This window comes from Mangifera indica, chromosome 16 (genome assembly GCF_011075055.1).
Source record: "Mangifera indica cultivar Alphonso chromosome 16, CATAS_Mindica_2.1, whole genome shotgun sequence".
Taxonomy (NCBI): Eukaryota; Viridiplantae; Streptophyta; class Magnoliopsida; order Sapindales; family Anacardiaceae; genus Mangifera; species Mangifera indica.
Window position 1 is genome coordinate 3,389,665 of NC_058152.1, and position 60,948 is coordinate 3,450,612.

A 60,948-nucleotide genomic window follows, 5' to 3' on the forward strand; every position below is an offset into this window, starting at 1 on the left:
GATTCTTCCATCTTGTGGTAGAACTGAATGTAATGCAATACCTTCATTTTCTACATCCCTGTAAGGATCTGGATCACCGAAAAAAGTATTTGTAACTTCTACGTTAAAAGGAATGGGTTGGTCATACATTGTTGAAGTGTTATGAAACAAACTTCCCTCAGCTAATCTACTTGGACCAACTCCTGCTTCATGACCACCCCCATTATGACCTCTGTTTTCATCATTATCATCACCGGCATCATCACATTCCTCATCACCACCATTATCATTACCACTTCCGTTATCCCCAAAATCATCACCTTATTATCCCAATCATTATAACCACCATATTCTTCCTTATCGATTGAAAATTTTCTGTCAGAATAGTCCTTATCTCATCACATCTATCTGTTGTACCCCGTAAAGCGTCTTGCTACCTTCTTATTTCATCATGTATCATAACCTCAACCTCAACCCCATCACCTTCAGGTATACCTTCTGGTTGTGTCTCACAATATATATTATCCACAGAGTTAATCGCATCATCCATAGGTTCAGTTCGCTGTTGTTGCATATTGGTTATGCCTTTTGTAGGCCTTGTAAACACTGTAAGAAATAACAGATCCCTTTTATGTGTCTTTGATAATCTCATCATAATCCGTATATCAAAATCATCCTTCAACAAATACGGTAAATCACTGCAAGTAGTCGAATTTTGCATGTAAATTTTGACAATATTGCAACTTTGATTAATGCCTAAACGAGAACATATTGCTTCTACAAATCCATCAAAATTTAATTTTTTACTAACTGATATAAATGTTTGAACTCCACCAACGTATTTCAAACTATTATCACCTCGATTAACCCAATGTCCACCATATCCAAGCAAATATATTAGATTACCCATATTCCTGCACCAAAGAAATTGTAAAAGAGATAAGCAGACATGCAAAACGTAAAATGTAAAAAGCAAAACGCAAAGGATGCAAAACGCAAAGCGCGCAAACGCAAAGGGCGCAAACCACGCAAACCGCAATCTACGCAAAACGCATAACACGCAATTAACCAGAAATGTACTGCGATTTCGTTTTTACTTAGATCTGGCTAATAAAACTATTGAATGTAAAAATGTGAATATTTATCAAAAGATTTAAGCAGTTAAGAGGTGTTTATTACAGTTTTAAACTTTTTATATTTGAGTTTGATAGTTTTATACAGATTATTATTTATGTAAAAGAAATGCAAAAGAAACTTACTTGATATATGATGATGATGAATGCCAGAGAGAGCACAAAAAAATTTGTTGTCGTTGAAGCGTTGATAGAAGAATAACGTTGAGAGGAAAGACGACGGTGAAATAAGATGAAAGCTGCGCAAGTGGATTAGTTATGTGAAATGAGAAAGGGGTATTAGTGGAAAAAAAATATTGGTTTGCTTATTTTGGTAAAACATTTGTTAGTTGGCCTAAAAACGTATAAGCGGAAAGATATTTGCTTCTTTTAATTAATTACCCCAAAATATATGTCTCACAACTTTTGGTTCGTTACAGTAAACTTACAAGGCTATTGAAAAAGCTTGTAATTGATTTTTTTCCAAATTATCCCTTGCTGCAGCTATCAACTATGTGTGATAGAGAGAAATAATCGGATATTTCACTAACACCATGGACATTGCCAAGGGATTGTTTCTGATATCTTTGATGTGGTTCACATCAAGATTGTTGCATTGGAGCCAAGAGATGAGATTTCACCTAAATGTCGAGCAGTTTGACAAATTTCTAGTTAGTTTTTGTGTTGAACTTATGTACTCATTTTGTTGTTTTTTGACTTTTCTATTTAGTTTGTTTTGGACACGCGTGAGTTCATCTTGTGGTTTTTTTTTTTTTAAGTTTTTACGACTTTGATTAGGGGTTTGCCCTTCGATCTTGTACTTTATTTTATATTTTGTAAAACTTCTTAATTTCCAAAAAAAAATTCCAAGTTTCCCAAATGGCTTATGAAGGAGTACGTAGTAATATATAATTTATTGGTAAGCTCATTTGATAAGAATTCTTCCTGAAGGCAATATTTTAATTTCTATTTTATATCAAAACTGGGTCATGGCTTGCTTCTTAATAGAAGAAAGAAAATGGGGAAAAAAAAAAAAACCATTGAGTCAGTGCCACTTTACCCTATGCTTCTTCTTATCTTGAGAAGAGAAGAATTAAACCCAAGAAAGGAATCAGAAATGAGATGGCATACAGAATAGATTCCTTCCTTAGACTCACCAAACTGATTAACAAGCCATTCTGTTTCTCCATATTATATGCTTGCCAATTATTCTACTAATGTCTAAGCTTTTGCAAAATGGGTATGATCATGAGTTTCATGGGGAAAGGTATGCCATTTCTCTTTGCCTTTTCATTTTATACCCCCGCTTGAATTTCTTCTTTGTTATTTCTAAAAGAAATTTCTTTGGCCATGACAGGGATGCCATCCACACAGACGTTAAATATGCTAATGGGTACCCTCTACAAGCAATTCATTGACAAAGATGTCAAAGAATTCGATGACTTCCACGCAGCAATTTTGGATATATTCACGTAAGAAATTACATGCATTCTTTTTTCATTAATTAGAGATATTTCACAAGTGAGGTTAACAGTTTAGGATCTGAATTTTTGTTTCATCTTATTCAGCACTGTCAACTCAACATTGCCAGGCAAACATTACGATGTACCATCCCGTAAAGAAGTTCAGGTTAGTCAATGTTTTTTTTTCAAATAATCGGAGAACTTTATCAGGTTGGCCGGATAGTTAAGTCAAGGTCTGGTTTGATATAGCATCGATTGGGTCTCAAACCCAATACTTCCACATGGAATTATCTAGGGATTTCTTTACCTACCACTCAAACCACCCCTAGGGTCGATGTTCCTAGATTTGCTTATGCTTTCCACTTCGTATTCTCAATCCAATATACAAAATTTCAGGAATGCTTTATTAAATGGGAAAAAGGTGATCAAGAGTCAAAAAAGCATGTGTTTGTTGAATTCATCACGCAGAGAGTAAAGGTTGGCGTCCTAGATGATTCCACTGTGATAACAGGAATAGTGACACCTCCAGCAGCCATGGCAGCTAAGAAAGCAGGAGAGAATGTGCCCCAGTTGAAGATGATCAAGGCCATACCTGATTTTATCTTCGTGCCATCGGCAACAGTTCTAGCCCTCATGTCAGCCAAGCTTTCCAGAAAGATGCTCATGGGAAAATTAGGAAATTCCGCATCTTGAATACCATGCTTAAATGGTGCATAAATTATGTGTTTTCTGCGAGACTAATGTTAAATGTCATGAAATACAAGTGTAATATTCTAAATTGAAAAACTGCCTGTATTGATCAAACAATAGAAAATTCCCACTAAAAATTAATGCTGATTTATCCACAAGGAGTGCCTCCATGAAATACAAGTATAATATTCTAAATTGAAAAACTGCCTGTATTGATCAAACAATAGAAAATTCCCACTAAAAATTAATGCTAATTTATCCACAAGGAGTGCCTCCTTGGCTGAACATGTAAAATAAAAAGAGATTCTCATTAGTGTAGAAACTCCAAAATCAATTTACTTTCTCCTATAAGAGTCTATACAACAGAATAAACCGCAGCTACATTTATAATCAAAAGCGCCATTGAAAAGTTCATTTCAAACATAGCTAGCCAAGACTTGTCTTCAAACTTTTAATCCAACTAGCCAGAGGATCTGCGACTCCATTTACCTGTGCGTGATTTTCGCCTCCCCAGTTTCCTCCTGTTGTTACGCACATTTGACCTGGAACTAGATGGTTGACTATGAGGCACAGATGTTTCTATGGGCAACTCAGCTTCCGGAGCAATATCAGGACTTGAACTCAGATTTCTAGCTTGCAGTTGTGGGTTCTCTGTGATCCGACTAATTTCTCTTTCAAAGCACTGCTGCAAGACTTCCTGATATGCCTGATCATCCATCAGGATTGATTCCTTGTTCTGTATGAATGGTGAGTGAACAATTCCATTACAAAGAAATAAATAAGATCATGCTACTTCATGTTTTCTACTTAAACCAGCATAATACTCCCAAGTCCCATTATTTTCATAATCCAATCAATTTTCAATTATGCCCCAAATCCTCTAGGTGGGCATGGTTTACAGCAAAAGAGTTTACATATTGAAAGATGTTAATTGGCAGCCTGCCCACAGAAGAGTGTACCAATTCTCCCTCAGGCCGGGCTTTGAAGTCAGCTTGATTAAAAGCTGTGTTTCTTTTAATTCTTTTATCCATTAAATTTACAGTATCTTCAAGTTGTTTGTTACGTAACATTATGAAGGCTTTTTTTCCTGACATTCTTATATTTTATTTTCATTCAAATGTTCTTTCAGGCAAATCCATGGGCATACAGGCCTGCACTATCAGGCCCTACACCAGATCAACCCAATTGACACATTTTATTGTCACAGGCCTTCATTTCCAGATTTATTCAACAAAAGTTGGGATGTTTGGGAATTTTTAGACAGTGAACAAGCCATCCCCAAAAAGAAAAGGGAGGGGGTGAAGGGATGAATACTCACAACTCTCTTTGACAGTCAAGGAAAGCTCATTTTATCACAATTATTACTATATTCCTAACCAAAAAGGAAAAAATGTAGTCAACAGTGCAAAATAAGAAAACTTACATTTTCATATGAACCCCCAATCTGAGGCTGCTCTGTTCTTCTGTTTGTATCAGGAAGAGGAATCGCCTCTTCATCACTTGCACTTCCAGGCACAAAAAGATCTCCAATGTTACACTCAGATCTACGCTGGGAAGAAATATACAATGATCTATTTGGCCTTTCATTTCCATTTTCAGGAGAAGCAGCGTTTTGATCAGAACTGGCCAATGTATCACATGGTATAAGCAAGCTCAATCTATTAACGGAACAGAACTTTCCAGGATTTTCACTCACCACCTTGTCAATCCGACTTTTCAGTTGGCGAACTTGTGATTGAACCACTTCAATCTTTGAAAGTATTTGCTCCAAAGATTTATCAACACCCTTAAACTCAAACGACAACCATCCATCATCAAACTCAAACCCTTGTTTGCCATTTACAATCTTATTATCTGCAGAATTCACTAGAGCACCAAAGTGGCAATATTTATGGGTTACAGCAGAGTCAATTTGAAACAACATATCTCCAATTTCAGTATTATGTCTCAAGAAAACATGATCAAATCAAAATGCAAGCACTTAAACCACAATGATATTGTACAATATAGAAAGATAATTAATCTTAAATTTGAATCATAATTTAGAATAGACGAACGTAACACGCAAGAATTATTGCAAGAGAGCTTTAAATCATAACACGTAAGTCAATACCTGCAGAATAAATTTTGTATTAGTTTTGTATGTGACCCCAAATTAATTTCACTTCATATATATCACAAATCTAGATGCAGTATCAAAACTTTCCACCAAAAACTATTTAAAATTCACCAAGTTTGCTTCCTACATATTGCATAATATATATAACATGTAGAATATGGTTTAGAAATCTATTCCCATGTTATAACAAAATTATCAAGTATAAGAATAAACCAATATCAACACCAGAGCAAGTTCTCAAAAACAAAACCATCATAAACATCAAATTGAATACTCAACCAAAATGTCATTGAAAAGATTAGATCCATGATAAGATGCCAACAATTTATATCATTTGTGATACTACAATCATCATAGATGAAGCTTGAATGCTTACCTAAATTACCACAATCAACTTCCATACAGGTACTGTCAGCAGAAGACCTCTTATAGTCTGGGAGAAAAAAAGGAAGAAGGGACCTATTAGAATTTATTATAGATATTATAACTTCCATGAAACAAAAACGTAAATTCTGTACCATAGTAAGAGAACAGATTGTGCTGTGACATGTACGATGCTAGATCAGTTGTATCTTCCACTCGCTTTCTCTTCTTCCTTTTCATGACTTTATTTCTTCGAAATTGATGAGAAAATGGACGTGATCTTGCATCAATACCTTCTAATGCTAACTTTTCATACTCAAACCGTTTTCTCTGATCATAATCAGCAATTTCTATATCATATTTCTGTGCCTGCAACTGAAGTTCCTTAAGTTGGAGTTCTATCCATTTACATCGCCACATGATAGGACGTATAAATCGACGCCAATGATCTGTCAACTTCTTCTTCCTGAACAGTTCAAAATAGACAAACCAAATGTATCATTCAGAGAACAATTCAAGATAAAATCATTGCTTCAAATTTAAATCAATTTTAGAATAGAATCTGTCATTCATTTGGTTGCAACTACTTATCCTGAATGAAAATGGAAAAGAAAACTTTTACATCCAGATTGATTATGTTGCTGATATGTGATTTAGTGCATTTATTAAACACCATACACACACAAAACATCAGTATACCAAGGTACTTCCAACACTCAAAGTCATTGTGACTGATTAAGTAAGAAAAGTGGGCTGCAAAGCACCATAATACCAGAGATTCAGCAAATGGCAGCAAACACTGTACTAGTACAAATTCATGTCACTGGAAAAGGAATCAAGACATGCCAACATCATCAGGGTTTTATCAAATAACTACAACAATTTCAAAATCCTAAAAAATTCATTACCAGATAGTCCATATTTTCAGTTAGAACAAAAACACATGATTTATTAACCTGACCTCACTCCTCTTTTGGCCAGCTATACAAACCACACTGTGATCTAACAAAAATATAAGAGTAATTAGTTTTACATTACATTTGAATAGACAAATAGATTTTCCAACTAGTACCAAGTAACTTGTTCCCCAGTTTATAATTGTTAAAGATGAAAAGCGCTTAAAGGAGATAAAGGGTCCTAATGCTTAGGCGAAAAAAATAAGGCGGCGGCGATAAAAAAAATTAAATTTAAAAGAGACAGAAAGTGAACAAAAAAAAGGGAGTAAAGGTTAAGCGAAAGAAAAGAAAAATTGGTAAATAAAAAGTTTGGCAGGTGACTGCATTTAATGCAGCAGGTATATAACTTTAATAGAGAATGAAATTATAAATTAAATATCATTATTTGGTCACCATCTCCCTAGCGAACTCTACGACAACCTCAAAACTGACCGACGATCATTCCAACAACCTCTCCAGCTGCCTCAAAATTGGCTTGCGATCTCTTCGCAGGCCTTTGAACATTTTGTCAACCTCTCAATCTACCTCAAAATTCATTGATAACCCTCAAAATTGCCTCAGACATCATCAAAGTCTTGTGTGATAATAAAGTGCACTTTTCCGATGCTTAAAGCTTCTTCAAAGGCATTGGAAAAGCGCTTAAAGTGATCATCTTTGGACCACTAGTTGCTTAGACCATACTCAATGTAATTGTTGCATTGCCATGAGTAAAGCCTCGCCTAAGCAAGCCTAAAGTGCGCCTTTGACAATTATGCCCTAGTTCAACTTTATAATACTACAAACTGTCTAAGACCTAGAGCTGCCATCTAAAAGTTATTATTTCACTCCTATAGATAAAAAAGGACACGTGTAGCACACACATGAGCTAATTAAAAGTTTAAAACCAAAAATACCTCCTAGGAAATGCTCCATTGTATCCTTCAAAAACTGATGCAGATGCATTGGCACCACGAAATGGTGATTCAATTTCAACATCACTCAAAGTTGAGGCATTCTGAGTCTCAGATACAGAGTTATCAAAAGAACTTGAATTCTCAGTCGTGTCCTGGCATTCAGCTTCAACCAACCCAAGGTCACTAGATACTGTGCAGTCAGTTATATTAACCTCCACATCTTCACTTCCATTTTGTGCCTTACTTTTCCCATGAAATAAACCTCTCATACGAAGCATGTCATCATCCATATTATTTGCACAATTATTCAACTCATTCTCTGAATCTTGGGGTACATTTCCAGTAATCTGGTTATCAGTTATCTTAACCTCAACATCTCCGCTTCCATTTTGTACCTTAGCTTTCCCATCAACTAAACCTCTCATATGAAAAGTGTCATCATCCATCTTATTTGCATTATGCATAAACTTATTCTGGGGATCTAGGGATACGATTTCATTGTTCTGCTTAGTGGCAGAAACTTCAATCAAGGCGTTTGAATTCTCCTCCATCTGTAAGTCAGGACCCATATTAACACTACTTAAAATCAGTTCATTTTTTCAAAACGGCTCAGCATACCATGAATTATGTCAACAACCACTTCAAAATAAGTCAACGGAGTGACCACAAAATCTGAAATAAAACAACAGAAAACAACAAATGGGTCAATAAAAATCTTAAACACTCCGAAAACCAAATAATTTCTATAGAATTCCAAGAAAAAGAAATAAAACATCTATCTTCAAAAACCCAACATGAATTGCATGTAAAAAACTTCTTCAAAGTTCAACATCTTTAGCAACAAATCACGGATTTCATAGAGAAACCCTTCTATGATATATAGTAAGCAGATAAAAAAATCTTAGCAAAGAATATATATACACATAGACGGTTGAAACAGAAGTCACCAAAAAAAAAAAAACCCTACCTTTCTAAAGAAACTGTAAAACCCTAAAACGGAGAAGGAAGAAACAAAAAGGATGTACCTGTGGATAGATAAGGGGTTATCTGCTTGGTTGGCAACGAGAAGATGACGGTCACCGACGGAGTAAGTTAGCGTAGCCAGTGACAGTCATTGGTTGATCGGTTGATTGGTCTGAAAGCAAAAATATTTTGTGGGACTGTGAGAGCATATTACAAACATCGAATAATAATGGGCTTTTAGGAAAGATTTTGTTTAAAGACGGTCAAACGGTGTCGTATCTTTAATTCACGTGTTTACCTTTTTCATGTCTTATTTGGCAGTTAAATAATTAACATACGTGTCCACCTTTATTTTATATTAAATTCCAGCTAGCATTCAGAATTAACAAATATAATTGTTACACGTGTCAAACAGATGTGAAATCCTTAAAAGAATTTACATGCTGTATAATTTTATCTATTTTCATGAATTATTTTTTAAAAAATTTTAGATTAAAACGTTGAAAGTTCTTTGTATAATAATAAATAACACTTTATTAATTCATGAATTGTTATTATTTTATCGTTAATTTAACTATATAAATGACTTATTTATATTAAATTTACATTATAACAAAAAAATATTTAATTTTTAAATCAAATTGTTGAAAAATAAAATACTTCGTTTATCTAAAACTAGTAGACAGACAGACAGATGGGTAGGCGAGCAGCATGTGGGTGGGGTATTGCTTAAATTTGTTTTGATTTATTTTCAAATATACATAAATTTCATATAGTAGAGTATATAGTAGATATCCGGAATTGCTTCATTACTCAAAAATGTTATTTCAAACAAACGTGTTTTTATAATTGTATTTTTTTTTATTTTGATAATGATTAAAATAGTATTTATGATTAGATATAAAAGATAATAGATATTCATATATAACAACACGAACAGATACGATGGTAGAGATTATAAAATAATAATAATTTAATTAGTAACTAATTATGAAAGATTGGTTAATAAATTTATCTTTTTACAAGAATTTAATAACTTTTCTTTTTCAATTTTATCTGGTGATTTTTATAGTAACCGGTGACTTCTTTGATTATCATATCATTTTAAAAGCTTTACGGACAACCACAAACTTTGAGAATATTTTTATTTAAACCCTGAAGAATTGTTTACAAATCACCATCACCCATTCCCATATGTCTCCATTTCCTCCTTCAAATCCACACCCTCTATTTCCAAAAGAAAAGCAAACACCAAGAAAAACAATCAAAACAAAAGCAAACAATTTTGGCCACAACCTTTACTTTACATCACCAGAATCAATTTATCATGGTTGTTAATAAGTCCATAAGAAATGTTTAACTTGAGTTGACAAACAAATTTGTCTCTACATGGCTAATTTTAATGTCTACCAATATCTCCATATGTGAGAAGAAGTTTTTCATTGTTTTGACACGAACACAACAATTATTTATTTATTTTTTCGGAACATTAAAATTTCACAATGTATATATAACTTTCGACTTTGGACTTGTTAGGAGATATTAAGATATATTTTAAATATATATTCTTCTATATCAGAATATATCCTAAATATATGATTTAATTAATATATCATAAACACAAATTATTTCGATTTTACTAGGAGTCTCCTATTCGTGCTTTACAAGTTTAATAGAAACGGAGGTGAAGGCAAGATTTTTATTTATTTTCGCAGTTATGATCTTAATAATTGTTTTCAAGTAATTATGAATAAAGGATATGGGCATCAAAGAGTTGATATGAGAGCAAGATCCACAAGCCAAGAATTCAAAATTAAAATACGTTAATATGTGAAGGCTAGTAAAATTTATTGAATCACTCAATCTGTGAGAGATGTTTTAGAATGAGATAGAACATGCCACATTTCTTCATTTTCCGAAAAAAAAAAAAAATTAATTTTAGTTTCGAGACTTATACTTTTGAGTTATGTATTTAAATTTTCGAGAATTAAATTTTCTTTATTAAGAAATCTTGTCATGATTTGGAAATGGTTTAATGAATGGATGCCTTTGCCTTTTTAAGCTTGATGACAATCCTGATTATGATTGCAATTTTATGTGTGTGCATGGTAATGTTGATTTGTGTATTTAAAACACATGTGATAAACAAGAAATCTTTAATATTGTCATGTGTTGATATGTCATTGTTAATAGGGAATCAAAGTTCAAAGTAAAACAGCTATATAAACCCTAAAATTTAGCTGTGAAAGAAATGCAAGCCAATAATTCAAATTAATATTATATGCAATACCACAAACACTAACTATATTATTCATACAAAATCAGGTCATAAGACTTTTTCCCACCCCAGGGTTGACGCATTAACAAAGTCTCGTTTATTCAGTTTCGAAAATCTAAAATGTTACCTGATATTTAATTATGTTAGGGTCTTCTGTTAATTTAATTATAAATTTACTAATTTACTCTTTTTTAACATCGTGTGTATATAGAATCTGTAAATATACAGAGAGAAAGAAACTGTTTGCATAAACAAGACCAAAAGAGGCTACCAGGACAGGCACCAACTATAGCCACTGCAACAAGCAACCTGACCAACGAACACCACAGCCGAACCGCAAAAGCCCACTGACCTCACCCAAGAACCAAACCACACTGCACGGAGCCACCACAAGGAACACCAAAGTGAAACACAAAAACACCACATCAAAAGGAGAAAAAGAGAAAACAGCAGCACCTTTGGTCGGACCACCACACAACAGCAACCCAACCCAAAACCAGAGACCACTAGCACAACAGAGGAGACCACAAGGACAAAAACAGAAGACAACACAACAGGAAAGGGGTTTTAAAGCCACAAATTTGCCGATCACTTGCTCCAAAACAAGTGTTTGACAGATGGGAGGCAGCTCTTTCAGAATCAATAATTCTGGGGTCACAAAATTCTACCGCCCCTTTAAAAGATTGTTCAGTAATGCTGGTGGATGATGGAAGAGAACTTTTGACAGAATCAAAGTGTCCATATCGTCAAAGGTTGTTTTGTGAGGAAAATCTAAAAGAAAGAGAGAAGATGTAAAGTTTAAGAAGCTCATTACCAAGGAAATGAAGTGGAGAAGATGTCCCAATAGCAAGTTTTCTGTCAATGTATTGATGGAGAGCTGGCACAATGGATAAGTAACTAAAGAAAGAATGAGGAGTGAGAACGAGGGAGGGGAGTCCGACCTACTAAATTTTGAAAATCGATACAATAATAATTATATCATAACACTTTGGATTTTCGAAATTTAACGGGTGAAACTTTGTCAATGCATCAAACCTTGGGTGGGAATAAGTCTTTTGGCCTAAAAAATAACCATCCAAAAGAGGACAGAGTATGAAGGAAATACAAAGAATTATATGGGTTATATCATAACACTTTGGATTTTCGAAATTTAACGGGTGAAACTTTGTCAATGCATCAAACCTTGGGTGGGAATAAGTCTTTTGGCCTAAAAAATAACCATCCAAAAGAAGACAGAGTGTGAAGGAAATACAGAGAATTATATGGGACATCCGATACCTCCCAGCGGTCAAGTTCATGAAAAATTGATACAACCATTGATCCTGAAGCCGCAAAGACAATCACACTCAAAATTTTCTTATCACATTCACACCCATAACAACTTTCAAGAAGATTATATGAAGCATTTTATGAATCTGCTTTCCTTTCCTTTTTAGAAAATTATTAACTAAAGTATAAAGTTTTTAATCTTTTAAATGGGGGAATAGGAGTTACAATGACATCTAATAGTTATTTTCCATTAACTTTTGATGAAAAATTGAAAAAAAGAATTTGAATTAGATGCCCTTAATTTTATTTTTTTTAAAGTTGATTTATTTAGATTAAAAATATCAAAAATAAAAAAATAAATTTTAAAGGAAATCAAAAACCAAAAAATGTAAAACTAAAAGAAAATTTAATAAAATTAAATTTAAAAAATAAAGGAAAATAACAATAGTTTTTTTTCCTTTTTTTAATTTTATGATTTGATAATTTGATATTATGTATTTCATAAAAATAATATTTAATTTTTTTTGTTTTAAATTTTTTTATTGTTTTTAGTTGTTACTTTTGATAAAAGACAATTTTTATGAATAATTACATTTGTTCAGTTAGGTTTTTACCAAAGTTAAATCTAATCCCAACTCTTATTGTCCCTTAACTAAAAGATTTATAACTTCTTTTCTCCCATTATAAAAGCATGAAAAGTTTCTTTATTTTGTTTGTATAAAATCCTAGCACAAAAACTTCACAAGAATTATTGCATATTAGATTTACATACTTTGTATGGAAGTTCACTCAAAAGTTGTCGGTCACTCTAGAATCAAGAATTGGTTGAATGAAAAATACAGGAGAGAGATGTTGACAAATGATTTTAAACCAAATATAACCCTGATTATTAAACTTGTAACGCAAAGACTAGACACACGTGTATAAAATTTCTTTCTACACTCACAAGAAACAAGTTTTCCACACAAGGCTGCTATCAAATCCTCCTTTAATCTACTATGTTTTTACTCTACAAACCGTGAAAAATCTAAGCATCAAAATCTTCAAAACAATCATTTGCACCAACAAATGTACACAGTTTTATAGAAGACTCACAACTTTGCAATGCATTGAAGGTTGTGCTTGTGAAATCAAGACCTCCCAGCATTACCATGCCGTTGGTTTCTGAAGACACTAAGGAGTGCTTGTGCCTGTAACCAACCATCAAGAGGCTCCTATTATGTTGAAGAAATACAAGGGGGAAAATAAATAGCAATGGTATTGAGACATCATAAGTGTACCTTTTCTTTGGCCCTTGGTGTGCCCGACTGCGACAATGCGACTAACGGCGGGACAGCTCCTTCTTGAAGCACCATATTGCAATACCTACCACTCATCGAGCAAAGCTGTAACAGGGCAGCTGCTGCATTTTCCTTCCCTCTTGCAGACCCCAACTCAACAACCTCAACCAGAACAGGGATCCCATTCCCCTGACCAATTGCAGTCCTTCCCTCAGGAATTGTAGCAAGATTTGCTAAAACAGCAACTGCCTTATCAACCATCCCAGCTGCTGGATCCATCAAATCCACAAGGTGCTTTACAGCGCCAGCTTGCACAATCCGGTCTTTGTTTTCATGATATATTGACAAATTAAACAGTGCTGTTGCTGCATCTTTCTTACCCCTAGGAGTCCCATTCCCCAGCAAATCAACAAGAGGTCCAATTGCCCCAGACCTCCCTATCTTGATCTTATTATCCTCAATCACAGATAAGCTAAAGAGTGTAGCAGCCGAATTTTCTCTAGCTTCTGGGCTTCCGGTCTGAAGGACATGAATTAGAGGTTCAATGGCATTGGCATTAGCAATTGCACTTTTGTTGTTATCATTAATTGATAAGTTAAGAAGTGCTGTAACAGCATTTTCCTGAATCTTTGCATCTGTTGAGTGAAGCAAATCAACTAATAAGCTGATGGCTCCACAGTTTGCTATTACCACCCGATTATCCGAATTGTGCTTAGCAAGTAGCCGGAGTTCTGCACTTGCATCCCTTTGAGTATCAAGTGGTGTGCTCTTTAAGTCCTCAATCAACTTCCGTACTTGGGTTGCAACACCAGACAGATCAGCTCTGGTTTCACTAGCTGAATTAGAAACTATTCTTGGAACAGACCTCTCAGATGGGCGGCGAAAGATCAGTGGGCTCCGAGACCGTGTTTCCACCATACGAGATGGGAATTCAGTTTCCCTCTGTGTGGTGGTCAAGGTAGCAGCTGCATGAGGTTCTAATTTTACCTCTCCAGAAGGATCAGTATGATGGTTTGAGCCCTCTGAAGTTTCATGGCTATCTCCTATCACTCCCTGAGAAACATTTGTATTAGAAAGAACACTGGAAACAGAGCCAGTCCCAATATGGATGTGAGATGACTGTTCGCTAGCATCAATAGAAGCAGAAAATTCTTTTCTAGATGGTGACATAGAGGGTTCACCAATTAATTCTCCACTCTGTTCTTCAGAGTTAGCAAATCTGTCCTCAGAACTGGCAACAGATACTCTTGCACTATCCAAAACTTGCCCGTTTCCAGCAATACTTGACAAGGAAGCCTCTGAGGTTGAAAGCGGGTGCAGTGGGGAACTTTCCTCCTGATGAATCCCGGAGGACAAGATTAGGTTCCTACCAGGCGAACCTGTAGACTGAATTAACTCTGGAATTACCGATTGACTGCTCCTAGTTGGGGGGAAAAGATGTGCATCTCTAGTTGCAGCAGAATCTGCATGCATGAGAAGAGGTGAGGGTTGGTTTAAGCTCATAGACGTCATGGGATCAGGCAGCTTCACATTGTTTAATTCACACCAGTTTGCAATTAGTGCCTTTACGGTGTAATTAGGTATTAAGTTGGTATGAGCCAGAGTCTGACGTGTCTTAGGGCAAACTGTGAGCCCAAGTTCAATCCAGTTCTTTATGAAAGCCCGCTCATATGTTTGCCCAGATGCCACGATAACTGGATCCGTCATCAGCTCAAGGGACAGAGGACAGCAGAAATCAGGAGGTATAGGGACTGGGCTACAAATCTGTGACTGTTTCATCATACCAAGACGATCATGCATGTGGGTCACAACGGTAATCATTTGATCTAAAAACTCAATTTCTTCAACCTTTTCAGCTTGCTCAGCATTCTCCTTTAACTTTTCCAGGGAAACAGCCTCGATCAGAATCTCCTGGTTTGACCTCAAGCCCAGGCTCTCTGCAATTTTTACCAGGATTTCTGAGCTGGGTGTGACACCATCCACTTGATCTCTTGCAGCTTCTCTGATGAAAGATGATCCTTGTGAATATTCCATATGCTTAATTTTCTGTTGGTAGAGCTGCAATCAGTCACTTCAATTGTTAGTCACCATATATGGAAATCTTTATTTTACTTTTATATTGTTTCTCACAAAATATTCCTGGTGCTTTGAGTACCAATTAATTTCGGAAATGAGAAGAACACTGCACCAAATGTAGAGGGTAGTCCCTAAGAAAAATCCCTGGGAATGGGGATGAACCCAAGTTATTGGTGGTTGGATTCAAACCAAGATGATATTTCCTGATGGACTGAACCCGAGCTGAAGAGCCCTTCAGGCTAACCCTCAAGAGTTCATCATAAATGGGATTTAACTACATATTAGTCCAACTCAGAAAACTAACAAAGTTCTGACAATAATTTCTTTCACATTAAAAATTTACATATAATTTGAGATATAGCCATCTGAAGAGTGACCATTTTGTGAAATTGTGGGCTGCTCTTTGTATTAAAACTACTAAAGTATAACTTCTTCATCTAAAATTTCTAGTCAGAGAGTACCTCAAGAGATGTTGAACTCAATTCATCAGGAAGATAATGACGCCTACGGTTCAGCAGCTGGAGAATATCCCACACAGAAGTCTGTATTTTTGAAATCAACGTTTCAACTTGCAGAACCTGACATCACGGTAATGAGAAAAACATTATTCTAAACATTAAAACTTTTCTTTCTTCAAATACATCTACATGAAGAACTCCCGCAATGAGGTCACTCTAGAAGTCTACCAAGTCTGCCCATGGTGGAACTACAAGTAAGCATAAGAAACAGTCTTAAGTTCAATTATTAAGCTTTTGTAGCCATCTTTTATTTGAAATGAACTTCCCTGTCTATTACAAAACCAGATTATCTTCAAAACAAAAGATAAATCTTCATATTCCAGTGACAGAAGTCCAACAAATCTCTTTCACTGTTCTTCCATCTCTCACATCCACTACGAACACAACCAGGAGCTCTAGCACCTAATCATTTGGACTGTCACCATCAACACCACCTTAACCCCATCTCCATTATTATTTTGAAGTTGTTGCAACTGTTGCCACCTACAGTAACAATCAAATGGTAGCAACATTGCACCAAACTCTCCCCACCTCCACTGACTCCCATCTGTCAGCTGGTGACTACCACACTGCTGCCACTACCACTTTCTATAGGCCATAAAGTAGCATAACTGCCTAGCTTATATAAACTCTGAGAATAAAAGACATGGGTTGGGATCTTTAACTTATAATTTTGAATAAAAACTTGACTTAATTTTCAACCATTCAACCCATTTGATCTAATAATTAATAGCCAATGCAGGAAAACACATCTACTGTTGTTAACTCATTGATACCTGATTAAGATAACTCAGTGATTTAAAATTCAATTCATACTATATTACTAATTTGAGAAAATGGGTAAGCATGTGAAAGACAGGGACAGGCTAAATTCTTTCATACATTACAGAAAACAAAATAGAAATATAAAAGGTCAATTGACAGAGTAGAGGTCTCCCCTTCTATGACTGAAAAAAGAAGCATAGGATGATCAGACTAAACATGACAAAGAAACTAGGAAGATGTTTGTATTGAACAAACAAACACAAATCATAAAGACTACCCGTTGCAAGTGAGCTTAGAATTTTTCCCTAATGAGTAAATGAATCAGCAGCATAATCACAAAAACATAAACTGAAACTACAATTCATTAGCTTACAAAATAAACTTTACTCAACAATGGTTGCCAGCTTTCAAAGAGCTCCCTTATTTCATCAATAGAATGGCCAAACTCTTCAAATGCTTTATTAAGCACATCATCAGAAGCTATTTCAGAGTCAATAATAGCATCAAGTATTTGCTTCAACAACTTAAATATCTCTTCCACCTTCTGGTAATGCTTCTGAACAGGGTCTGAATTTATGTTGTCTAAAGACGATAAATGTAAAAATGAAGAGATATTTTTCAGAAGCACTTTTAATGATGATATCTCCATCACACCTGCATCCATGAAAGAGTTACAACAATACCACAAAGAAAAAGGAATGCTATTATACATCTAAACTAAAAATGGCCAAAATACCAGGCATTTAAAAGCAACATAACATTATCATATAAGCTCCTTTGGAGAAAAAAACAAATTCATCAACCAAAATTTATTGATCCAATGTGTAAACTAAATTATGACAAAATAAAATTCAAATATTTGAGTTGATAATAAATTATTTAATAGATTAATCTCAACACAGGATTGGATTGACCACATACCATCTCAATGGACTGATGAAAATATTTAAATTAATATATTTTACAAATTAAAATATTGGATACATCTAATTTGTCAGTAGCTTTTCAAGTTAATAATAACACCTTACTGTCCTCCGGTCTAACAACTTCTGGCATATAATGATTTTGCCTTCAACTTCTGACATATAACGATATAGTGGCTGGAAAGCAGGTCCACTGATCAAGATTATTGGTCTACTTAACATTATCAATAGGGGTAGATTCGAGCTTGGGCTTGCTCAAGTTCCGCTCGGCTCAAGAGTCAAGCTTAATGAGTTTGGACAAAGCCAAGCTTGAGCTTGAGCTCCATATGATGAGTTAGGCTCGAGCTTGGCTCAGTACTATAGTTTTTTTCAATTTAATTATTAATTTTAAAAAGTTATGTTTTCTAATAGAAGAAAACATGGAAATTATGTTTTCTAATAAAAGAAAACATGAAACCAAAGTTCAACATTAGGTGAGAGGAATTCTAACAATTCACCTCACCCATTATAAATATGCTTCCTATTTTCCTTTCTCATCACAATTCAACTTTTTAACATGTTTTCTTTTATTTGAAAACATAATTTATTAAAGTTAAAGAAGAAATATTGAGTTCAAGTTTAAGCTCAACCACCATGACTTGACCTCACTAAAAATATAAACCATGACTCAAGCTCGAGCCATTACTGCTCATTTCAAGCTCAATCAAGTTAAACTGACAATCAACGAATCCAATCCTAATTATCAATGGTCAAGTAGCAAAGTATCATCTGTATAGGAGATTATATACACTAGGCACTAGACGATTCTAAACTAAATTTAAAAAAAAAAAGAATTTATTTCACACCCATTAGATAGAGCTAGTTTTTTGTTCTCAACTAAAAAAAACCTAAGATTTTATGATTGCACACAAGAGAAAAATGCACCTATAAAAACCATTCAAAAGAAACTTTATTTATGCACTAATTTTAAGGTCAATGTTCTATGAACCCTACCCACTCTTGCCCATATAAATTGAGAATATTGTTTTCTTATTCATTCAGAGTACAGAACGTTACAATATATACAATTACAGAGAAGGTATAAAAGGAAATAAATCAAATCCCTAATCTAATCAAATCAAATCAAATCAAATCCCTAAAAATATATATTCTATCTTAATATGCTCTGATAACCTTCCCAATATAACAAGATACAACTCAACACTCCCCCTCAAGCTGGAGCATATAAATCATATGCACCAAGCTTGTTACAAATAAAATTAATTCGAGGCCCTCAAAGAGATTTAGTAAGTATATCTGCTAGCTGATCATTTGAACTAACATGACTTGTAGAGATACAACCAGACAGAATCTTTTCTCTCACAAAATGACAATCGATTTCTATATGTTTTGTTCTTTCATGAAACACAGGATTCAAGGAAATGTGAAGAGCAGCCTGACTATCACAAAATAATGACATTTGTGATATTTCCGCAAACTTTAATTCTTGGATCAACTGCTTCAACCAGATAAGCTCACAAGTCACTAAGGCCATAGCACGATATTCTGCTTCTGCACTAGATCTGGCAACAACATCTTGCTTTTTACTTTTCCATGATACTAGATTTCCTCCAACTAATACACAATACCCAAAAGTAGAACGTCTGTCAAATGGAGAACTTGCCCAGTCAGCATCTGAATACCCAACGATCTAAGTATGTCCTTTATTCTCATATAACAATCATTTTCCAAGTGTCCTCTTAATGTACCTCAAGATCTGAATAATTGCATCCCAATGACTGTCACATGGAGACCGAAGGAATTGACTTACCACACTAACGACAAAAGAAATATCTAATCGTGTGATGGTGAGATAATTAAGTTTTCCAACGAGTCTTCGATATCTCCCAGGATCTGCAAGTGGCTCCCCCTATCCAGGTAAGAGCTTAGTATTAGGGTTCATGGGAGAGTCTATAGGTTTGCAATCTAACATCCTTGTTTCCTTCAGAATATCCAATGCATACTTCCTTTGAGAGATGACAATTCCAGATTTAAACTGGCCGACTTCTATACCAAGAAAGTATCTAAGTGGACTTAAATTTTTGGTTTGAAAATGACTAAGCAAATGCTTCTTTAATTGCTCAATACCTTCCTGATCACTTTCTGTAATAACAATATCATTAACATAGACCACTAGATAGATACATTTGTCGTGTGGAGTATGTTTATAGAATACTGAATGATCAGATTCACTTCGTAGCATGCCAAATTCTTGAATAACAGTACTAAACCGACCAAACCAAGCGCGAGGACATTGTTTTAAGCCATATAGAGAATGACGGAGTTTACAAACCAATCCAGACTCCCCCTGAGCAACAAAACCAGGAGGTTGCTCCATATAAATTTCTTCTTGCAGTTCACCATGAAGAAAGGCATTCTTGATATCTAACTGATGCAAAGGCTAATGACGAATGACAGCCATAGAGAAAAATAGGCGAATAGAGGACATTTTAGCAACCAGAGAGAAAGTCTCATAATAATCAAGACCATATGTCTGAGTGTATCCTTTAGCAACCAACCGCGCTTTCAATCTGTCAACCTGACCATTAGAACCAACTTTAATAGTATAGATCCACTGACATCCAACCGTTGAGTGACCAAAAGGCAAAGGAACTAGTTCCCAAGTATTATTAGCATGTAGAGCAGACATCTCATTCACCATTGCTTGTCGCCATCCAGGATCAGATAATGCCTCATGAACAGTAGCAGGGGTAGATACAGAGGATAAAGTGGACACAAAGGCATAGTATGGTGAAGATAAACGATGATAATTCAGAAAATTATAGATGGGATGAGGATTACGAGTTGAGCGCATACCTTTGCGAATAGCAATGGGAAATTGATCATCAGGAGATAAGACTACAGGGACAGAAGATTCTAGAGCAGGAAGCGAGTGCACCGGGTCTGGAGAGACTGTCTCACCTGAAGGAGAAGCAAGGCCATCACCTATAGAATGACTAGTGAGTGTAAGATCTGCACTAGTCGGAGATTGGTTAGTTGAAGAGTGTGAATTTATTAGGGGAACAATATAGGACACAGGAAGAACTTCTGTAATAGGAAACTTGTCTAGTTGAGAAGAAGACGAAAAATAAAGAGAAGACTCAAAAAATGTAACATCTGCAGAAAGGTAGTAGCGACGTATAGTAGGATAATAACATCGATAACCTTTCTGAAGACGCGAGTATCCAAGAAAAACACACTTAATAGAACGAGTAGACAATTTATCTCGACCAGAAGATAAGTCATGAACAAAACACGTACATACAAAGACACAAGGTTGAAGAGGAAACAATGACTAATCAGGATAAAAAATAGAGTGAGGTACCTGATCCTGCAAGACTAAAGAAGGCATTCTATTAATCAAGAAACAAGCAGTAAGAACAGCATCAACCCAAAAACGAAAAAGTGCATGATTATGTATGAGTAAAGTACGTGCAGTTTTAATAATATGCCAATTTTTACGTTCGACAATTCCATTTTGCTGCAGAGTATGAGCACAAGAAGATTGATATAGAATGCCCTTAGATGTCAGAAATTTAGTAAAGGGAGCGGAAAAATATTCACTGGCATTATCAGTATGCAGTGTACGAATAGTAGTAGAGAATTGTGTTTCAACTTCAACACAAAAGGATTGAAAAATAGAAAATAATTCAGATCTATTCTTCATTAAAAATAACCAAGTGCAACGTGAATAATCATCAATAAATGTAACAAAATATTGAAAACCTAAAGCAGACACGACTCTACTAGGACCCCATACATCGGAATGGACTAATTCAAAAGGTGATGCAGCCCGGTTATTGACACGTCTTGGAAAGGATATACGAGTATGTTTTCCAAGTTGACAAGACTCGCAATTAAAGGATGATAAATGTGACAAACCAGGGACCATCTACTGTAGTTTTGATAAACTAGGGTGACCCAAACGATTGTAAAGAAGCGTTGGAGACTCAGTGATGGCACATGCTACAGAATCAAGTGGATTTAGTCAGTAGAGGCCCTGTGACTCACGTCCTGTGTCAATCATCCGACCCGTACTGCGGTTCTGTATAAGAACAGAGTCATTAATAAAGGTAATTGTACAATTTAGGGAACGAGTAAGTTTGCTAATAGAAATAAGATTAAATGGACAGTCAAGGAGGTAAAAGACAGACTCTAAAGGCAAGAGTGGAAAAGGATGAGCACAATCTACTGCTTTGGTAGTAACGATAGATTCATTAACTAATGTTACAGTAGATAAGAAAGTGGTCTTTGTAAAGTGAGAAAGTAGATAGGGGTTACCAGAGATGTGATCAGAGGCACCGGAATCAAGGATCCATGACTCGAAAGAAGAAGAGTGAGTGAGGCACCTGTGAGTGTCAAAGATGGTGGAGACTGCACTCCAGAGGAGTCAATGGGAGAATCAGAAGTCTGAACAATATTAGCAATTCGAGGAGGAAGACCATGGAGCTTATAACACTTGTCTCTAATGTGACCCCATTTGTTACAATAACTGCACTTTGGTCGATTTCTACGGCCACTATGCTCACCTGGTTTGGAGCTTGTAATGGACATAGTGAATCATGAATCAGAGAACAGAAGAAGCTTTCTGGACAAAAATGAAGATCCGGAGAAACCAAGGCGCACAAACAAATCAGAAGACTGTTGAATCGTGAAACAAAGCCTTCAGAATGCGTGAACAGAGGAGGAACTGTTCGGTGACATCACCGACGGCGCGTGGAGCAACCAATGGAGGTGGGTCTTCAATAGAACTGACCACCGGCTTCTACTGAATTGATTGACAGCAGCGATGTAGTTCCACGTGCGCAGAACAGTAGATCGAAGATCACGTTTCAAGAGGATAAACGACCGACACGTGCAGCAGATTCCGACGTCGAATGATTGTAAGCTCACCACAGAGGGACTTGTCGGCATCGTCTGAGTGCAACGGATGAGGCGGTGTAGTCGCACTGTCGCCGGAACAGGAGATCGGCACCGAAAAGTACCGAGAGATCGAGCGGCGCATGTAGGCGCGTGGAACGGAGAACAATAATGCTGCTTTGACAGATGTATCGGCGAGAGAATCCTTATCACACTGGTATAAGCACGATCACCGGAAAATGACAGAAGCACAGTGATCGGAGAAATAGTGGAGAATGGAATTGGATTCGCCGGAAAAAAAAATTGTGAACGCCGAAAAAAAAATTTTAAATGAGTGATGTAGGCTCTGATACCATATGAATTGAGAATATTGTTTTCTTATTCATTCAGAGTACAGAACATTACAATATATACAATTACATAGAAGGTATAAAAGGAAATAAATCAAATCAAATCCCTAATCAAATCAAATCAAATCAAATCAAATCCCTAAAAATATATATTCTATCCTAATATGCTCTGATAACCTTCCTAATATAACAGGATACAACTCAACAGCCCAAATCTTTGAATCCTTCAGATGCATTTGTGCCAACCATAAACCTTCAAAATACTTTCCTTTTTCTCTCTCTTTTTTTCTAATTTGATATTTTTCATACATACTTCTCTCTTTTTCCTATCATATAAACATTTTATAACAATGAAAAACCTACCAATGGACATTGAAAAGCTTAAGAAGTGCAGATGCATAATCTAGGACATCAGTTGAACATAATTATATCAAATCCATGAAGAAAGAATCCCCAACAAATTTTCTAGCACTTTTAGTCCCTTAGCTATGCCTTTCTTAACATAATGTTTAATCAAGCCGTCACTTAGATTTATGTTATTATTAACCTGTAACTATTTCCATGGACACATGAATTCAACATTTTTTGTATTTGGCAACATAGAGTTGTCAAATACAGAACTCTTACAACCAAAGGAAGTAACCATGAATTGGTCATAAGCTTTGTGCTTCCATAGCTTGCAAATGCTTAACTTCTTTCACATATAGAAACCAGAATCTAGCAAGAGAATTGATTTGTAAACACAATGCATTGCAGAAAAATGGTTAACGGGGTTAGATCATATCTAAGTTTGACATTTCAGGCAATCAAAGTGACTGATCAAGTAAGGGTTGCAAGACACTGCTTACGTAGTGTTCAGCATCATGGAACTAGCTCCTCAAAACTGAAAAGATAGTACTCCCTAAATTTTCTAAAGAGAGTGACTTCCACTTCCAATCTTTAAGAACCAATTCCATGGCACCACACAACCTCAATATATACCCTGATTCAATCATTCAGTTTTGATTAACTTCTAAAATTATTTGGGAAAGCAACAGCTAATGCTGACATGAAGTTCCCTCCAGTACTATCCAAAATATAACAATACTCACATGCATAGTTATCAAGCTATTCTTATCGTATGTAATGCTTTTGCATATTACACCAATCATTGATATGCCCAATGATATGGTCAACAATTCTTACAGTGATAAGAAACAAAATCAAAGGATGTCATGCAATATAAAAGGGTAAACATATTGCAATTGAAAATGATTAAGAAAAAGTAGTGAATAATATTAAAAGATACTGGAATTCTCATTTATACACCTTAAAGCAAAATTTACAGTAGCTAATAGTATTTAAAGATGTTCTCACAAGAAAATAAATCCAATAGTAAATTAGGAGATTGAAACCACAACAAGGACCTCGCACCAAGCACTAAGATCTTAAGAAAGCAAGAAACTCATGGCTATTAACCAGGTTGGTTTCAGGCTAATTGAACTTTAAACCATGTAGGGACAAACCACCAGCCTAACCACTCAAGATTACCAAACAATTAAGACTAATTACAGAGATTAAATCAGAAAATTCCTGTAACAATATTAAGCCTCTACTCTCTCTGCATTGATTTGTTCACAATAATTTCCCTTCTCACTAGGTACCTTTAGAATAAAAGATGACACTCAAGACGAAATTCATAAGATTAAAAAAAATCCACTAGACGAGGTAGAAAGCTAATAATCACAGATATCAAGCAAGAAAGGGTACAGAATGTACCTTTTTGACCTTGTAATTTCAAGCACTAAAGTGAATTTTCTCTCATTACTGATATTTGAGAAAGCATGCTAAACACAAAATGAAGAAACTTATTTTCGACAACCACTGAGATTCTCTGCACCTAATCCAAATAGTAGAAAATAAAGTGTGTAATAAATACATGAACCCGTTTTCCCCTAGTATAACTGAATTTTAACAAGTCAAATCGTCATCTGAATTAAATGATTATGACTCTTGTAATCTCTCTTTCCTAAGCAGATCCTTTGTCATGCATATGCAGACATACAGAGAAAATATAAATGATATCAGTGGAAATAAATTAATGGAAAAGAATGATCCCAAACAGCATGACTTTGCTCCTGTTCATTTCCTCCTATTCAGTCATCCTGATATCTTAAAAAGAAGCACTGAATTTAGCTTGAGTTCAACAATAAAATTTAATAAGATTTACCTTCTATATCAGATAGACACCTGCTTAAATATTAATTTACTGTTTGCAACTTACCCTTTCTACATTGCATGCAATGTCATGCTCTTGCACAGCTAGTCCCAAGCCCAGATACAGGAAGAGGGTTAAAGGTTAATACAAAACTACAGGCACATGAACATTGCCTTTAATTAATGCAAAAACTTTGACTAGTTTGGCATGAAGGCTACGTTGAGTGTAGTTGAGCACAAGCAGTAGTTCATCCTACAATATAATACTTCTAGCATGTATACAATTTTCAGATTAGCTAGTGACAAGTTTCTTAATCAGTAAATCATGTGTATTGTCAGCAATTCTTCATAATCACATAAAACTTTTATTCTCATTTTCAACAACCAAGATAATATTTCTCTCAAAATAAATACTCCTATAGAAAAATTTAAACCTACTCCACATTTACAGCAGTTCAAATTACATGCCTTCCCTTTCTTATTCTAAATTATCTTTAATGTAACCACTAAATTTGTATACCCAAAATGGAGATAAAATTAACTGAGTATTTGATATTAAGATGTTCAACCAATATTACATAAAAGGCCCTTGAAAGACAAAACCAGACATCCTGACATAGGTGTGAGAAAGACGCTTCCACTTGTTGATGACAAAAAACAGACTTATACCAATACTTTACCCAATAGAAACCACAGAACAACTAAAGAAGGGTGTGTATAATTATTCACCAGTTTTCAGACTACCAATCACAAGTTCTGTCCTCTTCCACCAGTCATTTTATGCATAACAATTCACTACTACCTCGAAAATCTGAGAAAACAACACACAAAGACTTAGAAAACTTCTGAACTAGCTAATCCTACTCCCTCACCCTACATTTTTGAAAAAAAGAAACATTATTAGTTGATAATAGCTGGAAATTAGTAGTGCAATTCCTTAGAAAGTAGGGTATTATCCAGTCTCAGTCCTCTCAAAACAGCATCCCGTAAAGGGGTGTTAAAGATGTATACAAATTTCATACAACTCTCTTACTTTCCATAACAGTGACGTAGCATTATTACAGTTTTAACAGGAAAACACAATGTTTTCACTAGGGTATCAACCTTCCAATTCAGATAAAAGGAAAAAAAAATATAGTTAAAGTCGAAACAATAAACTTTTCTCAACCAAAAGTAATAAAACTACCTCAAGAATAATAAAGCAGCAACAAAACCTTACTTCACCAAAATCCACTCAGCTCTCTGTTCTCGGTAATGAAACGAAAACGAAACATACATAGATCGCACTAAATACACTTTCTCATTCCACACAAAATCTATAACTCCAAGAAAACAAGTTTTCATCTTGGTTACAAAGCGCAAATCATAATCAATTTCTGAATTTCACCAGTCTTGATTGATTGCAAATACACAATAAAAAACACAGAAAAAAATATGAAAAAACAAACGAAGTACAAAAAAGATTAAACTCTAGACAGATCAAATTGAAATAATTAAAAAGAAAAGGTACCTGAACTAAGAGAGTAATAACGGGATAAAGGGGATGACAGAGAAAATTGTTGAAGTGCTTATCATAGAAATGAAGTATTCTGGATTCCCAATTCAATTCTGTACAATTTTTTGATTGAAAAATATTTAAATTTAATAGCAAGAGAGAAGAAGATGCTAATTGCATGGTTAGAGAGCGGGACATTTCGGTAATTACGGAAAAATATTGTAAGAAATTGGAGGTTTATTTAATTATATTTGTATTGGGAATTGACTGGAATTTTGGTGGTTCTTCGGAGGCAGCCGCTTGCCCACCAAATTCATAAATTTCATATTGGCCAAAGGACTTATTTCCACCCAAAGTTTGTTACATTTTCAAATGGATATCAATCAAGTATTAAAAAACCAAACACTCACCCCTAGATGGCTAAAATTAACAAAATCAGTTAACGTTATTTATTTCCCCTCTGACTTTAAAAAACTAACAATTTTTTGTCAAAATTATATTTTCTCTTTATAACTTCAATTTTTCTCTTACTTCTTCGGTGACTAGACTCTGGCCAAGATCGCTTTCATCTCATCTTTCTTTCTCTACTACTAACGATGAAGGACGAAGAAACCCCAGCTTCATCAAATCAAAGAATTTAACGATGAAGGACAAAGAAGTCAAATCGTCAAATTGACATTCGTTTTTACCTTCATAGAATCGACTTTGGACAACAAGAAATCTAGGTGCTTCCATCGATTCGACTTCAAACGAAGAGAAAGAAGGTGAGATTCTGTCAATGCAAGATGTGCCATGGGTTTTTGTTATCCAAGGGTTTCAATTCATCATTGGCTTCATGTTGTGCGCCAAGGTTTCCTCTTCATGGGCCTTCGTCATCAACGATAAAGGAAGAATAATGGAATGAAAGCAATCTCGACCAGAGTCCAATCATTGGAAAAGGAAAGAAAATACTGAAACCTTATAGGGAAAAATATAACTTTTCAAACTTTAATCTTTGAAGAATTTATTAATTTTCTACACTTGGAGAAAAAATAGATAATATTTTATTATTTTTAATATATCACTGATTAAATAATGATTTTACTTTTAAAACTTAATTAGTTTCATTAATTTTAACCACTCACGGACAAATATTTGAGTTTTTAATATTTAATAGGTATCAATTTAAGAATACAAAAAACTTTGGGTGGGAATAAGTCTTTCGACCATTTAATATTACATGAAATATGCTTTTGTTTTTAGCTGCAAGAACTTATTGAATACTTGTCTTTAGAAAATCACATATTAATTATAATAAAACTATACAAAAGACATATCTTCATATAATTTAATAATTTTAAATTAAATACAAAATAATATTAATAATGTAGGCCATCATTTAAAACTACATCTATAACCATAATTTAAGTTCACATGTTAGTCCACCAATTAACTTTGTTGGAGGAATAATTATGGTAGGGAGTAGTTGGATGTTGCATCAATTAATATAATTGATGGCACAGGAAACACGGTGTTGTTAGTTATCAATGTCTTATCAGATATAATATTATGTGTACACATATTGTTAATACATAATTAATTATATAAAGAATATATTATTATATAATTATATATTATTTTATTTTTAAATTAAACTCACTCAATTATATAATAAAATATTATTTATGTATTCAATTATATATATATGATCGATGGAGTATTTTCTATTCATGTTTTAGTTTAATCTCAAAAATATACTCACGATAATTAAAAAACTCAAATACTCATTCATGGACTAACTTTTATTAGAAACAAAGTTAAAATCATCATTTCATCATTAAATCCTCTTAAGGTTTCAAATTTTTAGGTGGTTCAACCAAATTTCCCAATCACGAAGAAGAAGCGTCATCAATTTGGATGACGTTTCATCGTTGGGAAACGTAGATGACGTTTTGTTCTTGAGAAGCCTCATCAATCTAGATGACGTTTCGTCATCGAGAAACGTCATCAATCTGCACAATGTTTCGACATCCAAATCGATGATGTTTTGTTGTCAAGAACATTGTCCAGATTTAGATGACGAAACATCGTCTTTCAGCATCTAAACAAGGGACAACAAAGTGTCGTCCTTCGTTGTTTGGACGATGAACAACACTTCATATTTCAAATATCGTCCTTTCATTCTCTCGCCATTGTTTGTTCATTAGATTAGTTGGTTGGAAATGATTTTCAAATTTTATGAGAGAAATTATAACTTTTTAAAACTTAAACTTAAAAAAAATTATTAGTTTTTCAAATTAAAAGAAAAAAAGATATAAATTTTTAGGATTTAATAATAAAATAATGATTTTACCCTTATTTTTAACAGAGTTGTTTGAGTTTTGAACTATCATAAATATATTTTTAAGCCCCTTCCCTCTCTCTCTCTCTTTCTCTCTCCACACACACACACACGTGTTTATGTAATTTTATGAAACGCGGAACTTGCTCCAACGTCTTGCTTGGTTTGTTGACCAAAATTTAAGCATTTTAACTTGTCCATTTGTTTTGTTTTTATTTATTCGTCAAATGACAATCACAATGTCCCACCCAACTTTTGATGAAGTGACAAATTCACGTATCTAAGTTTCAAAAAGTTAAATTATTATTTATCATTAACTTCCTTTAGTAGAGTCTATTTTGTTATCTAAAAATAATTATTTTATCCTTTTAATTAAAATTATAAAATTATCATTAATATTTTATATAAATAATAAATTATTAATACATATTTACTAATTTAAAAATTTATTACTGAAATCCCTATAAATAAAAAAACTCTAATAAATATTAAATTATTACATTTTGTTTGGTTCTTCAAGATTTAATTGTGATAATTATTAAAGATATAATAAAATTTAAAAAAATTTAAAAACACTTTTAAACCTTTTTTAATTTAAAAAAATCTCTTAAATTTTCATTAAAACATTAAATTTTTTAAAAAAATTATAATTCTCCAAACATATATTTTGTTGAAAGAAGAAACGGGATAGACTAATCTATACAAAATAAATTTTTTATCTTTTTATTTAGTAAAATTTATTAATAAAAATGAATAATTTTTTTAAATTTAAAAAGATGAAAATTTATATTTTCATGAAATCTTGGGTGGACAACAGTCTTTTCGCCTTATTTATTTAGTCAAATTAAAAAAAAGAAAATAAATTTAGGAATGTGGACATGTTTGAGATGGGATGGGATGGAAAGAAATATTGTTCAAAGTAGTGTTGTCTCTGTTCTCAAACGTCAAGCAAGTGGGTTCCCCTTCCCACCACCTTGTTTTAATTTAAAGCTACCGCGGCTTCTCTGCTGACCGCTAAAATCTATTCAAAGTACACGCTGATCCTGCAACTAATCGGGCCGGCCAAAAGACTTACTCACACCAAAGCTTCAAGGATTTGTTTAAATAATGTTTTATTATCAAAATTATATAAATTATTTAAAAGATAATTAGATATAAATAATTATTAACTTTTGATAATAATTATAATAATTATGTTTATTTAGAGATAATAAAATAATACTAGTAAATTAATTTACTTAAATATTTTTGGGTATTATTATTCTAAACTATTTTTTATATTATTTATTTTATTAATTAAAAATGAGGTTATTTTTATCGTAAAAAAATATACCTATGACAGATGAAAAATCTAAACACTTATCCATTCCTAAACAGTCATTAAATTTTTTGTTAAATATAAGGATAAAACCATAATTTAACAATAATATTAAAAAATATATAATTTTATCTCATATTCTCCTCAAGTTTTAAAAATTAACATTTAACCTCTATACCTAAACTTTGCAAGTGACTCCCCCCCCCCCCCCCCCCCTCCCCCAAATCCATAATTTTTTCTCACTTCTCTCTCAGATCACCGATGACCAACGTAACTAAAGGTTAAACGACAAGCATCTGCCAAATCTGGATGACGCTCGTCATCCTTCATTGGACGACGAAACATTATCTAGCAAGGACAATGCTTGTCACTCTCAGTCGTCCAGAATGGATGACGATTGTCATACTTGGACAACGATGGTTGTCTAGAGGATGACCTTCAGATGATGACTCCTCTGCCGTTGGTCAACCATTGCTGGAGAAAGTGGTTGGATTTGTGGAGAAAAAAAGTGAATTTTTTAAAATTTAATTTAGAAAAAAAATATTAATTTTTCAAACTCAAGAAGGAAAATAAAATATAATTTTAATTATTTTAATATTATCGCTAAATTAATGAATTTGCCCCTTAATTGTAATAAAAAATATATAAGTATATCCCAACAAATTAAAATTTGATTAGATATTTGAGTTTTTCATCAGCTATGAGTATATATTTGTCATTTCAACAAAACTTGGGTGGGAAATTATCCTTTTTTTTTAATAAAATTAAGATAACCTTAGTAATTTTTTAATACGTAAAATGAATTAATTAAATTACCATTTAAATTATTTGTCATATTATTATTGGTAATAAAATATTACTGATTATATAATAAAAAATTATCGTAATATTTTATTACTGATAAATCAAACAAGGTAATTTAAATAATAATAAATAAATTATCAAAATAAACTTTCTTAATTGTTAGTGTATTGATAAAGTCATAATCACTAATGTTAAAAAATCCAAATACCTATCTATAAATTATTATTGTTAAAAAAATTTATTAATTATAAGAATATAAATATTATTTAATTAATAATATTTAAATTTTATATTCTTTTGCCAACTTAGTTTTATCTATAAAAAATTGTAGTTAAACCCTCACAACATCATTTTCTCTTTTCGACCATCACTCTTTTCAATTATTCAATGATTTACATAGTGGATGGTTGTTATCATCGTCTTGACTATTATCAGTGTCATCATCGCCAAGATTGTTAGCTATATAATCCTCAAGTTGATTGATTACCTTCCTTTCGGATTTTGACATAAGTATATCGTCCAAATCAACCTCTGCTACTGTTTCATCAAACAAGTCACTGTCATGGTCAAACTCATAATTGGAAATGGTGACATCAACACCAAACTCATAGTTGGAGGTTGATAAAGACGGGTCGGGAATGTTGGAGTTAGTGCTCTATTGTCAGCTTTTATGGCAATATAAATTCCTACTAAGTTGTGTTTAAATATCTTGAGTGACACTCTTTACCTGTAAGTGCATACATGGTTATGCCACACAAGTTTCAACAGCATGAGCAGTTTGTTTCTGTTCATTGTATGCCACAGAATAAAGTTTAAGTTATTTGATACAGAAACAGCTAACCTTATGTGTTTCAAACTGCAGGGGGACTAGCCTGAGAAGAATGCGTAATACTTCAATGGCTATACTTACATAAAGGCAGAAAGGATTCTCTGGAAATGCAGCTAGAGAACCTCCACCAAATTGTTGGTTAAATATACTTCACAATCCAGCTATGCTACTGACATGGGCATTGAAGATTAATTATTCAATTCCCTGCATCTGCTTGGATTGAGAACGCCAACTACAGAATAAAATGCCCCGGGAAACAAGGTAAATTATAAAAGCCACATATGCACCGGTAAAAGCACATACTACCGTAGCAAAGGCCACACTATTCACTTCAGAGGAGAAAAAGTCCACCAAAAGATAACCATTGATCACTATCACCAGGGTAGCCACAAGCCATGACACAATCTGCAGAGGATAAAATGAAAAGTGTGAACCAATGAATAAATTCAATCGCCTGCTTGGTAAACAAAATCAGTAACAAAACATCACAAAGTATGGATTATTTATAGAAAAGAATGAGTTCAATTAGTTTAGTTCTAATCTATTACATATGGGAAGGTGAATAAAAGAAATTATGCAGCCTTCTCTTATACTTGAGATTGTAACAAAGATCCTTGATCAAAGAGACTCTGGCAAGGTAAAATATCAGAGAAGAAAATTCTATATAAACACAGATGGAAATTCATCATTCATAAATAGCTTAAAAACAGTAACATAGTAGTTCTGCCAGTCTTGTATTACTAAATACTTGACAAATATGAAAAGTATATCAGTAATTCGTGAAACGGACTCAAACACCAGGTTCAACAAACTACACAGAGTATGCTTTAAGTTTCATAGAAACAAATGTTTCCTTTATGACACCAATGGTGGGGCTTCATGTAAAGGAATACATATTAAAAGTTTTTGAAGCAGAGGATGGATGCAGAGGTAAGGGGATGGTAAATTCAGGTTATCCATCCATTTGACAAGAACAAACACTTGTCATCACTAAATGTATTGGCTACATCATTAAAAATAACAAGGTAGACACGAGCAGATGTAGACTGTCAAAAGAAGAGAAAAAGAGAAGAGGACACCTACGACCAGCTCATAATTACTAAGATAGGCATGTAGTTTTATTTGAATGGTTTCATTATGCCAATGATGACAATGCACGCAACTTTATCTCTACTAAAACAGATAGGTCAGATGTAATAGTTTCTCAATGAACTCTAATTAACAAAACACACAATTCCACAAACCCAAATACAAACACATTTTCACAGATCCTTGCATTAATAACCATATAATATAAGAACTAAAGTCAATGGCAAGACCCAACATGATTTGAAAAAGGCCAAAGGACTACTTTTCACCCAAGTTTTAATGCAAATACAAATGCATACTCGCAAGGTTTCAAAAACCTATCTACAGACTAACAATTGTTAAAATTTTTTGTTAGAATTAAGAATAAAACCATTATTTTACTAATAATATTAAAATATATATAATTTCATTTCATTCCCCCCCCTCCCCCCCGAATTTTGAAAACTAGCATTTTGCCTCTAGCCTAAACTTTGAAAAATAACTTTTTCCCTCTCAAATTCCTAGGATTTACTATAAACTTCGACGACTGTCAATCGGTTCTGACGTCAACCGGTCTTTTATATGTCTCCCTTTGTTGCCACTGATGACATCAGAAGAAGGTTAACGGAGAACTGATGGTGACGAAGCCTAAAGATGAAGAGACTTCATCGAATCGACTCTGAAAGGCAAGAATCTACGCATTTTCGGTCAATTTAGCTTCAGATTTGGACGACCATCAATGATGACCCATTTTTTGGCCATGAATGCAATGAATTTTAGCGGTCCGAAACCGATTGGACGAAACCTCTTTGTTGTTAGGGCTTCATTAACTTTAATCTAACATCATCGATGGCAACAAAGGGAGAGGCAGAGAAGGCCGATCAATGTCGGAACCGATTGGCTGTCACCATTGCCGAAGTTTACAACAACCCTAAGATTTTTTTTTGGGGCGGGGGGGGAGAGAGGGAAGTTACTTTTCAAAGTTAAGGTTGGAGGGTAAAATAGGAGTTTTCAAAACTTGGGGGGAAAATAAAATAAAATAATATATTTTTTAATATTATTGGTAAAAATAACGATTTTACCCTTAATTCTAATAGAAAATTTTAACAGCAATTGGTTCTTGCGTGGGTATTTGAGTTTTTGAAACCCTACAGATGTGCATCTGTATTTGCATTAAAACTTGGGTGAGAAATAGTCTTTTTGCCTTTGAAAAATATCCATGTAGATAAAACCATTTAAATTCTTCAAGATCTTAGAATATGAACTCAAGTTCAAATCAGGTGTTACTCTAGACGAATGTATCTCAACTAAATAAGGTGTAAACTCTCTTAAAAAACCCACAAGGCTGCAATGTTAGAGCTTCTCAAAGCTAAAAATGAAAATCAGACACCATATAACAGTAGATTAGCATTGACTTAAATTGTGATTAAGGGATTTATCACCAAGATGCAAAACAAAGCAATAAAAGATATACCTGAAGAATGGGGCCGATTTTGAAAATCCCCATGATATGCTCCTTTGATACCAAACACAAAAGTGGGATAAGAGCAAAAGGGATTTGAAGTGACTGTAGCACATTCAACCATTCATTTAGTACATCCAAAGTGTCTTCACTGCTATCAAAAACAAGAGCAACAATCATGGTTGGGACAATTGCAAAGCTTCGTGTTATTAATGCCCTCAGCCATTTTTTCAACCTCAAGTTCAGAAAACCTCCCATGATAAACTGCCCCGCGTAAGTACCGGTAATAGTGCTACTCTGTCCAGCTGCTAATAACCCAATACCCCAGATGTATAAAATTGGGAAAAATCCACCTCCATACTTCTCTTGAAGGTATTGCCCTGCATTTACAAGGCCAATACTATTGGCCAGCTCTGTACCATAAAAACCCTTAGCAAAAACAGTCGTAACAAATAGATTGATAATGAGGGAAACTACAAGGGCAACAGTAGACTCAATAGAATAGTATCTGAGTGCTTCTTGAACCCGTCCTTTCTTGTTGTGATCGATCTCTCTTGACTGTACGAGAGCAGAGTGCAAGAAAACATTGTGAGGCATGATAATGCAACCCACAACTCCCACAGCCTGCTTTATCGTTTTAGAACTAAGCTTAGGAACCAAAAGGCCTGCAACAGATAACCCAATAAACGTGCTGAGTACAACTATGCAAGATGATTCCTATAAGCAGACGAAAATATCACAAATGTGAAAGTCAATTCACCAAATGAGAATTCCATACCAACAAGAAGCTCGATGCCGCTAGGCTTTGCATCACCAAACATCCAAGCAAAAGAGAGAGCCATTGTTGCAATGAGAACAGCAAAAACAGCTTCCAATTTTCTCACACCGTAGTTCTCAAGGAGCAGAAATATGAAACTGTCAAGAATAATGAAAGAAAAACCAAGTCAATATATTTATGAAACATAATTCTGAAAATTAACATCAACAAAATGTTAGAATTTTTGAAATAATAACACGAGTATACGAAATCATAAATTATCAGCAAATAAAAAAAAGAGATTTACCAATCAAGAGCAGTGATAAGAACCCCCGACCAGAGAGGGAAAACCCCGTTACTTAATATCTGAATCGCAATCGCACTCCCAATGACCTCCTGAATATCCGCACCAATAAGTGCCAACTCAGCCATGATCCACAGCACCATCCGAGCCCACGTGGGGTACTCCTCACGACAGAGCTCAGCCAAGTGTCTTCCGGAGGCCACGCCGAGCCGGGCCGCCAGTAACTGAATCAATAAGCCCATGGCAGTGGCCCACATGAGCAGCCACAAGAGTGAGTAGCCAGCAATCGCGCCGGCCTGGAGATCTCCCTCTAAGTTCCCAGGATCGAGAAAAGCGATGCTCATCAAAAAGCCGGGACCAGTGAAAAGCCAAAGCTTCTTCCACGAAAACGGCGGCGCACTCGCACAGTCGTCAAGGTCTGCGTCGTCGATCCCCATTATCACTACCTTATCTCTGGAATCATAAGCTCTTTCTTCTTCATCATCCGGTAACAGCAGTTCTTCGTGTTCTCGCACAGGCATTTTGTTTTTTGTGGGAGATTCTGCCACTGAGAACAAATTGATTAATTCTAAAAAATAAAATCCCACAAGCAGAGTCAGAAATGGCGATCGCACAGGCTTATTTGACTGAAGTAAAACCTCCTTCACTCATTTCTCCTTCAGGATTTTATACTGTACTGCTGAGACCTGTGTACTACGTAAGCTCTACGTGGCATCAACCATATGTACGGCCTTTTTATCAGATGACTAGGTAAGAAGAAAGCGCGAGGACGGAAGGGTCAGATGCTGCCATGTGTGTGGGAGCAACGAGTGAACTAACGTCTTTACCGTGGATGGCTCGTGGTTGCACGAGGCCACTGTGTTGCCACTTGTGGCCTTGACTGACGACAAAGTAACTTTAACTTACCCCTATATTTATAGCAGCTTCGTTTTGTTTATGGTCTATTTTTAATTTTTCAAATATATCACGAGTGAATTTTGTTAAATATCTTATCTAATTTTAAAATAGAGAATAGTATCCCAAAATAAATAATAATTGAAGTCCAAAAAGATAAAATAAGAAAGGTTTTTTTTTCTTTAAAGAAGTATTTTATTCAAATTAAATTATTATATTAAGTTAAAATTAATTATACTAAGTAAAATAAATTTTAAATTTAATAAATTTCCTTTTTTATTATTTAAATTGTTTTCAAATTATATTTAAGAATACTTTTATTTATTCTATCAGGTATCATTATTGTCTGTTTTCATTTGACAATAAGAGCAAAATATGTACTTGTTTAAATACGAGAATTAAGAAATTATATTTTAAAATTAAATTTTAATTTTTTTGATACAATAATTTTACTGTTGATAATTACATCTATAATTTTTTTATTGAATTTTAATTTCAAAAAGATAATTTAACTCAAATAATTTTTTTTGTTAAAAAATAATTATGTTTTTAAATATATATTTAAGTTTTTTTTTTGTTAATTCAGATTTTAAACACATATGTTGAATGTTTGGTTTGTAATAAATTTAATAATTTATTTTTTATTATTAATATTAATTGATTTGAGTTATTAAATAATATGGTATTCTTATAATCTAATATTACTAAAATGACATATCTTAATTTAATAATCACATATATTTTACATATTAAAAAAGTAGTAAATTTTAATTTTATTTTGACTTATTAAATTTTTTAACAAAAATGTTATCTGTATTGGTAATAAGATGACAATTCAAAAATAATAATTTATTTAATTAATTTTTATAATTAGATTATATGAAAAATCTTATATTTTATTAATGAAAAATATTTTAGTAAATTATATTTGTACAATCAAACTCAATTATAACTTTTATACCATAATCGAACATAGCGGATATAAGTCAAATTTACTTAGGCTTGACTTAGTGTTTAGCTACAATAAATTCAAACTCAAGTCTTAACTCAAACTTTAACTTTAGTTTGAGTCAAACAAGTTCAATTTTATTGAACTGTTGATATATCTATTTTTTCAATAATTTTTTATTGATAAGGGTGATAGATTTATTTTTTTAATAATTTATTTTTTTCTTCTCTAATGATTTTATTATTTCTTTTTAACAATTTTTTAGTGACTCATTTGATAACACATTGGCAATTTAACCAAATTCAAACTTAACCTAGAACTAAACTTTTTGGATTTGAGTTATTTCAAATTGATTTTTAGTTAGGTTTGCTGGCTAATAAACTTATGTTAAAGACAAAAAAAGTGTACTAATTCTACGCCGCAAATAGTCTTCTTACCTTGCCAATCAATCTTTGGACCAACTGGACATGTCTTACTCTCCCCTTCAATGATCCCCCACAAACGCATAATTGTATAGAAGGCCAAAAAGATTATTTTTTATCCAAATTTTAATATAAAGATGAATATATATTTATAGAGTCTTAAAAAGTAACTTTTTCCTCTCAATTTTGTAAGGTTTTCTCTTCTTTCTAATAATAGCGATAATGACTTTTAGTATCTCTACTTTTAACTAGTCTGTTTCTTTCTTTGACAGACGACATTAATGGAGACTTTGTATTTGTCGACCAAGATGAGACGAAATCGTCTGGTCTCTTTGTCTTTGCATAAGGCAATAATGGGTTAGCTTCCGTAATCTCCGTATGAAAGTCCGCAAGGTATTTCAGTATCAGGAATAGAATTATTACCAGCAATGCCGCATAATTGAAATGACTCGCTCAGTAGTGCATTTATCAATTCACTTAATTTTCAGATTCAACTAAGTCTTGATTCTGGGTTCAAACTAGCCTACCCGAAATTGCAAAGCAAGCAACCAAACAAGCGAGAAAGAAAGTGCAAGACACAATTGCACCAGATCATCCTGTAATGTGACATCATCCTCAAAGCTCTAGTTATAAAGGAGAAACGGGTTGCATTAAGTATAGAGCTTTACCTCATTAGTGGTGGTTAAATTCAAAGGTTGAGATCTAGTGAAGTCAAAGTTTAGTTTGTTCATGCTGCCTAATGTTGAATCAGCTCCCTTTCAATTTGTATCTGAAGAGAAACAGAGGGAATTTCATAAAAAGGAAGGAAAAGAAATCAAAATGGTTAATTTCAATTACAAACAGTCAAACAAACTATGGAAGCAGTTGATTTTTGTGGCAGCAAAAAAATCACACAATGCAACATTGAAATTTACAAGAAAAAATTTGTATATTACCTCAGAAGGCTATGAAATTAGTTTGCAAGATCGACTGTATCTGATTCTTCGACAACACAGGAGAAAACAAGCTCGCCCATTTTGAAAACATGTCAAGAAAGAGTTTACAGTGCTAAAACTGATGTGGAACAAGCAAGAATTGCTTCGTTGAGAGTACAGAGAAAGGCAGCTCTAGTAGCGGCTGCAGTTTCATAGAAACGAGAGGCGAGTAATGAGGTGCTAGTTTGGCAAATGGGTTTGACATGAGTGTGGTCTTTGAATTGGCAAAATAGGAGATTCGTGACAATGTTTAAGTGAGAAGTGACAAAACGAGAGGGAAGACTGTTAGCTGTTCATTTGAATGGTAGGCCATCACCTTATTATTTGTATATAAAATTATATATATAATTTTATTAATGATGTAATGATGTTTCACTCAATTTATTATACAAGAGAGACTTTGTTCCCTATGTATGGTCAGAGGATATCACATTTAATATTATTTACAAAGTTAGATATAATTCAAATCGGTTGCTCATTAGAAGGGATGGTTGAATACATTAATGATTGTTCTCATTTTTATTAAGTAAATCTTTTCCTATCTTCAATATAAAAATTTCCCTGTGGGTTTCCCCTCCCATCTTTATGAAAAATATTTCTCTCCGTTTTTCCTCTCAATTCATATGAAATATTCATTAGTTATCAAATAATTTGGAATTAAAAGTTTAGATAATATATAGGTACAAATTAAGGACGAGAAGAGCTAAGAATATATCTATTATAGTCTTTGTCTCATTCTCGATTATGAGGATTTTAAGAATCCTCGTTTTTATTTTTATCAAGGAATCTTCTTTTTATTTAGTGAAGAACAAATTGAAGACTTAATTTGGAGGATCGAATTATCATTCTTGATTGTTAATTCGAGTTTACCTTGATTAAATTAGTTATTACGTTAAGATGTTTACCTAAATAATGTGAAATTAAATGTTGAACTATAAAATACTATACTTAGGGAGGGGTAAGTTGAAGACCTAATTTGAAGGTTTGAATTATCATCCCTGATTGTTAATTTGAGTTCGCCTTAATTAAATTGGTTACTACATTAAAATGTTAACGTAGGTTATGTGAAATTAAATGGTGATCTATAAACTACTATATTTATAAGTGTAAAGGTTAGCATTTATCAAAATATTTGGTCTCTTCGTTAAAAATTATCTTGAAATTTTAAAAAATTACCTAAGAAATTGTTTAAGAATTTGTCGAATATCTCCGATAACTTTTTGTTGTGGATGTCATTTTACGGTTTGATAAAATAATAAATTTTCACTTTTTAAATTTGAAATATATAAATTTAGGGCCGATTTTCTCTTTTATTATTTAGTTTGCATATGATTTCTGGTAGTGGTTAGTTACTGTCAATTTAATATTTTTATTTACTATAAATATAATTTGAGAAATATTATTACATAGGCTAGTGTCAGTCTAAGAAATATCATGGTTTTAAAAATTAGATCGGACTGATTGAATTATCACATGCTAGTCAAACTTATTCTAATTTATTTGAAAACTGTTCTTGTAATTAAATCAGGTTTAACTTAATTAACATAAAAAATAATTTTTATTTAAAAAATAAAAATTTAAACTTGAAACGTTATTTATTATATTTGAATATATATGTATATATCATCAAATTAAGTTTATTTTAATATGAAATATGTTAAATTATATATTTAATGATAAATTATAAAAAAGAATTTAAATATTATTTTTGAATAATTAACTAGTCTACTCACTGACTAATCAATTGGATGAGACCACCTCTTCCACTGAATCAATATCCGATCTGGTTTCAAAAATATTAAAAAATACTAAGACAATAGTAGTTGATAAATTAAAATTTTATGAAATGGTCGATGAGGATTTTGCACTGAGTTATGGCAGTGACAATATTCTTCTTGCATATTAAAGCTTTTCCTTTTTTTTTTTTTTTTTCAATACAATATATATGATATTTTACAACAACAACATAATAATTTATTATATGATATTACACTTATAAGTTATTTGGTTCCTTGATGGTGATATGACAAATAATATAAGTAGTAATCTGATTAATATATTTATTTTAAGTATTAAAATATTATCGAGATAATATTAATTTTATTATAATTATATTCTTATTTATTAATTTTTAATAACAAAGATAACTTTATTTTCAATTAATATAACAAGTAATATAAAAAATGTTTTAGAATAATTATACTTAAAGATATTTAAATAAAATTATTTATTAGTATTTTATTATTATCTTTAACCAAACACAATAATTATTTATATCTATCGAATTTTATCAAATATAATAATCATTTATACTCAATTAACTTTTCAATAACTTATTTTTAAGATAATTTTTAATTTTAATAATAAAATATTATCGAAACTAAACCTACAATAACATCATTTATTACAAAGAAAATGGAGGCAGACAGATTTATTTTTTGCCACATTATAACAGCTGAAATTCACATGTGCTTTCACTTCCAAAGCTACAACAGAAGTGTAGGGATAAGGTCACCCATCTGGGTAGCTGTTTCTTTTCCTATTTGTGCTTCTGCAAGTTTCCATACAAATGAAATGGACAAATGAACTCGCCCATGTAGCTGTCCCAGTTCTCTCCAGATTCATGAATCAACCTTTTTCTTTTATATTTTTGTTAAACAATCTACACCAGCTAGGCTATCATTATCTTTATAAAACAGACAAAGAAGCTGAGAGTCAGTGATCCAAGTGAGCATATGTTAACTGGAGATATAGACTTTTGTGGATGGCAATAGATCTCCCATCCTTCTCTGTTAGCCCTCACCACACACTCTATTATCTTCATCCCTGCTCTTTCCCTTTTGTCATCACTGTTACTTAGCACTAATTACCCATTACACCTTTCATTTCCAACAAGTGATTATTATGTGTAAGGCTGAAACAGAATGATATTTTATTAGAGAATTGAGAACTTAAGCTGCATATTTTACACTTACATTATTGCTGCATGCTTGTTCACCTCAGGTTTTATTATATACAACCATAAGTATTTTCCAACAGGATGATAGAAACAAAAGAGTAAATGCTTGTTGTCACACTATTTGATGGAGATATCAGCATGAGAAAGATCCTTGAATTCTCTTTGACATGGTGGGATTTTATCAGGAAGAAGCTGCGGCCACCACTCTGAACATGGCCACTAAGAAGAAGGAGCTGCTGTCCACTGCCATGAAGAGAACCAGTGAATGGTTTGCTTTTTATCCTTTGTTTTTCCCTGTTCACTTGAAGTTTAAACTCATGTTTATATGATTTATTCAAGGCATTAATAATTATTATTATACGCTGTTTCAGGATTTTCTCCCAGGAGATTCCTAGTGATGTAACTGTTCATGTTGGAGGAACTTCCTTTCGTTACATAAGGTATGATTCCTCTTAACTTTTGCTTTTCAGTTTCAAATATATCTTTGCTCCACTGCATACTAAATAAGAAGTTAGAGAATCTAGTCAATAAGTGATGTTTACTATTTTATCTCCTACATTAATGGCAGTTTCCATTAGTCTCAAAATGTGGATACATAAGAATGCTGGCATCTAAATCCAGTGATGTTCCGGGCAGGGCACAGGCACTTGAACTTGCAGCAAAATTCTGCTCTGGAATTGATTTTGAGATCAACACAGAAAACATTGCCTTGCTTAGATGTGCGGCAGAGTATCTTGAGATGACTGAGGACTATGTAGTTGGAAATTTGGTTGGAAAAGTTGAAGCTTACTTGAATGAAGTAGCTCTCCAGAGCCTTGCAGGAGCAGTTACCATTTTACATATATCAGAGAGCCTACTTCCAATTGCAGAGAAAGTAAGATTGGTGGGTCATTGCATAGATGCAATAGCATACATTGCCAGTAAAGAAAGCCAGTTTTCTTTGTCTGGTAGGGCTGAGAGGGGTACTGAAGGAGCAATTCAACAATGGCATCTCATCTGAAGGCCATGTGGGCTAAAGATTTTACTGTTTTTAGGATCAATATCTTCCAACGGATTTTGACAGCAATGATGGCAAAGGAATTCAAACAATATGTTCTTGGTCCTGTACTTATGCTGTATGCACAGAAATCTCTTCGAGGTTTGGTGAGATCTCAAACCAAAAATGCTTTAACGTATTGTTGGAGTATTGAACCTGACACTATGTTCTGATGCAGGAAATATTTGCAGAAGGGAGGAAGAAAATTGAGCCTCAACAAGAACATGAAAAGGCAGGAAATATTCTGCCAAGGGAAAAGAATGCATTGTCTGTTAGCTTTCTATCGATGCTGTTCCAATCTGCAATATATCTTGAAACAACAGTTGCTTGCCGGCTTGATTTGGAGAAGAGAATGGCCTTGCATTTGGGACAGGCTGTTCTGGATGATCTATTGACCCCTGCATATTCTTTTACCGGGAATACATTCTTTGACGCGGACACAGTGCAGCGGATCATCTGACTTACCTTGAACATGAAGTGCACACAGATGAGGATTATGTTTCTTACACAATAAGTAATATGGAGCGAGGTGCGAAGCTAATGGAGAACTACCTTGCTGAGATAGCCTTCGATCGTAACTTATCCATCACGAAATTCATTAGCCTTGCTGAACTTATTCCAGAGCAATCAACGGTAACAGAGGATGGGATGAATAGAACCATTGACATCTACCTCAAGGTGAACTATGTCCAATTCTATTCGCCAAGAACATCTAATAAAACATGTTGACAATTCATATGCTACTGCTAGTTAGGCCATTTGATCAATCTTTTGCTTCAATTTTCACAGGCTCATCCGATTCCAAGTGACCTGGAGAGGAAGAAAGTTTGTAGCTTGATGAACTGTCAGAAGCTTTCTCGACAACCCTGTGCTCATGCTGCACAAAATGACCGGCTGCCTGTTCAAACGGTGGTTCAAGTGCTTTACTATGAGCAACAGCGCCTTCGGGATGGCATTAATGGTAACCTAATGGGTAGAGAGAATGAGCACACTAGCTTACGAAGAGAGAAACCTCCTTTGACTAGAAAATCATTCATCAATTCTGCGTCCAAAAAACTTGGACGCCTTTATCCTTTTGTGCGTGCGGATGGAGTCCCACCTTCAAACCCCAGAAGTAAAACAAAACCCGCAAAAGACAGGCGGCATTCCACATCTTGATGACACATTGGCTTATATTAGACTCTTATCAGATCTCCATGGACAGTGTAGTATCCTTGTTGATTTGTTTAAGGCTTGAGAAGACAAATAGCTATTGTCTGATTTGTGTGATATCTCTGTAAATTGCATTTTCAACTGAATCATAGTGAATCTAATTAAGCATTAACAATTATGGTGATGTAAGGTTATGAGAACTGATTAGAGATCATAATGAACTATTAGAGCAAAGGTCAATGTGTAATTATAATGGGTTTTGCAAGCCAGGGAAAACAAGTAAACTTTACAGAAGACTACATCAGCCATTATACTAAAAACTAAGCAGAAAATGCCACGCTTACATCATCAATTATCACAGCAATATCAGTCGATAGGAAGGGAGTCTAAATTGATATTTCCATATCCACTAAGGAAGATTTTTCAAGTCATCTTGAGGCTTAAAACTTGGAATAGCCATGGTGGCTGGTTTAGAATTTCCGGCTGCTGCTGTGTGTCAAGCCCCAGTTCGCACCCACTTAATAATTCTCTAGCTCTATTACCTCTTATATGGCTGGATCCCGTGGAAGAAGAAGAAAAGCTTCGTCCAGAATCAGAAGAAAAGTCAGGTTTCTTCCTCCGAGCACCATAAGTTGTTGGTCCCAGTGTTAGCTCAATCTCACTTTCATCTATCATCTCCGGCATGCTGTTGCCGGCAATAATATGAACATCAGCAGGTTGCTGCTCCAAGTCGAGCTGCATACTTGACTTATGTTGTTGATTACTCAGCTGGTTGAAAGTAAAACCATTCTTTGAGCTCCATAGTTCTTGATTCCGTCCATTTGTGTTGCTGCTTTCAATATTTTTCATCAGTATCTTCTGGATTTGATAGAGCCGATGGAGTTCATGTACCTGAAGAAATTATATCAAGTGTAAAGCTAGCTTTGAAGTTGAGAAAATAATCTAAAAGAGAAATTAAATAATAATTAAGTACCTGCTCCTTGAAAGTTTCTTCATGCTTCAACATGGCCATCCTCATGAATTCTTTATCATATGGATTCAGAAGCTTCTCCATTGAAGCTAAATTCTACCTGTAATAGAAACTTCTTCTGCAATTGCTTCACCTATATATCCAACTGTAAAATAATGAAAGCATTAATGAATTCCTTTGATTGCCCTGGCTTCCGTATGATTTGTCCGTTACTTCACTTTGCTTTACATCCATTCAGTCATTTTGGGCCACAATATTTATTTCGCATCACATGTAAAATAAAATATCTCCCAATACTCAATGCTATACAGAATCTACGTATGTGCTAACTTCATACGTCTACCTCATACAAAGAGAGAGTCTCTAAAATGCAGAATGAAAAGTAAACCAAACTTGGTAACTACTTGTGGAGAAGGGAAACTGGGAAGAACAAATAAGTGCTTTCCTTTTCAGATCAAATCAGCAGGTTGATTTGAAAGGGCAAATGCATCGTGAAGAAATGAAAAACAGTCGTCTCACAGAAGTTTTTCAGAAAATTCTATAAAGAATAGATAAGAATATTCTGACCTGTAAGAATTTCAGCAGCTGAAAGAAGATCTCAATCTTTGTTTCGTTGTGCAGCAGATGGCAAAGAAAGCAAAGCAAAAAGGAAGTCTTTCAAAATAAACAAACAAAAGAGCTAGCTGGCTAACTCTGGTTGATAAAAGAACACCTTGCTCTCACATTCTCCATCACTGCAAAAGATTTATACTAAATCAAGGAGTGATAAGAAGAAGAATATGAGATTCTCTCCTTCACACAGAAACCAAAGTGTTGTTGCATCTGGGGTTTGAGGCATGCCAAACAAATCCCAGTGCTAGAGCCAATAGGCTCTAGTTTTTGTGAAGAAGATGCCTCAGACAGGTACAGCAATGCAAACAATATTAAACTAAATACAATAATAAATTATATCTAAACTTTGGTGTATCTAAATTTATATAATTGTTGAAGATCACAAGGCCCTTACATTACAATTCAATCCCCCCAGACAATCATCAAAAGAACAGGCTGAATCACATGCACCCGAGAATTCTTTATCTCTTCTAACACTTGTCTCAATTATATACTACATTTCATCAACTTAAGGTGGCATCTCCTGGCCCGCCGACAATTACATCTCCACCGTACGATGAATCCAAAATCTAAACACTACACTCAGGATCTCTGGATGTTTGGATTCCTTACCTCAGAGAAGAGCCAACATAATGATTGTAGATGTTAAATGAGCATGTGAGTGGGGTGGGCAAGAGATCGATCATGATATATTATATATCAGACGGTGGATATAAGTGGACCCAGATGATTAAAATAGGGTGCATGGTACTGATGAAAATGTACTTGTATAAAGTTACACTCAAATATGTATATGACTTATATCTGAGCTATGAATCATAGGCGTCTCAGTTCCCTTTTTTGTGGTGGAAAAACCAGTTAAAAGCTCTTACTCACTGTCATCTTGGAGCTGTACAGATAGTACACAGACTGGAACGGCATGATCTCTATGTAAATTTGATGAAAAACTAAGAGGAAGATGATCACATGCTTGTTGGGGTCTTCTGTAAATTATCTTGTTTATTATCTATCTCCCTCTTCTCAGCTGTGAGAATCTAAAATAATGCAAAGTGCAAATTGCGAGAAAGTAAAACCCAAACAAAACCTGGAGAAAGAGAGAGAGAGAGTGACATTGAAGCACGCCTTGCCGGGTCCAAAGGGGTGTGTTGAAAAGGCTGAGCCACGGTTCTTGCTGTTGTTTGGTCCCATGCACGCAGCTTTGTAAAAGAAATAGAAAACTAACTGATCTCCAACAAATGAATTAGAGGAACTATCGAATTCAAATTCTACGTTTCTCTTGTACAAAATTTATTACTGTATACTAACATTGATTATAATTTTTTATTTAAATAAAAATAGATAATTTAATAACATCATAAAAATTTATAGATAAATTTAAGTGATTAATAAAAATAAATACAATATATTCAAAAGTTATAATGTACGTAAACAATATTAATATGAGTTTTAAGATTTATTAGATTTTTGATGGAGTTTTAATAACTTAATATATTTGGTTATATTTTTTTCTCCGAAACCTTTATAATATAGTGTTACTCATTTAAAATTTTTATTCAGATGAGATTTTAAGAACGAAAGACTAGTCACTCCAATATAGATAATTTTAGAAACTCTACAGATTTAGATTGTATGTAACGTTCTAAGTCATTCTATAATCCTAAAATTTTAATTAGTATTTGATAATCTACACGTTTATTCTATGAATTAGGATTACAAGATTTTACGTTACATTCTTGCCATTTGGGTTAGTTTGCATTTGTTACCTAGATTGCATAGGGGAAACTTTTTTATTTCTGCCACCATAGCGCATGAGCTATAGCTATAAAATAGCATGCATGTTTGTGCCCATTTCATTTTGCATTCCTTCTTTGAGCAACTCAAAGAAGCATGAAAATTTGTGACCTTGCGCATGCAATTTCCAATTAGTATATGAAGAGAAATGCACTTTGTAGATGATAAAGGGAGCATTTCCTTACATGGGCAGAGGATTGAAATGTATTCAATTTACAAAGGAATCATAATACGTACGAGTACGGCCTTTCTTTCTATTATTTAAAAAAATACAACGTGCATGCTTCCATTGCTCGTGATGTGGGATTTCGAAACAACGTTTTAGTCTGTAATACTGTGAATTCTTATATTACATTACAGTAATGTTTTTAGTTCTACCGTATTTAATATCCTGAAGGGTTATTTCTCAACGAAGTTATAGTGAAAAGATAATATATATTCGTGATAGTTGAAATCCACTAAAAGTTTAGTCTATTGTCGCATACCTAAGAATTTTTTGTTAAAATTAAAAGTAAAATTATCATTTTACTAATAATATTAAAATAATTAAATTTATATCTTATTATCGTCCCTTATTTGAAAAACTAATAAATTTTCTACGGGATTAAAATTTAAAAAATTCATTTTTCTCACGTAGGGTTTGATATCTCAAAATCTGACCACTTCCTCCTATAAATAGTGGCCCTCTCCTAAAATCCAACCAAAACTTTCGTTTGGAAGACAAGCGTCAACTTCAAAGGACGATGCTTCGTCATCCCTAGGTTTGGAGTGAAGTCTAGTGACCGGGTTTAGATTGGAAACTGACAGTCATCAGTGGCTAGAGAGGTGAAGAAAAACTTAGGGATTTGGAAGGAAAAAAAGCCACTTTTCAAAGTTAAGGTCTAGGGTGAAATGTTAATTTTTAAAACTTGGGAAAATACGATAAAATTATATATTTTTTAATATTATTACTAAAATAACTATTTTACCCTTATATTTAACAACAATTTTAACGAAAGTTTATAGATGAGTAAGTGTTTAGGTTTTTAAACTGTCATAAGTGTGTTTTTTAGATTGGGTAAAAACTTGTATGAGAAATAGTCTTTTGACCTAAAAAAAAAATGAAAGATTACCATAAAGATATATTCCTAAGAAGATTACTACATACAAATTATTACTAGATTCAAATTGATAAGTATAAATAATTGAGCAATACAATGCGTATCCACTTTGAGTATACAAATGTATATACGCTTACACGTGTCATCATATGACTTGATATTATTTTATCTTTAATTTAAAATCACTCAATCATATGATGACACATATAAGTGTGTACACATGGTTTTATTATAAATAATTAATGTGTTTGATTGGATATAATAAAAAAATACTAAAATTTTATTTTATTTAAATATCTTTGGATATAATAATTATAAAAATTCTTCGTATTATTCATATAATCTTTTAATATTTGATATAGAAGTGATAATTAGATTATCCGCTACATTAATATTAATAATAAAAAATTATCAAAATCTTTATTATCTAACATATCAAAACAAAGTAATATTAATAATAAAAAATAAATTATCACAATAATTTTTTATTAAGTGGATCCAATTAGGGATGACAATGGGGAGGGGCGGGGAGGGGATATCAATCCCCGTCCCCGTCCTCGTAGGGGATATCAATCCCCGTCCCCGCCCCGTTCCCTCCCCGCGAAAGAAAATCTCCTCCCCATCCCCGCAGGGAAAAATCCCATCTCCATACCCGTAAATATAAATTTTAATTCCTTTATGTATTTCAATAAATAAAATAAATCATATTCTCCCAAAATATCACTTGTTACAAGAGCTACAAAATATTCATTGTTATTTTAGTTCAAATACAAAGTTTTCATAAAATCTAACAATATGCAATAATCAATCTTTTCATTAGTAGCTCTTCATGTATGTGATTTAGGGTAATTTTATAATAACATTAAATTTAACACTTTTCATTCACTTTAATTGATTTTATTAAGTTTATAATTTATTTTTTTTTTTGTGTAAAACCTGGTGGATTGACTAACTAAGTTTTGAAGTTGAAATAGAAATAATTTGGTGCATTTGTATTTTATGATAATGAGATTCTAGGGTTTTTTAATATATTAGATTAATAGTTCAGAAATTAGTAAAAACTGATAATTGATCATTCAAAAATTAGTAAAATTAAAGTTATAGTTTTAATAAATCATAATGTAAAAATTTCTAGAATTTAATAGTTTAGAAATTATTATATTAATATATTAGATTTAAGGGATGGGGTGGGGCAGGGCAGAGACATATGTATCCCCGTCCCCGATTAAGGAGATTTTTTTTGTCTCCATCCCCACCTCTTTCTCCGTTTTTATTGGAGAATCCCCTTCCCGTTAGGGTCGAGGCCCCTAAAGTCGGAGTCAAATTGCTATCCCTAGATCCAATTGCCCTTTTTAGTACAAAATATTTGATTAGGAAGAAAAATAGATATCAGTCACAAATACAATACTTGAATCTCATTATCTTACCATTAATGGTTCAAATATTTATAACTAGGGATAACAATGGGAGCGACAAAGTTGAATACTATATTTTTCATCTCCTTTACGGGGTAACAAGGATTCTTTTTCCCCTTTTCATAGATAAAATTTTCCTCCCATCCTCTACTCGCAGAAAAAAATCTCTTCCTCGTAATCTTTAAACACAATATAAATATATTAAATAAAAAATTAACTAAAATTAAAATAGATCTATTATTTTAAATATCACAAATAATATATGTTAATCATTTTAATGTATACAATAAAAACATAAATAAATATAAAAATATAAATAATCTAAAATTAGAAAGATATATTAATATTTTAAATAAAGATATTAATATAAAAAGATAGAGATAGGGGATACAGATCCTATCTCCGATTATAAAGATATTTTTCATCATCGTCTTTGTCTCTTTCCCTATTTACATTGAGGAATATTTTTTCTTTTAAAGTTAAAAACTTTAAATTTAAATTAAAATTGTTATCCCTATTTATAATGATTTAAAAATTTAATTGTCCCACGGACATTAATTTGAATTAGATAGGAAGCATGCCCTTATTGATATTGGCTTAATTGTCAATAGAAAATTTTGGTAGTTCAGAAATTCTTGACCTGTAAAGTTAGTAATGACCCTCTAAATTAATTACATGCAAGACGTGGGCAGGTGATGTATTAATATTTTTTTTAAAGGGAATTGAAAAGACCAAGAATCACGACCACCTGTCAACAAATTAATTAAAGGTTCCTTCCAGATTCATGAACCCAATTATAATAAACTCTTACTCTTATGTGTATTATAATAATAACGTTATTAATCATAACCTAATGTGTGGACTCAAGACCCTAAGTATTATTAACAATATAAATGCAGACACGTGGCACAATTGTTGCCAAGAAATGGACAAGCACCCCAACGACAATATGATGTGTCGTTTAAGGGCGATAAATTGATATATAACTCATTTCAAGGGGATAAATTGATATATAATTTTCATTTTTGATGGTCAAATTCAATGCATTAGGATTCGTACATATCCTTAATGAGGTTTATTTAATTAATCATTTTTTTAATAAATAAAACAAGCATAGGTTAACTAAGCTAAAGGAATATCACTTATACATTATCAACATACTTAAATTTATAAACAGTGATAAGTGACATTTGCTGAAATATAATATAGTAAAATATGTCACAAAAATATTATAATACAATATATAATTCGACTATCATAATTAATTTATACATTCGCCACACAAATATCAAAACACACATTCAAATTATGTAATATCACTATATCATATAATATAAATTAATTTTGATTAATATATAATTCGATGCTGTTTGAAACCTTTTAGCTTTTTTGAATGTTCGTGAAAAGAGAAAAAAAAAATTAACTTTTCTTGTTCACTTCTCCTTTCTGGTCGAGGAAAGAATATAAACTTCTTTTTTATATTTTCCCCAAAGCAGAACATAAATTATGCAAATGGTCCACTTGAAAAATCAAGGTGACCCCCATGACTGGTGTTTTTCCATAGACATCATGACATGATTGCGTCACAAAATTAAAGAATCGCATGTGTCTTGCCCAATTCTTATATAAATGGAGATTAGGGTATTTGTCACAAAATTAAAGCATTGCATGTGTCTTGCCCAATTCTTATACAGGGGCTTGTACATGCGCAGGGTGGCACGGGTTGAGACAAAGCCATGCTTAGGACAGCGAACTTGTGACAGTATTCAACTAGTGTAACAATTTTTTGAATTAAATTAAATTTTTTATTAAAAATTATAAATTAAAATCAAACCAATTTAAAAACTAACTGATTTTAAAAAGAATTAAAAAAACTAATTAATTGAACCGAATTTTAAAAGATAATTCCTTTTATTATTTTCTATTTTTTTAAAAAAATAAGTTTAATATTTTATTAATTTTTTATTCAAATTTTTTAAAAATGATTAGATTAGATTTGATTAATTGAATTTAAAAATAGATAAATTAATAATGGAATAAAAAATCATTTTTTTTATATTTTCAAATTGGTATTCGAACCAATTTTGAAAATAACTTATTTTTTATTTACTTTTTGGTTAAAAATTCAGTTTGATTAAAATTTTGAATGCATCTATTGAAGACGAATTTCGTCCTTTTCCCAGGAATTATGCAAAAGAGAAGACCTTTATTTCAATGAATGAAGCTCGCTGTTAAGACAAGGCCCAAAAGAAAGCTCAAAGAGTTCAACAGACTTGGGTGGGATTTTCTAATTATCAAAAAAAAAAAAAAAAACTACGAATAAAATTTTGTGAAAGATTTTTATCAAATACAATAAATGAGTTTCTAGGATCAAGAATTAATATACAAAAAAGAAATTATGTGTTGTATTCCCTTTATCGAAATGATAATTAATTTCTAAAAATAATAAGATAATCATAATTTAAAATAACTCAATTCTATAGTAATAAAGATAAGCGGTTTCTTTACATCTATGTTGTGATCTTCTTTGAATTGTATACATATCATCCACACTTTGGTAATGAAATTATGTATTATATCGTATATTAAAAACTTAATTTTACATATTGTATATCATATAATACAATTTTTTAAAGCTAAAATAAAAAATATATATAATTGATATTTTATTATTTTGAAAATTATTATAAATATTTTTGAAAATTCAAAATTTATCATATACAAATTACTACATTATTATTTTCTCTAAAAAGCGTATTAATCCGTATCAACAATATGTATCGTATCGTATAATTAGTCTATTATGTTGTAATAATTTGATACATATCATTTTATATTTATATTGTATTGTATTATAAAATACGTATCGTGTATCGTACGCATAGTTATATGTATCCTATGATATGATATAGATGAAAAACAATATGTATTATGAGGTGTATCAAATTAATATGATACAATAGACGTATTATATGTTATGATACGTATCATACAATATAATATATATCACCTATATGAATTGATACACTTTTAAAAAAAAAAATGGTGATATAGAAGAGATGTATATAAGAAATTTTAAAATTTTCAAATGTATTTATGATTTTTTTTTTCAAAATGATAATTGTCTCAATTAGCTTTTTTTTATTTTATTGGTATTTTATAATTTTTTTAAAAATTATATTATAAGATATAATATCATATTCGATACTTGATACGAAAAATTGACCTTGTTTTCTTGTTAATTTTGTGCAACGAAAAGGGCCAATAAAAAAAAGTTTGTAACAAAGGTATTGGCCCAATAAAATAATTTTTAACAAAATAGGAGCCCAATATATATTTCTAACCAAAGTAGAGGAGCCGAAATACTTTTTTTTTTTCTTAAGGGTGCGTTTGGTTGACAGTTTTTAAGTTTACCTTGATAATTTATTTTTTATTCTCTTGTTTAATTTATCAGTAATAAAAGATTACAGTAATCTTCTATTACCAATGCTGACGTGGCAGATAATATAAGTGGTAATCTGATTACCACCTTCACCTTAGGTATTTAAAGATTACTAGGGTAATCTTGAGTTTATTATAGAAAAATTATTATTTATTAATTTTTTTGAGATAAAAATAAATTTATTTTTAATTAATATGACAAATAATATAAAAAAATTTAAAAATAATTATATTTAAAGGCATTTAAGCAAAATAATTTACTAGTAATCTTTTATTACCTTTAACTAAACACAATAATTATTTATACCTATCAAATTTTATCAAACATAGTAATCATTTATACCCAGTAATCTTCTAAGTAATCTATTTTTAAGGTAATTTTTCTATTTTAGTAATCAAACATTACTCAAATCAACCCCCCCCCCCCCCCCCCCCCCCCCCCCCCATAAGGGTTAAACATTATAACATATGAAATTCAAAGGCAGGCCAGTGCCCCCTTGACCGCTTGGTAGGTCGGGCACTGCTTAGGCAGCTTTACATGCCAATTACATTCCTTAATGGATTACCATTATAATGATATTTTGGTTTGGCCTTGATTCGGTATGATACACCAGTCCAATGGGCTCTGCCGAGGTCAGTATAATACTATCTAATATGATCTGATCCGTCGATATGTCTAGTTAGATATGTTAAAATATCTAGTTAAATAAAACAATTATACTTCTAATATTATATTAAATTAAATACCATTGTGTTCTCGCCCATCACTATATTTGAAATAAAGTCTCGACCTTATGAAAAATTAAATTAAAAAAAAACTATATAATAAGTTTGAAATTATTTTTGAGATTATGCTATTTATGTCAAATAATTTGAGTTTCTACTTCAAGAAATGTATCATTGTTATATTGATGTGCATATAATAAAAAAAGAAATGTGATAATATGACACAAAGTGACATTTAATTTGGATAAAACAACTTAAAAGCCTGAAGACTTATTCTCACCCAAGGTTTGATCCATTCTTAAAGGCCGAAGGACTTATTAAAACCCCCCACCCCCACCCTCTCCTCAAAGTATGTTGTTTTCTCTAGTTTTTTCTTTTTAACTTTAAAAATCTTAATTACTTACTTATGACTAGTTAAAATTAACGATAGTAGGGGCAAAATCATTTTTTTACTTATAATATTGAAAATAAACTTAAATATAATCTTTTTTCTCCTCTAAACTTTAAAAACTAAAAGTTTTCTCTAACCTAAGTTTTAAAAAATGACAATTTCCCCCTAGAGTTTAGTTTCCAGATCTCCGACGCCATCTCTGACGCCATTGCTGGCGACCTCTCGCTCCCAAAGCTTTCTCTCTCTTCGACGATATTTCTCCACTTATTTGGATACCTGATCGATATCAAAAGAGGTGTGGAAGATGAAGAGTTTTGTTGGAGAAGGCAAAGCTCTTCATCTTCCCAGAAGAAAACCTCTAGGAAGACAATCGTCTTCCTAGATAAAGATGACAACTTCTTCTTTGTCTGGGAAGACGAAGAGCTTCGTCTTTCCTAACGAAGCTCTTTGTCTTTCACGCTTCTTTCAATGTCGATCGAGCGTTCAAATGAGTAGAGAGAGACCGTTAGAAGGAGAGAAAGCTTCGAGGAGAGAAAGGCCACTAGCAATGGCATCGGAGATGGCGTCGAAGATCTGAAACTAAATCTTAGGAGGAAACTGTCGTTTTTTAAAGTTAGGGCGAAACTTTAAGTTTTTAAAGTTTAGGGGGTGAAAAGAGATAAAATTTTAAGGGGTTAGAGTTCTGTTAATTTTAACTGCTTATGGGTAAATATTTGGTATTTTCAAAGTTAAAAAAGAAAACTTGGGAAAACAACATACTTTGGGTAGAAATAGTCCTTTGGCCATTCTTAAATTTTTATATGTAAAATTTCAAAAACTCAAATCTTTTAATTAAAATTCTTTGTTAAAGTTAAGGGTAAAACCGTTATTTAAAAAAATATCTAAAAAACTAAAATTTTATTTCATTTTAGTCTCTTAGTTTAAAAAACTAATAATTTTCATATATTGATAGTTTTAAAAAGTTACATTTTTTTTCTTAAAGTTTGATTTTTTGTATCATCATTTTCGATCGTATTCTCTTTCCCTCCCAATTTCTCTCTTTCTCTTAGTCTCTCTTGTCTTCCTCACTGACCGTGAGATAAAGACAATCATTTTCATATGAGAATATATTAACAAAATACCCTTTTCAACATTTATTTCTGGTGAATATTACTTGGGTAAAGAATATTATACGTTTTAAATGAAAAAAATGAATTGAGTTATTTTAAGAAAGAAACACCTGTTGGTTTATTCATTTTAAAAATTGCTTTCAAATAGAGGAAAATTGTTTTTCTCGACAATCCCACTATGCATGCCTAATAATAATTTTTGCTCTTCCACAATTGTAATAGAATAACTAGATAAAGACAACCTTTCTTTTGCTCATTTTTGTCAATTACATCTTCATATAATATTATATTTTTGATATTCTGATGATCACCACATTTCTCTACTTCAATCAAACTATATATATATATATATATATATATATATATATATATATATATATATATATATATATATATATATATATATATATATATATATATTATTATATGATTAGATATTATTTTATTCTTAATTCAAAATTTTTTAATTATTTGATAATACATATCAAATATATATTCATTTATATACTCAAAATGAATACGTAAAATTTTATTAATCTTAAAATATCATCAGAAAAAACTTAAACTTATATTCTTTTATATATATAATTTTCTCTTTTCTTACTCAAATTACCTCTTTGGGGGTAAAAAATGTTTTAAATTAATAAAAAAAATACATAATTATATAATAATACATAATATATATTTAAAAATATATACATAAGATATTACTCAGGGATTCTAATTGATGTTGATTGGACAATAATTTTCACAACTTTTATAATTTCCATGTGGTGTGTCAACTGTCAACCCATGCCTAACACTTCTAGCTGTAATATTTGATGGTACCTTGATAATTCAAATTACCATATTATTCATTACAATTTTGAAAATCTCACAAATATTAATATTATGTTAATATATCTTTATCTTTTATCTTTATATGTAAAGCTTTAAAATAGCTTAAATGGGTTCCATGCATTCATTAATTTTTTTTCCTTGTGGTTTGCTATATCAACTACTTGATGGAACATTTTCTAATACAATAATATTATATGCGTAAGCTTTAAATTATCATAGTATTCATAATTTTTGTATATAATTTAATATACAAATAAAAACATATCATTATATGATTGAATATTATTTTATTTTTAATTTTTAACTATCTAATTATATGATGATATATTATTATTTATACATAAAAATTATGCACATATCACTATTTTTTTTAATATATGTTGTGATTGTACCAATTAAATAGTCGAATAATATGACTTCCCCTCTAATTTATACAGGTCCAACAAAAATGATAACATCACATAAAATGCTATAAATTGACATATCTTACATGAACTGTTTATGTAAATATATTAACAAAAAGAGAGAAAGATATAAATGAGACAAATATACAACAAACAAATAAAAGAACTTGAATAATTCAAAAAATTGAAGAGAAATGAAAATAAATTTTTAAGAAATTTATAACTTTTTTTTATTTTATAATAAAGCCCATAAGCCTAAACTCCTTTATAAGGACTTACTTTAGAGGGGTTTATTTTAAGATAAAGAAAGATTATTTTGGTTCTAGTAATATTTTATTATCACTATATGACAAGTAATATAAAAAGAAATTTAATTATTATCTCATCTTAGGTATTAAACTATTATTAAAATAATTATGATTTTATTACAATTTTATTCTTATTTATTAACTTTTTAGGATAAAAATACCCTTATTTCTAATTAATATAGCAAGTAATTGTGAAAAATATTTTTAAAACAATTATACTCAAAGATATTTAAGTAAAATAATATCTTAATATTTTTTTATTATATCTAACAAAACATAATAATTATTTATATCTACTCATTTATAACAAACTGATTATTCACAAAAGAAAATTACCTAAAATACAAATGAGTTTCAAGAAAAGAGATGAGATGAAATGGTACGAGGAATTTAATTCATATAGGAAATCCTATTCTATAATTAGACTTGTACTCTATGGGGACGTTTGGTTAGGGGTAAATAAAAATTATCAAAGTAATCTTGATTTTATTATAATTATATTCTTATTTATTAATTTTTTAGAATAAAAAATAATCTCATTTTTAATTAACAAAATAAGTAACATAAAAAATATTTTAAAATAATTATATTCAAGGGTATTTAAGTAAAATAATATACTGGTATTATTTTATTATCTCTAATCAAACATAATAATTATTTATACTTATCAAAATTTATCAAATATAATAATTATTTATACCTAATAATCTTCTAAATAATCTAATTTTTTAATTTTGATAATAAAATATTACTTAAACTAAACGTTAAGTTTATTGTGATTCATTATAATTCATTTAAAGTTTAATATAATTTTAGAAGTTTTTTCTTCACTTGTGTTAAATTTTCTTTATAAAATTAGTTATATTTCTATAAAGACCTAGTCATTTGTTAACCTTTTATCTCTTTCACTCTGCATCAATTGTCCTACCCGAGAGAAGAGAGCAACACAATAGCACACAAGTTATTTTGAATGACAAAAAGTAAGATTTTATGTATAAAAAAGTATAAGTGTTAATTTTTTTTAATGATATATCAAAATTTGATTTACTTGGTATAATTGATTTGATCTTAAAAGGAAGGTCTGATTTGGGTGGGGTTATTCGTTATTAAAAAAATAATAAATATTATATGTATACGTTTTAAATGTATAAATAAATATATATTTATATATTTTATTATATGATTAGATATTAGTTTTTTTTTAATTCAAAATTATTTAATTATATGATAATATAAATTAAATATATATTTATTTATATATTTAAAATATATCCACATAATTTTATTTTTTGTTAAGAGAGGAAATTTTAGAGCTTTAAATCATAAATCATTGACTGATAATGATATATTAATCATGTTTAGTCTTGGATTCAGAAATTTATCTTAAAATGAATGAAATGGGATGTCCTACTAATCCCATTTAATTAGCATCCCCTTCTCTCTCCATTTGTTTTTATTTGGACCACGTTTTTGAGATTTCTATCTATTCTTCCCCATGTTTCCACATCTCTTTCAAGCTCACCATTTTTCTACGATAAAAATATTGCTCCATTACTTCCAACACCCAACTGGCACACCACCACTGCTTAAATCTTCCCTTATATATTTCTTGTACCCAACCCTCCATACACAATTAAGCCTTAATTTGTATCCCCATTTTTGCTTATCCTTCTTCAACCTCAAATGGGTCGTTTCCATTTCAGTTTTATTTTGCTTCTGTCATTTTCTCTAAGCTTGTTCCTGCATCCCAGTACCGTATCCGCAGATCTCAAATATAACTATTATGCTGATATCTGCCCTGATGTAGAAAGCATAGTTAGAAAAGCCGTTGAGAAGAAATTCAACCAAACATCTGTTGCTGGTCCTGCGACTCTCCGTCTCTTCTTCCATGATTGCTTCGTCGAGGTATAATATAATATAAGAGCAAATATTTATTAGCAACTACTGCGTTGAATCATATTATTTGGTGGATTTACTCTCATTCTGTAAATGATTACAGGGTTGTGATGCTTCAGTTATAATTCAATCAACTGCAACCAATAAAGCTGAGAAGGATCACCCCGATAATTTATCCCTAGCTGGAGATGGATTTGACACCGTAGTCAAAGCCAAAGAAGCAGTTGATGAAGTTTCCAGCTGCAAAAACAAGGTCTCCTGTGCTGATATTCTCGCCCTGGCCACTCGAGATGTTGTTGCCCTGGTATGGATATGTCAAACATATTATCTTCAACATCTATGTAGCACAGAAACGAAAATACGAAAACATAAAAGTACAGAAATATTACAACTTACATTTTGAAAAATACAGAAACAAAATTATGAAAAATATATAAATATGAAAAGATACATGATTTTTTTTTTTATAAATACCCCGAATTTCTTTAAAAAATATAACAATTTTTTAGTAACAATAAAGTATATATTTAACTAATTTGATCTATCAAGCAACAATTAAATAAATAATATATATTAAATTAATAAAGTCAATTTTTCAAATGATTGCCGACAATTGAAAAAGTGGGAGATAGAGAAGAGATGATTTTTAGTAAGCGGAAGATAAGAAAAGCTTCGAGTGCAAAAGAAGAAAAGAAACGAACTTAGAGTTAAAGTACAAAATTGTGAAGGATAATAAAATATAAAATTGATTTTTAATCAAATAAAAAATAAAAAAAAGAAAAGTATTTCTTTTTCTTAATCGCATTTCAAAATTTTTTAAACACCCTGAAACGTTTTGTACCAGTTTTGAAATATTCATTGGTACGCAAAAATGCACCCCATGCTTCCAAATTCAACTTATGATGTTATTAATTTTGTGATGATGATGATGCAGGCTGGTGGACCTTCATATGCGGTTGAGTTAGGGAGACTAGATGGTCTAAGTTCAACTGACTCGAGTGTAGATGGGAAGCTGCCGCAGCCAACGTTCAACTTAACTCAGCTCAATTCCTTGTTTGCTGCTAATGGACTTGAACAATCAGACGTGATTGCTCTCTCTGGTACATTTCCCTTATCAGAACACCATCATGCAGGTGCAACAATCAAAATGAGTCGTTAAATGATAAATTTAACCACGGCGATATGTTTTTGTTTTCTGGGCAGCTGCACACACTATCGGATTCGCTCACTGCGCCAAGTTTTCATCCAGGATATACAATTACAGCGAGGAACATTCAGTTGATCCGACGATGAACAAGACATATGCGGAGGAGCTACAGAAAATGTGCCCGCAAGATGTGGACCCTCGAATCGTCGTCAACATGGACCCCGTCACACCCAACACCTTTGATAATATCTACTTCAAGAATCTTAAGCAACACAAGGGCCTTTTCACCTCAGATCAGGTGCTCTACACCGACTCCCGGTCAAAACCCACCGTAAAAGCCTGGGCCAAAGACTCCGACGCCTTCAATGAGGCTTTTATCACTGCTATGACCAACCTAGGTCGAGTTGGTGTCAAGACAGGAAGCAATGGAAATATTCGTCATGACTGTAGTGTGTTTAATAGTTAATCAGGAAAATATAATTTATCAAAATGTTCAAGCTAGATGGATTTATTTCCTCTGTTGTGAGTGCTCAATTTTTTTGGTTTAAAGAAACCAATTAATTTGTAATAAATTCTGAGCATCTGAAATAAATCAACATCGTAAAATAATTCAATCATATTCATCTTCTCCTCGTGTAGTGTATAGACGTTATATCATATATCAAAAATTAAATTTTTTATATTATATATTATGTATTATATTGTATCATATTATAAAATATATAGTTTAAATAATAATATAATAAAAATATCATTATTTTTTAAAATATTACAAATATCTCTAAAAATTTTAAATTTTTATTAACACCCCTACTATATTTTCATTTTCTCTAAGATCATATGACACTCTTAAACAATTCTTACATTGAAAAAACACGAGAGAGATGTTAGGTTTGTGTGTGCATCCTACATCGTTTGGGGTCTAAATCAGACTAGTTAAATAATTTGTGAGCTCTTTAAACT

General features: G+C 32.3%; 6 protein-coding genes, 1 long non-coding RNA gene and 1 pseudogene across 10 annotated transcripts; 3 read left to right on the plus strand and 5 right to left on the minus strand.

The window, feature by feature from the left end:
* The first annotated feature begins 2,227 nt into the window (after positions 1-2,227).
* On the plus strand, positions 2,228-3,402 carry LOC123199356. Its single transcript, XM_044614325.1, has 4 exons — positions 2,228-2,358; positions 2,449-2,563; positions 2,660-2,720; positions 2,951-3,402. Exons 1-4 carry the CDS (start codon positions 2,328-2,330, stop codon positions 3,245-3,247), a joined length of 504 nt encoding a protein of 167 aa, XP_044470260.1. The 5' UTR covers positions 2,228-2,327; the 3' UTR covers positions 3,248-3,402.
* On the minus strand, positions 3,369-8,761 carry LOC123199355. Of its 2 annotated transcripts, none has more exons than XM_044614323.1 (6): positions 8,601-8,761; positions 7,576-8,247; positions 5,882-6,192; positions 5,740-5,796; positions 4,668-5,110; positions 3,369-3,980 (listed from the first exon to the last, which is right to left on the minus strand). In XM_044614323.1, the coding sequence occupies exons 2-6, from the start codon at positions 8,142-8,144 to the stop codon at positions 3,705-3,707; spliced, it is 1,656 nt and encodes a 551-aa protein (XP_044470258.1). In that variant the 5' UTR covers positions 8,145-8,247; positions 8,601-8,761; the 3' UTR covers positions 3,369-3,704. The 2 variants fall into 2 exon arrangements, with proteins under 2 accessions (XP_044470258.1, XP_044470259.1); XM_044614324.1 differs by lacking the exon at positions 8,601-8,761 and adding an exon at positions 8,543-8,577.
* A 2,211-nt stretch (positions 8,762-10,972) lies between these two features.
* LOC123199492 (U-box domain-containing protein 4-like) lies at positions 10,973-26,843 on the minus strand. Of its 2 annotated transcripts, XM_044614522.1 has the most exons (7): positions 26,603-26,843; positions 25,822-25,903; positions 17,098-17,378; positions 15,903-16,019; positions 13,366-15,423; positions 13,181-13,275; positions 10,973-11,190 (listed from the first exon to the last, which is right to left on the minus strand). In XM_044614522.1, the coding sequence occupies exons 3-6, from the start codon at positions 17,371-17,373 to the stop codon at positions 13,216-13,218; spliced, it is 2,511 nt and encodes an 836-aa protein (XP_044470457.1). In that variant the 5' UTR covers positions 17,374-17,378; positions 25,822-25,903; positions 26,603-26,843; the 3' UTR covers positions 10,973-11,190; positions 13,181-13,215. The 2 variants fall into 2 exon arrangements, with proteins under 2 accessions (XP_044470457.1, XP_044470456.1); XM_044614521.1 differs by lacking the exon at positions 25,822-25,903 and having other exon boundaries at positions 26,603-26,841.
* A 4,852-nt stretch (positions 26,844-31,695) lies between these two features.
* Positions 31,696-36,166, minus strand: LOC123199493 (metal transporter Nramp3-like). Its single transcript, XM_044614523.1, has 4 exons — positions 35,453-36,166; positions 35,167-35,303; positions 34,401-35,053; positions 31,696-32,263 (listed from the first exon to the last, which is right to left on the minus strand). Exons 1-4 carry the CDS (start codon positions 35,968-35,970, stop codon positions 32,051-32,053), a joined length of 1,521 nt encoding a protein of 506 aa, XP_044470458.1. The 5' UTR covers positions 35,971-36,166; the 3' UTR covers positions 31,696-32,050.
* Positions 36,167-37,905: 1,739 nt separating this feature from the next.
* LOC123199727 lies at positions 37,906-38,905 on the minus strand. The gene is made up of 3 exons (XR_006498409.1): positions 38,650-38,905; positions 38,383-38,483; positions 37,906-38,310 (listed from the first exon to the last, which is right to left on the minus strand). It is a non-coding gene; the product is annotated as an uncharacterized LOC123199727 (long non-coding RNA).
* A 2,261-nt stretch (positions 38,906-41,166) lies between these two features.
* On the plus strand, positions 41,167-44,011 carry LOC123198590 (annotated as a pseudogene).
* Positions 44,012-44,057: 46 nt separating this feature from the next.
* On the minus strand, positions 44,058-46,201 carry LOC123198591. 2 transcript variants are annotated; one of them, XM_044613302.1, is made up of 4 exons: positions 45,812-46,201; positions 45,373-45,539; positions 44,809-44,950; positions 44,058-44,726 (listed from the first exon to the last, which is right to left on the minus strand). In XM_044613302.1, exons 3-4 carry the CDS (start codon positions 44,887-44,889, stop codon positions 44,259-44,261), a joined length of 549 nt encoding a protein of 182 aa, XP_044469237.1. In that variant the 5' UTR covers positions 44,890-44,950; positions 45,373-45,539; positions 45,812-46,201; the 3' UTR covers positions 44,058-44,258. The 2 variants fall into 2 exon arrangements, with proteins under 2 accessions (XP_044469237.1, XP_044469236.1); XM_044613301.1 differs by lacking the exon at positions 45,812-46,201 and having other exon boundaries at positions 45,373-45,779.
* Positions 46,202-58,507: 12,306 nt separating this feature from the next.
* Positions 58,508-60,601, plus strand: LOC123198833 (peroxidase 73-like). Its single transcript, XM_044613620.1, has 4 exons — positions 58,508-58,847; positions 58,942-59,142; positions 59,773-59,938; positions 60,042-60,601. The coding sequence occupies exons 1-4, from the start codon at positions 58,626-58,628 to the stop codon at positions 60,449-60,451; spliced, it is 999 nt and encodes a 332-aa protein (XP_044469555.1). The 5' UTR covers positions 58,508-58,625; the 3' UTR covers positions 60,452-60,601.
* The last annotated feature ends 347 nt before the right edge of the window (positions 60,602-60,948 follow it).

Excerpts from the sequence above, each read along its gene's own strand:
- LOC123199356 (XM_044614325.1), top strand. The coding sequence starts at position 2,328 with ATGGGTATGATCATGAGTTTCATGGGGAAAG. Across the intron at positions 2,564-2,659 it reads GCAATTTTGGATATATTCAC|CACTGTCAACTCAACATTGC; the intron begins GTAAGAAATTAC and ends CATCTTATTCAG. Across the intron at positions 2,721-2,950 it reads CATCCCGTAAAGAAGTTCAG|GAATGCTTTATTAAATGGGA; the intron begins GTTAGTCAATGT and ends ACAAAATTTCAG.
- LOC123199355 (XM_044614323.1), bottom strand. The coding sequence starts at position 8,144 with ATGGGTCCTGACTTACAGATGGAGGAGAATTCAAACGCCTTGATTGAA. Across the intron at positions 6,193-7,575 it reads AATGGAGCATTTCCTAGGAG|GAAGAAGAAGTTGACAGATC; the intron begins GTATTTTTGGTT and ends TGAACTGTTCAG. Across the intron at positions 5,797-5,881 it reads CAATCTGTTCTCTTACTATG|ACTATAAGAGGTCTTCTGCT; the intron begins GTACAGAATTTA and ends TTTTTCTCCCAG.
- LOC123199492 (XM_044614522.1), bottom strand. The coding sequence starts at position 17,373 with ATGGAGATATCATCATTAAAAGTGCTTCTGAAAAATATCTCTTCATTT. Across the intron at positions 16,020-17,097 it reads TGTTGAGTAAAGTTTATTTT|GTTCTGCAAGTTGAAACGTT; the intron begins GTAAGCTAATGA and ends CCGTGATGTCAG. Across the intron at positions 15,424-15,902 it reads TGAGTTCAACATCTCTTGAG|CTCTACCAACAGAAAATTAA; the intron begins GTACTCTCTGAC and ends GACTGATTGCAG.
- LOC123199493 (XM_044614523.1), bottom strand. The coding sequence starts at position 35,970 with ATGCCTGTGCGAGAACACGAAGAACTGCTGTTACCGGATGATGAAGAA. Across the intron at positions 35,304-35,452 it reads CTTATCACTGCTCTTGATTG|TTTCATATTTCTGCTCCTTG; the intron begins GTAAATCTCTTT and ends TATTCTTGACAG. Across the intron at positions 35,054-35,166 it reads CGGCATCGAGCTTCTTGTTG|GCCTTTTGGTTCCTAAGCTT; the intron begins GTATGGAATTCT and ends TATCTGTTGCAG.
- LOC123198591 (XM_044613302.1), bottom strand. The coding sequence starts at position 44,889 with ATGGAGAAGCTTCTGAATCCATATGATAAAGAATTCATGAGGATGGCC. Across the intron at positions 44,727-44,808 it reads AAGAAACTTTCAAGGAGCAG|GTACATGAACTCCATCGGCT; the intron begins GTACTTAATTAT and ends TAATTTCTTCAG.
- LOC123198833 (XM_044613620.1), top strand. The coding sequence starts at position 58,626 with ATGGGTCGTTTCCATTTCAGTTTTATTTTGCTTCTGTCATTTTCTCTA. Across the intron at positions 59,143-59,772 it reads CTCGAGATGTTGTTGCCCTG|GCTGGTGGACCTTCATATGC; the intron begins GTATGGATATGT and ends ATGATGATGCAG. Across the intron at positions 59,939-60,041 it reads AGACGTGATTGCTCTCTCTG|CTGCACACACTATCGGATTC; the intron begins GTACATTTCCCT and ends TTTTCTGGGCAG.